The 72,089-nt window shown below is 32.6% G+C and overlaps 4 protein-coding genes and 1 long non-coding RNA gene across 7 annotated transcripts; 4 read left to right on the forward strand and 1 right to left on the reverse strand.

Moving 5' to 3' along the window:
- The first annotated feature begins 9,127 nt into the window (after window positions 1-9,127).
- On the forward strand, window positions 9,128-10,996 carry LOC133201601 (uncharacterized). Its single transcript, XM_061337397.1, has one exon. The coding sequence runs from the start codon at window positions 9,128-9,130 to the stop codon at window positions 10,994-10,996; it is 1,869 nt and encodes a 622-aa protein (XP_061193381.1).
- A 3,770-nt stretch (window positions 10,997-14,766) lies between these two features.
- LOC133201723 (uncharacterized) lies at window positions 14,767-31,387 on the reverse strand. Of its 2 annotated transcripts, XR_009723134.1 has the most exons (5): window positions 31,215-31,387; window positions 29,748-29,847; window positions 22,775-22,859; window positions 17,805-17,874; window positions 14,767-16,082 (listed from the first exon to the last, which is right to left on the reverse strand). It is a non-coding gene; the product is annotated as an uncharacterized LOC133201723 (long non-coding RNA). The 2 variants fall into 2 exon arrangements; XR_009723133.1 differs by lacking the exon at window positions 14,767-16,082 and having other exon boundaries at window positions 17,692-17,874; window positions 31,215-31,381.
- Window positions 31,388-41,327: 9,940 nt separating this feature from the next.
- Window positions 41,328-42,958, forward strand: LOC133201602 (uncharacterized). The gene has a single exon (XM_061337398.1). It carries the CDS (start codon window positions 41,564-41,566, stop codon window positions 42,956-42,958), a length of 1,395 nt encoding a protein of 464 aa, XP_061193382.1. The 5' UTR covers window positions 41,328-41,563.
- Window positions 42,959-43,248: 290 nt separating this feature from the next.
- Window positions 43,249-55,857, forward strand: LOC133201731 (uncharacterized). 2 transcript variants are annotated; one of them, XM_061337519.1, is made up of 9 exons: window positions 43,249-43,321; window positions 44,808-45,013; window positions 45,288-45,384; window positions 47,614-47,794; window positions 49,040-49,125; window positions 50,185-50,978; window positions 52,170-52,309; window positions 52,955-53,142; window positions 54,161-55,857. In XM_061337519.1, the coding sequence occupies exons 4-9, from the start codon at window positions 47,616-47,618 to the stop codon at window positions 54,955-54,957; spliced, it is 2,184 nt and encodes a 727-aa protein (XP_061193503.1). In that variant the 5' UTR covers window positions 43,249-43,321; window positions 44,808-45,013; window positions 45,288-45,384; window positions 47,614-47,615; the 3' UTR covers window positions 54,958-55,857. The 2 variants fall into 2 exon arrangements, with proteins under 2 accessions (XP_061193503.1, XP_061193504.1); XM_061337520.1 differs by lacking the exons at window positions 43,249-43,321; window positions 44,808-45,013; window positions 45,288-45,384 and having other exon boundaries at window positions 47,706-47,798; window positions 49,042-49,125.
- Window positions 55,858-63,110: 7,253 nt separating this feature from the next.
- LOC133201569 (probable U3 small nucleolar RNA-associated protein 11) lies at window positions 63,111-69,157 on the forward strand. The gene is made up of 8 exons (XM_061337368.1): window positions 63,111-63,192; window positions 63,488-63,549; window positions 63,721-63,823; window positions 65,168-65,284; window positions 66,425-66,518; window positions 66,902-67,032; window positions 67,375-67,485; window positions 69,065-69,157. Exons 1-8 carry the CDS (start codon window positions 63,133-63,135, stop codon window positions 69,149-69,151), a joined length of 765 nt encoding a protein of 254 aa, XP_061193352.1. The 5' UTR covers window positions 63,111-63,132; the 3' UTR covers window positions 69,152-69,157.
- The last annotated feature ends 2,932 nt before the right edge of the window (window positions 69,158-72,089 follow it).

Raw genomic sequence — 72,089 nt, forward strand, 5'->3', positions numbered from 1 at the left:
ATAATAATATAGAGGATTAATGTTTACATGATTAACGTAACATTCTCGTCCATACAAATGCGACCCGTAACCTAATACTAATATGTAGAAGATATCTCTAAAGAGTGAGAATTTAACTGGCAATCAAATGACCACATCACCGGCCCGTCTAGTTTACTGTATGTCATAATTATCGATTTTCTGAAGCCAACAATTACCTGGGGCAGTTATTGTTTTATCTAGTGAACGCCAATGAAAGCCCTGTATTTGCTAACAAAGTCCTCACAACTTACTAGTTCCTCTCCTAAATATAACTATATGTCATGCAATTAATAAATTGCATCAATAGATTTATGCACAGCAGCAAAAATATTTGTATTAGTTTGTAAAGGCAAAGGATGAATCGTTTAAACGTCCAAATCTGGCCCCCCGATAATTTACAAAAAATTGATTTAAAGATTTTTTTTTTTACATTTTTTTGCCTCAGTATTTCCATCAAACATTGTAGTTTATCAATTTCAATTTTTACTTCCTTGCACTGTAATTATTTATTTACGCGATTAATATAGCAGGGGTATGTTGTTTACATCGATTTCTCATAGACTTTAGGCCACACCCCCATTTTGCAAGCCCATTTTTATATGAGCGCATGGATGTTTTTTTTCTGTATCTATCATGATTAAGTTGTCGTAAATACGGTCAATGTAAAGAGTTATACAAGTCATTTACATTCATGAGAGAAATTGAAACAGTCTTGCGCTCATTTGTTATTTTCCAAAAAGGTGCAAAGTCATGGGTGCTTGTCTCCATAGTAAAGGCACCTTGTTTACAAATTTCAACCCGTCTTTGACCTCATGAATAACAAAGCACTGAACACGTGACTCAAATCTATTCACTTCCACGCTTTGAGCACATCTATGCGACATTGTGTCTAGTGTCTGCGAGCTATCGATGGTCAAATCATTTTTCAAATGGGTAATTAAAATTCTGGGAGAAAACTTTTTTATGATTAAGATGTGTTAAGATTTTCAGTCGATTTCGTTTCATTTTTTTCTGTATCTATCAATTTATATTGAAGTCCTGTAGCATATAGTTTGCACTTACTGCTTGTGTCTCATAAATACAGAATTTTAAAATTTAAATTACTGTGGGTATATATTATACATTTGCCCTTGTTCCTAAATATACATCAGTGCTCCTTTCATTGACTTGGAAGATATAAAAGATTTTTTTTTTCAGTTAAAACTGTCATTAATTTTATAGTCCATTATTTTAAAAACACCGATTCATCATATCTTCAGAAAAATATATTGTTTGTTACAAGTGCACAAATGCATACTTCTAATAGAAGAAACCGTAAGGGAAAGAAATTGAAGTACGGAACGCTAAAAAAAACCTGTTTTTTGGATGAAAAGTCACTGGATGAATACATTTCATTTGCACAAAAAGCACCCCTAATTTGAATAGAGGGAAGCTTCAAGTTTCTTCTGACGCAAAGGCTATAACTTTTTACATCGGCACAAATTTCCTTATTTTTTTTTTAAATCATGTAAAAAAGTCCATGTTCGCAGGTAGTTTTAAAGCATAATGTTTAAAAGCAAGAACATGCATTTGTATGTCAGATAGGATTTACAAAACAAGCTAGAACCTCAGATCATGTTTTCTTTTTTGAAAACACTTATTGAAAAATATTGCAAATCAAAACAAGTGAAACTATATGCTTACTTTGTTGACTTTCATAAGGTCTTTGATAGTATACACCATGCTGGTTTGAAACTTAAACTATTAAAAGCAGGCACAAAATTTTACTCAGTTGTTAAGGAAATGTATTCTAAAAGCTATTCGTCTATTAAACTGTGTAACAAATTAATTGGTCACTTTCACACATACAATGGAGTTAGACAAGGCGATAACTTGAGTCCAAACTTATTCAAGATTTACCTTAATGAACTACCTAATTATCTATCAAATTCTGAAAGTTTTGTAAAACTGGTGCTTCTCTCTCCCACTGCTGAAGGTCTACAAAACTCAATATACTAAATACATACTGCAAGGACTGGTGTCTCAAATTTAATACACAGAAAACAAAAATTATAGTCTTCAATTCATCTGGCAAGCACATCAAAATCCCCTTCCATCTGAATAACAACAATATCGAACGTGTTAAACAGTACAACTATTTGGGTCTGACAGTTAATGCATCTGGAATACTAACTAGCTCTAAAAATGATTGTTGTAATAAAGCAAAAAAAGCCTATTTCAAACTTCAAAAAGACTTTCTCACATTTAATCCATCAGTTAAAACTGCTTTAAATGAATTTGACCACACTATTAAACTCATTATCCTGTACGGTTCAGAGTTATGGGTTTTTTTTACCCATCAACTTTCAAATTTAAGAGAAATCCAAATATAACATTAGATAAAATATACCAAAGTTAAGAAGGCGAAAGTTTGCATCTTAAATTTCACAAACATTTATTAGTGGTTCTTGGTAAAAGCAGCAACTTTGCTGTAAGATCTGAGCTAGGAAGATTTAATGTACACTTTGATATCATTAAAAATATGTTGTTATATTGGCATAGATTAGAGAATCTAAATGGGGAATTTCCCTTACTTAGTGAGGCTTATAAATGTTCCAAAACACTACACCAAAATGGAGTTACTTCATGGTATTCTTGTATTAACTTCTTACTTAACCATATTGATATTAAACTTAGTGATGTTTTAGGTATGTCACTCCCACGGTTTAAAATAAACTTGAAAAGAATATATTACTTAACTTCTATAAAATTACATGGGAAAAAGACAGGAATTTGCATAAAGATGGTAAATTATCTACCTTCACCTGCCGAAAGACTAAATTTTGTTTTGAACCCTATCTAGATATTTTATCAAACAATCAACATAGATCAGTCATAACTAGGTTACGAATATCAGCTCGCAGGCTTAAAATTGAAATTGGACGATATCAAAAAATACCTAAAGATGAACGAATTTGTTCCCTTTGTGATCACAAGGAGATTCAGGATGAAATTCATTTTCTCCTTGTATGTCCTCATTTTAGTGTACAAAGACTTGAACTCATAAATATTTGTAATAATAAATGTAAAAATTTTCAGTCCCTATCATATGATAATCAATTTCTTTGGCTCATGACTAATGAAGACCCTGAGATCCTAAGATCACTTGCTAGATTCCTTGATAATCTACCTTAACTGAAAAATTTAAATATATTTGGGGATGTATATACATGTAGGAATGGCAATATATCATCTCTTCTGTTCTTTGATATGCATATACAGCCTGTATGTATCTTTCCAGTTACTTAACTATATATTATTATTATTTTACAATACGTTTACTCGTATATATCTCTTGTAGATGAATTTATCAATTAAGCACTGCTCATTATATTTAAGATCATGTTTGTTCTATCATTTGGATCTTCCTCCTTCTTTGTTTCATGTTTGTAAACCTTTTTTGCTCCTCCGGGGACCCAAATGGGACTAATAAATCTTGTAATCTTGTATGACCCTTTCACATGTCCGATCAACGTAGATATTAGTAAAAAAAAAAATCAGTCGAATGAAAAAGGGTGTTAAAAATACCTCGGAGTGATTTATTATTTATCTTACTACAGGGAGAGAGTTTGATAAAATCAAAAAGTACAGGAGTGGATTTCGACAATTAATGAATTCCTAAATAAGGAAGATCATATTAACTTGTCTGGCATGAATAAACAGGATTTTTTGAAACAACGCAATTTGGACTGTTCAAAGTACACTGACACTGATGTTTCTTTATCCACCATGATACTGACGTTAAACTGACGTTTATGCGACGTTTAAATTTTCACTTTCTTTACTATCTATTTTTATATGTGTTTTATATCATAATTCAACCGCCTGCGTGTATTTGTTGTAGCACTCGGATTTTGCAATATTATATATATGTATGAAAAATTTCTTATTATGTTATAAGCTTAAATGGATTAATTATTATTATTTAAAAAAAAAAAAAAAAAAAAAAAAGGTTTCTTTAAAGTATGAAAAATAGTGTATCCTTCGTTATATATTCTGCTTCCAACTTCCATGGTGTATTTAATGTATAAATAATTAAACAAATTTCTAGTAAATCAATTCAAATACGAATCGTTAGTTAAGCAGAAAAAAATCTAAGTTAAGCCAGGCAAATTAAAAATGTATGCTTAAATATTGTCGGTCTCTAGCATGAAAAAAGGCTTTTTAGGTGTCAGTTAATCATAAAACTTACTACACCTCGAACACACGCTAATGTATTCATACTAATGACACTTGATAGAGGTATCACACCGGTAATTGTTTTCACTATGTAATTCTATATAGAATAAAAAATCATTAAAAATCAGGTATTCGAATTCATGAAAAAATATTTAGCAGGAAGTGTTAAACGTTACCAGTCACATCAGCTGACACCAAAAAATAGGGTACCTACACGGCATTTTCTGATTTTTTCCATCCGCAAACAGGAATACCCTCAAAACCACGTGTATTCAATGTGTTTATAAACATCCTGTGTGCACCCCAGGAAGTGGCCTCCTATGCCCCGAAAGAAATAGTTCCTGTCAAAAACCTTTAATATTTTACAAAGTACATAAAATATCCTAAGCACAGATACCAAAAATGTAAAAATAGAATAAGGGAAATTAAAAAAAAATTCTCACAATAAAAAAATATTTCTTTATTATGTATGGAACTACAATTGACTAAGTTCATTTTGATTGGTCAATTACCGGTGTGATACCTTGAAGGACCTTTGAAGTTGTCAGATTTTTTTCATTTTTGCACCTGAGATTTCTTAAATAACTGTCACTAACATCCTGAAGTCTGGGGATCTAATTCCCATTATTGCTGGAGATATGATGCATTTATCTCCCTTACTCCAGAGCTGTCAAGAATACACACTGAGCACTCTGACAGAAGTTTTTTTGTGCATATTTTGAAGCAGAATTTCATCCTTAATAGACTAAGCCTGGCAACCAATTTTGTATCCGTGGAGAGTATATGCATTGTTCTTCACAACAAACAAAAAATAATTCACAAGTCGGAGACCATTATGCAATTATTACATAACAAAATTGCATTTTACCCTCCTAAGAATGACAAAATTTACAGAAATTGTTAAATATTAGGCTGATAATAAAATCTGCATCTGGTCAATTTATGTTCCAAATAAAGCCTAGGTACTTGTCTACAACCTGCTATGCAGAAGTTTATCTAAAAGCTGTGTTGTAACACAGGGCAGTCCAAATGATATCAGCATCTGGGGAGGTTCTAGACAGCTCTGACACTCCATTAAACTTGCTTTGATGATAAGAAAATGGAGAAAACAATTCAGATCTAATTTATTGTTGTGATTTATGTAACTGGCTTTCTCTGCAGACACAAATTAGCCATGAAATTCCAATTGAACATGCATAATTATCCTCTTTTCATTGAATTACTCAGGAATTTCAAAGGTGTTTGATGAATTTGCATGATTAATTCAAGATTACAGCTTTTTGTTTCACCAAATTTACACAAAAATTCAACAATTAAATTTAAAAATATAAATCTTAAACATTTTTATGGGTCTTAACACTTTTAAATGTGAATAAATGCAACAAAGAAACTAATATCAGGCCATCCTCCATGATTCTTGGAGGTGGGTGGGTGTACAAAAAATGCTGATAAAATTTATAGGAAGTGACAAAAGAAGAGCATGGCACTTTATTAGCTGAATTATGGTTATTCTGATATTTTGATTGTGTAAATATGTCAAATTTCTTCATCACTTTAATTTGTAATTTATTAATATTTCAGTACATTAATGTGTTTAACAAATCATGCTAAAATAAACATCCTGACTGAGACTTAATTTAAAAGAGAGGGTCAACACCTACATAAAAGTGGTAAAATGACAAAAAACATTCTCCGGCAAACTGAAAAATCTTGAATTTTCTTGAATCTAAGTTCATTTTGATTGGTCAATTACCGGTGTGATACCTAGACGCTCCGCCTTCTCATTCAAATAATACAATGACCTACATAGCTGTAATGGCCAAACCGGGATTTTACAGTGAAGTATACGATTTTATTCAATCGATATAATGTATATATTGAAAGTCTCTTTCCCAAAAAAATCTTTTATGAGTATCTATACAGACTATGCTTGAAGACTTTAGCTATAACATAACAATTTTCTGATTTGAAAAGGTAAAATTCTGCATTAAAAAGGGGGCGATAAAGCAGTGTTATGAAGATTCATTCTTTACATCACCCCATAACAATTTTGTGTTAATAGTGACCAATGTAATTCGTCAAGTAAAGATAGGCGGTTAAAAAGATTGTTCCTAGCGTTCGGGTAATTTCTACAGGCAAAAAAGAAATGATAAACATCTTCATACTTTCCACATGAACATAAAGGATTGTTAATAATATTTCGTTTGTGTAGATAATATTTAAGTATACAGTTGTGTCTATGTTTAGTGTGGATTATATTTGTATAACGTTTGCCAAATGAAAAATAGATTGGGGAATTTTTTACTTCTGTAGTTAAGTTTTTACCAAATGCATTGAGTGAGATGGCTTCTCTCGTTTCTATCTTTAATAAATTCCACTGTTTCACAGCGTCGGGTATAAAAGACCTTTTATATAATTCTAATTTGCATCGTGGAGCAGTGAATTGTTCTTTATTACGGGTATTATATTTTGATATTTTTTCACGCTTGTGTGGAACAATATCATTCAAGTATTCAGGTATACAACCATTATGAATTTTGTAGTAGACATTTTTGCGACATAGCGCCTAAATTTCAACGTTTCCCAGTCAGTTTCAGAGTAAAGTATTTCTCTTGACACAAAATTGGAAGTCCTGTAATAATCATAGTTGCAGATAGTTGAACTCTTTCAAGCTTTTCGGCATCATGGTTAGAGCAGCCATCCCAAACAATAGAAGCGTATTCTAGCGAAGGTATGATAAATGTGACATATAATTTTGAAAGGTGTGATCTACCTATTTTAAACTTAAGTTTAACAAAAACATGTCGCCATACCTTCCTATCTATTTTCACCTTTTCATATAATCGGAAAGTGTACAGACGCCATATTAAAGTTCATGGTACCCGGTTGAGGGTAAGCAACGGAATTTTTCAAAACAAATCTATGACAATTTACTGACATGTATTCTGTATCTCTTCGATTTAACATTTTTAAATCAACTTTCAAGTAATTTAGCCATAGTATACATACATACATACAAAGACAATCTTACTAAAATAAGATCAGAATTTTTTTCTTGTTTAAATATGATCTTTTGAATAAAAAAAAAAAAACAGCATTCACTTCGGCTTAGAGAAAAACATTGTAAGATTCTTAATATAAAACATTTTGCACTCTCATGCACATTTGTTTCCCAATTTTTAGTATAGGGGAGGAGTAACAATTTAAGGTATGTCACTCCTGACATAAATTATATCAATGATATTTTAGATATAACTACTCATATATAATGACTCAAAAGCGCAAAGAAAACTGGGGGTTAGTGTGAGTCTTACTGAGCAACCGTACAATTAACTTGACCTTTTTGCATTTAAATTGTAACATAAAGGCTAATCTCTATAACCTTAATCATATATTGTAACATGTTATCATGGCAATAAATATATTTTTATTTCATGTTAGATTGATTGAATATTTACTTTTGAAAAAATCCTGCAAATTAATGCGCGAAAATTACTGTGTGACCTTCTTGCACTAAAAAATATCAGATTTGGGGTATTAAAAATCTAAATAGGCAATAAATATTTTCTTGTATCAAGCTTTGGCTTGGGAAGTATCATGTAGTGTAAAATTATGAAAGAAAACTTTGAGGCCAGTGATGTAAATTTTGAGATAATGGTACAAAATATGCAATTTTCAGGCAAAAAACAATATAAATTTTATCTTGACTTCTTCAATATATCTTCATTTCTTGAAAAAGTCTGTTAATTGAATGTGTAAATTTTGTTCTAAAAATATTAATTGTTATATACAAGTAGATATGGATTCAGTGAATTCTGAGTTAACATTCGTAAACTGTAATATAATTGTTGTTAATAAAACATGGAATCATTTAATATGTTTAATGAAATGGGTTTTTTTTTCTCTAAGTGATTGAAAGTTCGATCCACGAAGTACATTCTGTACATTGATTATAGTTATTGCCTTGATACATTTTAGCGACTCTCTTGGTAGCTTAAAGCTTTTGCTTGTTAATCTGTGTATTAAGAGTTCTTGAAGTATTTCTTTGATTATTCTGTAAGTGTATTTCAAAATTTCTGAAATCCGACTTCATGTTTACTTTATTATTTCAAAAAATGAAAAATTAAATATTTCAGATAATGTTATCTTTCAATCTTTTAATTTTTATGAATTGTTTCGATTAAAATATATTTCAGCTTTTTGTATGTTAGTCAGTGTGCCAACAGTAATATGATATGCTTCGATAGCGAAATATATTTGACATACGTTCGCAGTTTTTCTCTCAGCCAAAGTGATTTTTATTCTGATGCATATTTAATTAAAACCTACAGTCTTATGTGAAATCAAATATGAAGATAAGGAACAGTATTCAAGTTCAAAGTCCATTTAGACAATACAAAAATCGGGAGCAGAGCAAACACGGACCTCCAAAAACATTAGAGGTGGGATCACGTGCCATGGAGGAGTGAGCATCCCCTGCCAACTAATCACATCCTCGCCGTGTGCTCCTTGTCATGATCAGAAAAAAAAACAGAAAAAATCCGTAGACAATGCAGTGTGTAGATAATGGCTTAACAATTAGTATGAAAAACGTCAGTCAGCATTTGACTTAATGATAGGTTGTATTAGTAGAAACAATCAAAATTCAATTCTCTTTTAATGATTCTCGTGTCATAACTTGATCTGCATAATACTTTTTTACAGTTCCTTGAGTACACAGAAGTTTTCATCGTCATCTTTGTTTGACATGTAATTCATCGAAATGGACTCAAAATCAAAATTTCCACTACATGGTCACCTGAAATGTTCTCTCTGTTCCGAGTTTTACACCGATCCAAAGACATTGCCTTGTTTACATACTTTTTGTAAGACCTGCATTTTAAGTTACATGGAACAGCATAGTGCTAACAAACCATCCAAATGTCCAGTATGCTTTGAAACCTTTATAAAGAATCTAGATGATGTCAAAACCAATACCTACCTACAAAACATGATCCATCTGCTTAAAACACAGATGGAATGCACAGATCTGATGTGTTCCTTTTGTAAGATTTTGGGAGACATTAGACCGGCAGTCTCTCAATGTCTCACGTGTCTGGATTTGCTTTGTGAAGAGTGTGCAACATCAAGACACACATATACCACCATCACTAAAGACCATAAAGTAGTGTCTTTGAGGGAAATACGGACAGGACAACGCAATGATGAAATAAGATCCTCGCAGTGTTTAGAAAACTGCCACTTGCACCCAAACGAGGGGCTGCGATACTTTTATATCACATGCAAAACAGCAGCATGTTGTGATTGCGCAATCTGGGAACACAAGGGTCATAACACTCGACTCATTTCAGACGTAAGAAAAGAAAAGGAAAGTGTAATAAAACAATTACACAATGAAATGACATTGAAATTATACACCTTGGAAAAAAACAAAGACTTGATAAAATCCAAACGAAGTAAACTTAGCACATTGAAAACTCAAATACAAAACGATATCACGAAAAAGTGTTCAGAGGCTGTGAGCAAAATAGATAGAGGAAGAAATAAAATACGTATGCAGCTAGAGAATATAATGACACCGAGAACTCAGTCTCTTAAAAATGGATTTGAAAAGATATCAAAAGAATGTAAAAATATTGAAGAATCATTACAGTTTTCTGAATTGATGCAAAAGGGAAGGGACTGCGAAGTTGTTTATTTATTAGATGACATTCACGAAAGGTTGCAAAACCTTGCAAAAGCTGATAGTTCAGATAAATGTCTTTTGGAAGACATACCAAATTTAACGATTCAAATAACAGAGTCACAAGTAGAACTACTAGAAAACAAATCCCAGTCACCATTAACGTCTTCAAATAGCGAAACTTGTGGAAAGTTTATTCCTAAGGAATCCGATGAAAATACAAACCTGTCTGATTTCGTATCTCATTCTTCAAAAGCAGTGCAGACAGCAGAAGAAGACTTTGAAATCACAAACAAAAATACAGAAGTAAGAGTGGGACGCAGAAAATACAAATTCAATTTGCTTAGAATTTTGTATTTAACAGAAACGGATGACATGTATAAAACGTTGAAACCAATATATAGCGGGATTGCATGGGTAGATGACAATCAGTTTGTTGCTGTAGATAAAGTTAATGCAAAAATAAAAATGGTTTCCCTTTCATCTGGCACAATATTGAAATCTGTCCTAGGATACCAACCACTAGCTGTTTCTGTTTGGGAAGATGGCATATCTTGTCTGTCGATGAACAACCAAATGACATCTTTTAGTCGAGATTTCGTTGAGCAAAAAACACTCTCCGGCATATCCGCTGTATTTGCATCCCTTCCAAGTTTGAATCAATTGATGTGGACATCAAATGCAGTGATTTATTTCCAGAAGAATAATTTTGTGACAGAAATACCAATGAAAGATCTTCCTCCAAATGGATATTTCTTACGTCATGCTTGTTGTATTCCGAACGAATTATATGCTGTTTCAGACATGATTAATCGATGTGTTTATTTGTTAGGTATGCATGGCGAATTAATCGAAACCTTATATTGTTATCCTGGATCAATATCTTTTGATAAATACTATAATATATTTATCTCTGATTTTGAAAATTCATCTATTGCCGTTTTCGACATTGAAGGGAATTATAAAGAAAGATTGCATGTGGAAGAAAGACCTATCAGCATATCTATTTTGAATGATAAATTACTAATTGCAACTGAGAACAACGTTTTATTATATGATGTACTTTTTACATGAATTAAGTTATTATGTATTAGCTTTTATGTTTAAAAAAAAAGGTGGTGTTTGTGCCCGGTGTTCTTATTATGACTATCCTTAATCTCGTTTTCGACACGGGGACTTCATGTCATATTTTCTGTAAGTATATTAATATATTAATTCAACATTATCCTACAACGGGAGGGAGAGGGGAACGTTGTGTTACGATTAGAACTTCTTTAGCCCTGAATGTAGGATTGGATGAAACTTAGAAACACAGAAATACATGCTGATTGATTCTATGTAAGTAATGATATTAAAAAGGATAAGTTACTTAATGTCATTAAAGGATGCAGATATTGTTCGCGTCACAAAAAGCATATTTATTCACTTTTTGATAATATTAAATTAGCCATTTCTGCACCTTTTATTTGTACTTCTTATGATTGCCGTCTTGTTTTGCATGAAGTTTTTTTTTTCTTCATTTCATGAACAACTCTTATATCTGTGATGTCTCCTTGAACATCTTTGAAGTTGATTGAAAAATATCAATTTATTTTATACTTTTATACATTTTTAAAACATGCGCAACAGTAATACGATGGCAATGTACACAATGTACACAATGGAATGAATTTTGAAATGACATATACTAGTACAATGTACTTATTTATATTTATGTAAACTGAATACAAATTTTAAACCACTCCATTGCATTCCTTTAGAATGGAAATCCACAACATTAAAGAACGTCAATGACAAGGTCAATCATATGTCAAAAGATTTATTTTGAATACCGCAAGGCTCTAAATAGGTACTAAATTTAGTCGTCATGTCGCCTAAAATTTCCAAATGGCGTCTACATATTCTCCATAAGTTGCCAAATCGGCGACCATTTTAAAGTGACTCAAATTTAGGAACTGTAAGCATTTTTACCAATATTGTCCAATGGCGCGGTTTTTTTCCAAACAAGAGGCCAAAACACAATTTTGCGTACATACATGTAATTATGTCTAGGTTTTTTTTTTTTTTTTAATTTTTTGTACAGGTCTGCTTTTATGTGACACTCGGTTATTTGAGTCAGTGCACGCGTGACCCAGTTGAAAAGAATTGAGAATAGATCACTTATTTTTATATTATATTTAACTTCCACATGTGGTTTTGGTTGATCTATTCAAAGGTTTTAGGGTAGAACCAGTTTCATTAATAAAATTGGCAGTAGTCAGGAAATTGCTTTGGTGTGTTTCTGTTGAAAACCATAAAAAAAGTGTTTCCGGACCTTTATGACCTTTTAGTTTTCTAAGCGTAAAAAACCTGTAGTATCCGTAGACATTTGTAACACATAATGCGATGCATGCAACTCATTTAGCTGATTTGTCGGTTATAAGTCACGTTGATACCTAATATAGCATGTTGATTTAGTCTAAAGCCAGCAAGCAAGGCGGAAATATTAACTGCCAAAAACAAACGTCATAAGGAATTACTGACGAAAAATGTTTGGAAGAATTCTAGAAAGAGATCAAGATACATATCCACTGATGTTATACAGTTGTGAAAACTGAAACGTAGTATAACATGTCTCCGCGTGCTAGTAGCTTCTTGGCTAAACTTCGTGAACAATTTACCTGATCCATTAACAGTCTCGTTGTAGTCTCACTAAATCTCTCAAAAGCTACGTATACTGCGAACTCCTCGGGTATCATAATATAAAGAACACCGAAAAATAAAAGATTCCGAACATATCATTAGAGGGATAGATGCCCCAGGTAATGTTGGGTTTTAGAAAATCGATAATTGTAAAACGAAGTAAGTTGAACAGGTGCTGCGGTCATATGTTTGACAATTAAAGTATCATTCAATATAGTCATAGTGTCTACATAGTGTCAGGTCACAATTTATGTTTAATGATAAAATCATGTAAAGAAATCTTGAGATAAAGAATAAAAATATTCCAGTTCATTTAAGTTTAAAAGAATATTATATTAGATCCAAGTCTAAGGGAAAGAGATGAATGATCGAAATCTGATAAAAAATGGAGTTTTGCTTTCGAAATAATGCGTAATATTTAAATTCTTTTGCATTTAATTTACTTTTATTTTTTCCTGATTATTTTTTACGAAAGTTAACTTTGCAAATGCATTGCACGAAAAAAAAAAGAAAAACTTATCAACAATAAACATTTTCCAGATTTACGGTAGTATAATAAGAAGATTCTACTTACTAGTAGGTCACTACACTCAGAGAATTTAAGTTGGAGCATAAAAATTTGCCAGGTTCCAAAACATTTGCATAGGCGCCTACGTTTGTTTATTAAGAGCCAGCTGCCATGGTGCCAAAATTGTAGAGGTCACATTGAGGTCTGTACCACAGTAAGAGAGTCATTGATCAATAGAAGTACAAATATAAAGAAAACATTAGATATTTCCAAAAGAAGTTTTAAGCTAAAAAAAAAATTGTACAATTTCCTATGAAATACACTTTTTTAACATTACAGAGAAGGAATTTTTTAAAATTTTGACTTAAGTTCTCATGTATCAGTATTTCATCACCTCAAAATTGTGTTGGTATATATATATATATATATATATATATATATATATATATATATATAAGGTGGACTTTGGCATAAAGTAGACCGCACTTATTTTGAGGCATTAAGTAGACATTTTTCATTTCTTTTATTTGAGACATTCTGATTCACACTTTCACCCAAATATATTCTAATAGGCTTCAATAATGAAAATTTTACCCCCTCAGCCCTAAATGTTGCTTCCTGAAAAATATACGACATTTCTGGTCTCCTTAATATTTTGTAAATACATTGGAGGTTTAAGGTAGACATGTATATATTTTATGAGGATCCCGAAGGGTTAAAGTAGACCAAGTATATATAATGCATAAAGGAGACCAGAATATATATATATACGTGATTATGTAGACCATTTTCTTTTTTTTAATTATTTAAATAAAAAACTACACATGCATAAATGTACTTCTCATACCAGTATTTATTGGTCAATTTGCATTTATCTTAAGTAAAATATTAGGCACTTTAAAACCCAGTATGATGATTCCTTATTTTAACTAGAAGGAACTAATAGGGTGATGTCTATTCGTAGACAAATTTTCATGTCCTGAATCTTATGGAAATATAGTAAATGACCGATAGTAATTGTTATGTTAAGAAAATATTTCATCGACCACCAAAGTAACACATTGATTTAAATCGTCGTAGTCACATGATGACTTATGGTATAGAATCATCATCTAAGCCACAATCACCTGTACATGCTAGATATGACCTCTTGAAACTATAACCTTGTACTTTTCTAAAAAAAAAAAAATGTATTTTAGAATTTTATATATCCAATTTATGTCATACACTCTGAGCATAATGAACCCTAGGATAATATAATCTTTGGAAGTTATTTTATAGCGGTCAAAAATTGAACTTGATGCAGGGTTGTTATACATCCCCAAGTCACAATTATCCCTTCGCCTTGATTTACATCTAGTATAACAATAATGTGATTGCCCGCTTGGCGCAGTGGTCAAAGCATTTGCTCTAGAGTAGTGGAGTAAGGACTTGTTCCTTAAGTCATAGGTACAAATCCCACTGAAGGACATGGAAACCGGTTCTTCCAATGAAACCAAATTCCCTTGTTGCAGTATATGCTGGGACAAGGAAAGACCTCTCACTGCTCAAAAGTACAGGTCTATATATGCAGCCCTCAACCAGCAAGTTGTGGTGTCTCAATACTAGTGAAAAATTCTTGAAGGATGTATAACAAACAAATAAACAAACAGAATTATGTGTTTATCTGAATATTTATTACATTTCTAAACCCTATGGCCTTGACCTGTATTAACCTGTGTAAGGATCATACTCTGAGGTTACAAACAATTATTGGTAAGTATTTAATACTTTGATATACAGTGACTATGACATTGTGCAAAAGACCATTACTACTGGGTCTAGAATATTTCTGGCCCCAAGCTACCTTTGTTTCAAAAGATGTCTACTCACAGAAGACACGTAGACTTCACAATTCCAGTAACTTCATTTGTTGTTGTATAAAAATGTCCATATTTCCCCATGCAAAAAAAAGTTTGTAAAACAACCCCTTTTCTTCTCATGTCTAAGATCTCTATCCTAAATACACATTTGTCACAGTCACTGTCTACTGAATTCATAAATCTAAAGGTAGTTCATACAGTCTTATTTTAATTCATATTCTTGTGTCTTTAACATCATTACACATATAATTTTTCCATGTTTGAATAGACAATAAAAATTGGAAACAATAAATACAATGAATTAGATTTGTTATAACTGTAACAAATAATGCAAATATGTGCAAGTCATGTAAAATTTCATTTTATTTGTAAATGTGTATTACATTGGTGACATTTGTATACTGTTCAATATATGCATAAGGACTTCTATTATTATCAATCTTCACAACATTAGTTTTGTATAAAGTAATAAATAACTAGTATTTTGTACACAAAAATAACATCAATAAAAATAACAATCTTTTACATATCTATAAATATACATAAGAGGAATAAAACACTATTTTGAAATAATCATTACATTTTCATTTCTTGTCAATTAAAAAAAATGAATAGCATTATTAAACTATTACAACATGTTTTAAACCACAAATTTGTGTTCTAAAAATGCATTAGATACAAAGTGAGATGCATTGATTAACTGTTCATTGTAAGTTGAAATGAAGTTATTACTTATAAAAATACTTTGTATTAAAAAACAAATCTTTACATAGTTTATTTGATGAGAATATTCCCTCCAACAATAAAATGGCAAGCTGTAATACAGACTCTGAAATACCTATACCACCTATTTCAAATAGTACAGTTTGCATTTCATCCATGAGATTATTGACCTTGAAAAATTATAAATGTTTTCTTCTCTTTGAAACGAACATGTGTGCTATGAAAGGGATATATTAAATAATGTTATTACAAGACATACAAGTAATTTTTATCTTGATAAAAAATAGTGACCTTCTCATGTCAATTAAGAGAACCATTTCACACAATATGTGCTAGAATCTCATCTACAAGGTGTTGGCAGACAGGCTACCATACTAATACATCCCTATAAATGAGTTGCAAATATAAAAGAAGTACCTGAAAGTCATTCAGAAAAATTTTTAAAAAGCTGGCTTAAAGATGCTACATTTGTCAGCTGAAATGCATCTTTCACAATACATTCCTAGCATATAATTTTGTGCATATTATATGGTATAATGTTTTTGTTGTTGTTTACAGAGCAAAAATAAAAAGTATATCCATGTACAAATGTAAAAGAGGGCAAAACTAGAAATATATCCATAGGACATGAATGCCCTGCTGAGGGTATATTAATATTTATTTGCTTGTTTATTGTTTAAACATCCCTCTCGAGAATTTTTCACTCATATGGAGACGCCACCACTTGCCGGTGGAGAGCTGCAAATTTTGACCTATACTCGGCACTAAGGGCCATTAAGCAGTGAGGGATCTTTTTATGCCAGCACCTACTGTGACATGGGACCTCGGTTTATACGGTCTCCACGTTCCACAGTGGGATTCGAACCAGCGACATAAGGATCAACTCCTTACTCCGCAACTCTAGAGCTTTAACCACTGCACCATGTGGGCATATTAGTAATGCAACATAAAAATATTTTTAGTGTATGAAATTTGATGAGAATATCTTAAAATAGTTTCTTTAACATTGAAATCGAAAAAGTTGGATATAGATGATAAATTCCCACCAAATTCTGTTAAGTGCATAAGCTCACATAAAATTATATTTAATGGTTTCTTTAAAACTAAGCAAAATGCAAATTTAAGAAAAGTGAGGTCCAGGTCACAGGAAAGTTCAAGGTCATACATTTTTGATGCAGTTGAATAGTTCTCACTAATACGCATAAGCAAAATAAGTTTGATAAAAATATTTTGAATGGAAACCATTTATTTAACACTGAGCTAATCACCATTTCAAGAAAAATGAAGTCAAGGTCAAAAATGTTGATACAGTCAAATACCTTACATCAGTCTGTATCAGAATATGAAGTTTGACACTAATTTAGAAAAAGTGAGGTGAAGGTCAAAGGAAAAATCAAAATCAAAAAATGTTGATTCAGTTGAATAGCTCTCATCAGTATGTATCAGCAAATAAAGTTTGATTACGCTATCCTGAATGGTTTCTTTAAAACTGAGCTAAACACTTATTTAAGATAAGTACAGTCAAGGTCAAAGGAAAGGTCAAGGTAAAAAAATGTTGATTCAGTATGTATCAGCATATGAAGTTTGATTACACTATCTTGAATGGTTTCTTTAAAACTGAGCTAAACACTAATTTAAGAAAAGTGAGGTCAAAGTTAAAGGAAAGGTCAAGGTACGTTGATGAAATTGAATACCTCTTATCAATACGTATCAGCATATGAAGATTGATAAAAATATCTTGAATAGTTTCTTTGAAACTTAGTTTTGAACTGAGCTAAAAGCAAAGCGGAATGGAAGGACAGACAGAAGGTTGAAAGGACGGAAGACGGACATGACAAACTCTATATGCCCCAGCCATATTCATGGCAGGGCAGAAAAATTTCTAGTGTACTGAAATTCAAAACTGCAGTAATTGATAATTTTTTTTAAAATATAAATTCTATATCAAAAAACATATACAAACTTTTTTGATAATTTATTCTATTCAAAGCAATAAGAAATGCATCTGTCTGCACTGCTTAAAATTGACAAGAAGGTTATGACATAACTAAAATAATGACCATGTCCACATTAAATTTAAAATATAATGAGTGACAATTCACTTCACCTTTTCTTTGGCTTTCATTCCATTGACTTTTCTTTCTTTAAAAAAATTGTGCTTGTGTACTACTCCATCTCTAAAAAATAACATACAAATGAAAGTTTATGGCACTCAATGAACTCTCTCATCCCTTCCTTTACTGTTCAAGAAAAAAAATGCATACATGTACCACAAGCATACTTTAAACATGTAACTAGACTTTATATTTTCATACATAATGTCACCAACTTTATAAAGAATTGTGAATGCATTTTAAAGGTGAGCACATGTGAATTGAATTAAAAGTACCAGTATTTTGCAATACGTAGTATTGCGAGTATCTTGCAATTATCTTACTTACAACCGCTTTTTAATTAGCATGGGAGTCGAGGAAGCTCTAAATCTCACAAGATTTCTGGGGCATAACATTACAGTGGTGACAATGGAATGATTCGAATAATCATTATGCCGAAACTACAATGTATTGCCAAGAGTTGAACTCCAAATAGTAGATTTGTCAAGTAAGGAAAGTTTAGAGTATTTTATCAACTTTCAAAAGTAACGATTTTCATTTAGAATTTAATAAGAAAAGTCCGCTTAGTAAAAAGTATCGTAAAAAATGCAACATACAGGATTAGCTCCTCTCAAAAATTTATTAGGCTGGTTCAGCGCATGTTTAGCAAGATATTTCTCTAGGATTTCTTTCTTATCAGTCCTTATAAATTCCACAATGATCGATCATGCATTGCATTCAATAGTACACTGCCCCCATCCAACAGACGTTTCCTACCTCCGTGAAAGAGTTCCGCTAATTTAAGTAATTGCGATATCAAGTATTGTTGTTTATCCTTAAACGTATGTCAATAAAAAAAAATTATTTCGAACAGATCAATGCTTAAGTTTCGAGATTATCACCCTTGGTATGCTTTTTTGTTTTTTGTATGGACGAGAGATTTGTTTATTGACAGCTGCTTTTTCATTAAAAGTGGAACTCAAAAACTAACTTATCTTGTCATTGGTCATTTGCAAAATTATTTGTAAAAAACACTGATTGTACACACAAGTACTCTGAAGTTGATATTAAAAAGATTCTTGAGTTTCTGATTGACAATATCTATGTGGTTTTTAGAGACAAGGTCTTCCAAAAATCTCTTGGAATTTCCATAGGTACCAATTGTGCTCCGTTATTATCAAACCTATTTTTGTATTCATACAAAGCAGAATTTATTTAAAATCTTATACATGAGAAGAAGAAAATACATGCTGTCACCTTTAATTTAGATATATTGACGAAGTACCATATTGTCAGGTGTAAAGGCCGTAGTCTTGTAATAGACACACCCCCAAATTTGGGGGGAAAATCCTGAGAAAAATGCAGTTCCTATGGATAAAACGCTACCCCAAAAATGCGGATGTATCTCTTATTTTCACAGCACAACTATTCCAAAGAAAAAGTTTAAAAAGTTAAAATATTCATATTATTTCAAAAACGAAAGTAGGATACAACTTCTAATTTTCTTGGAAAATTCAGTTTACATATAAGCTTTATTTATAAGTATTTAAGTATAGTCTGTATTTTAATTGTTATTTGATTGGTATAAATTAAAAATTAAGTTCTGTATTTTTTTTCCCTATAACCCTAAGCATTTTACAATATTGTGCTGAAAATGCATTCCAAGCAGGTGTCTGTGTTTACGTAAACAAATCATCCCAAGCGTAATTAATGTCACACTTATGTATACAAGTGATACCAGGTAACTAAAAAGGTGTGTAAAATATTTATCATTAAATAAACTTTACTGATTACAAGTGTATTGTTTAAAATGGCAGTTGTTTCAAAACCAAATGGCTGGAAATTGTTATATAAACAAATATGACCTACATTAGGGTCGAGAGGAGTTAAATTTGGCAGTGATGATATCCAAGTTAGAAAAAGATAATTTATTATAAATATACATATATATATATATTTAATTTTGAATAATATTTTAATGGAAATATCTTTTTATATTTCTGTTTGTTGATTTATTTATCAGCGATCTGTCATACGTGACTATCATTCAAGAATTGGGGAATAATATGTAATAAACTTACAATGTGGTAACAGTGAAAATCACTCATAAGAGTTAAGAAAAAATGTCCAGAAAAAGGGGTTGAATTTAGTTCCTATGTAATGCACGCACCCACACTTTTGAACAATTTTTCTGAAAAAAAAAAGTGCGTCCGATACACGTGACTTCACGATATTAATTATTTCCATTCATATTTCAACACAATTATCCCAATGAGCTTGATAATTTAAAGATACCACAGAGTCCAGGGATCGACATTAACCATTGTCCGATTGCCCGGGGCAAGTTAATTCCCAGTTAAGGCAAGTGAAAATGCCAATGTACTTGTCCGATTGGGCAAGTGAATATTTCAGACAAAAACTTTTTTTTTTCATATCTTGCATTAGTTTTAAACAAAACAATAACACTTTCTGCCAAGAACATATCAAAAATAGTTTCTTAAACAAGAATAGTTTGTTTTTTCACTCAGAGAACACCAGTTATTCTCGGCAAACAATGTATTCTGATCAGGATATGTATGTTTCATAACATAACAACTGTTTTCCTTTAGTGTGGCCTCAGTTTTCCAGAGAAAAAAATCAAAATAATATATATATATACATATTTAAAATATGAATTTTATTTTAAAGAAAATATATATTGCTGCATGGCAGTGCAAGTTTTCAGGATAAATGAAAGGACAGTGGTATACATGTACAGAATTTACAATTGTAGGATAACTGACACATCAACATTTGTCTTGGCAGTTAACTTGCCAATAGAAAGTACTTTATTGCACATAAACTAAATTACCCATATTTTCTTCTTTCTAAGGTTTGGGCAACCAAGTTTTGCATTTGGACAAGTCAAAATTTGTTGTCCCAAAGGACAAGTGAATATGAAAGTTAAAGTCTATCCCTGGAGTCTGACACATCTGTTTCATATTTTGATAATTTTCTATAAAAAGAGGTTAATGGTAACCTAACAACAAACCTTTATGACTAACTTTTCAATCATTAACTTCCCTTACTTATGCAGCAATATACCCTCATCACCTGCATACAGGGTTCATATCTCTCTGTTGATTCGATACGCAAGAGCATGCTCTACCTATGAACAATTTCTAAAACAAAGTAAGTTATTGACAAACAAGTTGATGAAACAAGAATATCATCAGTCTTGTTTAAAGTCATCATTACAATAGTTATATGGTCGATACAATGACCTTGTTGCTTGTCAGAAAATACAATCTATCATTAAGTCAAGTGCTGATTGACGTTTTAAATCTAATTTCCAGGCCATTATTTACACACTGAATTGCATACAGATTTTTCTAATTTTTCCCGGATCATGACAGGAAGCACACCGCGCGTGTGACTGGTCAGCAGGGGATGGTCACTCCTCCATGGCACCTGATCCCACCTCTGATGTTTTAGAGGTCCGTATTGTTCTGCTCCTGAATTGTATTGTTTGAACGAACTTTTGAGCTTTAATACTGTTTGTTATCTCCATATATTTCATAAACCTGCTAGTAGGACATGTTCAATATACTGGTCTATAACTGTTTATTTGGATGCACTAATCAGCTCAAAATTTAAAATAATAAATACCAAAAATATCTGGGAAAAAAACACACTGGAAAAATCTTATAATAATACGAAGAAAGAAAAATGGATCTCTAATATATAGGCATCTGATCACTGCACGTCAGGATTCTAAATGAAACACTGACTCTTTCCCCTCGTAATAATTTTAAAGATTCCACTATTTTTTTTTAGAATAAATTTGTACAATCTAGGAAGTGTCTTCTCTCAAAGGGATTGATGATTCATTTGTTTTCAATCATCCTAATTAAAACTAGATTTTATAAAACGAAATATGGAGACAACGAATAGTATTTAAGCTCAAAAGTCCATTCAAATTATGATTTGAGCAGTGCAACCTCTACCTCAAAAACATCCGAGGTGGGATCAGGTGCCTTAGAGGAGTGAGTATCCACTGCCGACTGTCACTCTCACTGCCAGACTCCAGATGATTCTTCATTAAAACCTTGGCTGTAACTGTAGGTAACTTGATATGTGTCTCCACCTATCATTAGTGATACAACTGCCTGTTTACTGCTTAGAGAAAAGTATCACTTAGAAAAGGATAATAAACAAGAATCTGATATACCATGAAAATCCTTAATAGTAGTAAGGAAACACTTAAAACATTACTTTCCAAGAAACATGCATTTAATATTACATGTACATAATCAATTTATAAAATTTTAATTAGGGATGGAAATAAATAATATCCAAACATGAAACAGATGTGTCAGACTCTGTGGTATCTTTTATTTCAAGCTCACTGGGGTATAATATATATAGTTGACATATGAATGGAAATAACTATTGTTAATTGATAATATGTCATCGATATATCTCACTGTCGAGTTCAAGACCACAGCAAGTGTTTTCTTCTTCTCATGTGTAAGATTTTGAATAAATTCTGCTTCATATGAATATAAAAAGAGGTCTGCTAGCCTAACAACAGGTTGCAATTGGTACCCATGGGAATTCTGACAGATTATTGGAAGACCTGGTCTCCAAAACCTACATATATATTGTCAATCAGAGACTCAAGCATCCAAAAACCTGTAGTACTAAAGTATAGCTCAATATGATCACCAAAATCATCATTGCTTGACATAATATGCATGTATCATCTTTCTTTAATATTAATTACATTTTAAAAGGCCCTAATTAAGCCATCATTTTGACATTTATTTAATCATGATTGTGTATACTTTATCAACAATCTCTGCCACTTTCATGCGGATATGGCTTCTTTTTGTGTTTCTCTTGTTGAAGAGCTACAATCTCCAAACTTGTGTATTGAGTATAATAACTTTCATCCTTCTCATACTGCCCTAGGTGAAAACAGATAATACTACAGGTCACTTACTCAGAAGGATTACTTGATTTTGTTGATCATGTTGATTGATGGTAGTCTGCACAGTAGCGCTAGCAGTTTCTTTTTTACCATTTCACTGTGAAAAAAAAAATGTGGAACTTATTAAATATTGAAAATATTTACCACTACATTAGCATTGGTGATATGGTCATTGCTCTTTTTTGTAACAAATCAATTAAACACTGCACCTTTATATAGTATGAATTATATTGCATGTACTTTCGATCAATCTATTTAAAAAACATCAGATTAATTACCAATAGGTTCTTGAATTTTTAGTTTCTGTTGCATTGGGCTGAAATTACGAGAAAAACTTTAGTTTGAACAAGCATTTATATGTACAGTATTGTACTTGCATACTTAAATACCTACTATAATTAAGATTAAACAAGCATTTTGAGAGTATTGCATTAGCAATACTAGTCCCCTACCTGCAAGTGTAATCTGGTTCCCACTAAAAATTGAATTGCCACAATTCCATTAAAAATCATTGATTAAGAAGCATAACAAAATGCAAACTTGAACTGTAACTCATCAAGATACACTTACATACCAAAACTCAGCTCAATATCTGCAAGCAATTAGAAAAAAGTGCGGAAAACAAATGGGACAGACTGAAAGAGGGACAGACAGACAGATGGACAGACTCAGAGGAAACCTATAATTCCCTCTGGTTTCACCGGTAGGGGACTTATAAAAAAAGTGGGAAAAAGCCACCCTGTTAAGCCCTACTTTCGTCTCCCATGGTGAGCAGTGGAAAAAGGTCTTATGCTTGGATATGTTGTACATGTACTTTGTATCAATCTGTACATGCATAATCCATTGGCTAATGAAAGAGGCAATGTATTCGCAATGTAAACTTTTAAATGTAGTGGTAATGTGTACATTTTTTGCAGCGGTAATGAGTATGTAGCGGTAAATAATTACCATTTTGAAAATGTAGTGGTAATGATATTCACCTGGATAAAGAAATGGTCTATCTATTCCAATCACATTTTTGACAAGATAGGGCACTTCTTATTTGCTGTACATATAATTGTTTTCATTTTCACACTGCTTTTTGGGAAGATTGGGAAAATAAAGACCTTTTAGGAAATTTTGGAATAACCATTATACGTACTTTAAAATCATATATATTGGGTTTCCGGTCTTCATTATCAACTAAATTTGTTTTATAAAACAGAGGAATATGAATAGCATGTTAAGTTATTACCGGTATATATCCAGCTATATTTTCTTTAATTTTTGGGAGAAATTACTATTGGGAAAATTAACACATTTATTGGGAAAAAAGGCACCTTTTTTTGAATTGGGAGTGGGGCCCTTGAACAGCCCCAATTATAGACAATTGAGAGCCCTGTTTCATATTTGAGAGGTCGATTTATAACCTTCGTTCTTCATTTTTTTAAGCTTTGGGTGTGTGTTGATTACAACACATATGTCAAGTGACTTATCTTTAAGTTATTGTCAAAGAAATTTCAAGTCTGTTAAAATCTTAATGTTTAAATAACTTGTGCCCTGTACGAAATAAGATTTTGTAGCAAATAATCTTTACAACCGAGCTGCAATTTTCCCCAAGTTATCAGGCTGAAAAAGGTGGTGCATATTTAAACCAATGCATATTTTATTCGGCAAGATATGGTAACTGCTTGATTGTCACATTTCAGTTTGAAACATGTTACAAGTTTTATTTCAAAAAATGAAAATATTATTGAAAAAGTAAATACAAATACAACAAGTATTTACTAGGGATGGCAATTTCTAACCAGTTAACTGATTACTCGGTTGGAACGATGGCAATCGATTAGAAAATCTGCAATCGATTAGTCGTAAAAAAAATTATAATATATGTAAAACTGAAGGCAATGTACTAAAATTCATTTTCAAAATAGAAATTCCTACCTAAACATTTAATTTAGCGTTTTCATTTATTTATTTAGGCTGAGTGGGAGGTCATTATGGCTCTCCAGATTAAAATTGCGGGGTAATTGGTCAGTCTGAGATATGTATACTGTTAAAACATCATGTCGTTACCCCGACTGTCCTCTAATTCTTTAATGATAATAATCACCATTGAGTACCATGAATTGGTGTGTGTGTATCTTTTGCAGTTATCTATCACATTAGATTATAATACAAACATTGTAAATTAAGGGGATGAAGGACACATGGTCACATGACTCTTTTTATCTATGTCATAATCTCCGTTTATATAAGTCCAAAACGTGTAAAGCATCAGTTCTTGTATAATTTTTTGACATTTTTTTTTAACTTAAATTGCCATCTTATATAAAAAAGTAAAAAGTTTTAACATTCATGTAAACATTAACAAATTATGAAAAAGATTGATCCACTCCTCTGTTTCCCTAAACTGCACGTCCAACAAGTCGGTGACGTCATACACGATCTATTAGTACAGCAAGATCATACTCGGTGAATACAGGGGCGGTATTATTATGTAAAATCAGGTCATAATCAGTATGTGATGAAATATTTTGAGAAACGGGGAACATAAAAATTATGATTGCATGGCTGATGACAGAAATCTTATGTAGGCATATCTTATTTCGCTTATTTAGCTTACGTGTGACGTCATAGTTGGTTTTTCCCGTACTCAAGAAATGTAAATATGACACGTTTTTGTCATGCTTATGTCCTCTGTAATGATGTCCTGTGCAATATTGAGGTCAGCTTCACCATTCAAAATTTTTACAGTTAACCAATAATTTGAAGGACTTGCATTTCAACATAAATTTAAAAATATTGAATGATAGAATTTTTTGTAAATTACGTTTTTGTTGTTGCTTAAGTTGTCTCAAAAAGTACGTAATTTTCCCTATCCAGATGCGGTGTGACAGGATAAAATTGCTTTTTCGAATTTTAAACCTATTCATACTCTGAAATATTTTAAGAGATACATGTCCACTTGCATATTTTTTATATATGCTTAAAAAATCCCATTATGGACACAGTATTGGGCCCGGAAACATGAAGAATTAAAACTCCACTTAGATACTGCAGGGCATACTATTTGTCAATCAATATTTCTAAAATAAGGTCAGAAACCTACTGATATAACTGCTTTAAGATATGTGGGACATACTAAATTAGAAATATACAAAATATGAAAAAAATTGAATGACAAGTATTTTTTCAGCTCAAGGTCCTTCTTCCCCTTAAGTGATACAATTTAGACTTAGTTTTGATTACGGTGATAATGAAGAATGAACTTGTGTGACATCCGCTCATGAAAATTATCCACGATATCTCAGGCATGGTTCATGGTTTTCTGAATTTTTTCTTGTCTATTGAAAAAAAATATGCGCGTAGTTTTATGATCAAGAAAGACAAATTGAATGATTTTGACCTCCAACAACTTTTTTTAAAGACTTCTTGTGCATAGGAATAGAGGTACTTGAAAAAAGTCAAGAAAATGACATTGTGTAGTTTGATACGATTAACCGGTTAATTGGTCGGAACATTTTGCGGTTTACCGTTAACCGATTTGCAATTCTGTATTCGATTGCCATCCCTACTACAGTGGCGGCAACGTTATTGTTGACAAAAGAATCGTGTAAAATCGTTCGTATAACATGCATGATCGTTCGTGTAACGTGCGAGATCATGCGTGTATCAGACTCAATCGTTTGCGGTTTTAATCGTGCGTGATCGTGCGTTAAGAAACGTGTAAATTTTGTTTTGTAAGTTTTTATTGGAATGTTTTTGTTATACAAGCATTTCACTTGTCTGTTTTTTTTTTTTTTTTTCAATCCAAATTAAAAAGAAATGAAGCGCGATTTACATAACTGAAAACAGAATGAACTAATTATCGCTTGGAAATAAACAATATAGTAAGTCGTACAATATTGTGTTCTCCTCAAATAGCATGATTTTTTTTCTGATAAACCGTACTTAGATGTTTGATTTTTTTCTCTGATGTTAATTATATTTATTGCTAATTATGGTCAAGATATTTTTAAAATCAATAGATCAAAAATAAACATTTTTACAAATAAATAATTCTCAATGCTTACATAAGTATTTAGTCGGTGAATGTACATTTACACGACATGATTCTCGGGGTTTCGTTTATCAGTGTTATCTCTGGAGGTTACTTTTGATTATTTTTTTTAATTTCTGCAAATAAATGATTTGTAAAATAATTCTTGATTTTAGAGATTCACAAATTGAAATGTGGATATAACTTATAATTTAATTCATTTTATGCCATTTTTTTCAAACTTGTCCCTTTCTGCATATTATGAAATCCAATTCAATCAAAACTCAAGGTCCACCTACATGTACATGCATCTTCTGATAGAACGAAAAAAAAAAATCAGTTTTCTAAAGTCAGAGAATTACATAAATAATTTTTTGTAATCTAAAATAATTCATAAATCTTACATGTATTTAGTTCCAGAAATATCCATTTCTATTTTTTTTTTCATTTTTCAAAGTTGATGAAATAAAATCAATCATTATTTGAAATCTAAAATAAGTATTAAGCCTTATTTCTTTTTGAAAATATCCATTCCTAAAGAATTTGAACTATTTTGCGTGAAGAATAGTGCGTTTCCGTTAGCAATCATGTAAGATCGTGTAACGTGTAGAATTGTGTGTGTGAAGGATCGTTCGTGTAACAGATTTTATCGTGTGTGAATCGTGCGGAATCGTTCGTCTAATATGATCTTTCGTGTAAGTTGTCAACAATAACGTTGCAGCTACTGTATCTACTAAGTGGTTAGTATGTAAATTGTAACTGGTTACAAAACTGGTTATGAAAATTTTAACTGGTTATGATCTTTCTTAATAGTTAATAAACCAGTTAATCATTGCCATCCTTATTCTAAAGATACTTTGTGACAAGTTTGGTTTAAACTTGTCCAGTAGTTCTTGAGAAGAAGTTGAAAAATGTGAAAAGTTTATGCATGACCCAAGCCCTTGCTTATGCAAAAACATCCAAAAACAGATAGAAATATGTTACCATGGTTACCTAGGTAATTCAGTTAACTTATATCAAACCACACATTGTCATATAAATAAGACTAAGACTAAGTGCTTTTCAAGGGTCCAGATCAGCATTCAGTCAGTATCAAAGTATCATGGTCTTTAGAGTTTTGTATATGCCTTTTGTCTTCAATGGTAACCTGTACTTATACATGTACTTAAATATGGCCATTGAGGAGACCACTTATAATTAGGCATAAAGTAGACCAGTGAGAAAAATTGAGTAAATTGAATTAACCCTTGATATCAAGTATATACAGTATATAAATATACCATTCTAATGATCTTATTCACTATATGCATCAATACCCTGTATTATATTATACTGCATATCAAATTAAAACTTATTTATTGTGTCACAACTGAAGTGTTGCTGGACGGAAAGACATAAAGATGGACAATATGTGAATCCTATAGAGCTTTATCATTTCATGCAGGCCCTAATTAACATTCAATCAGCGATAAAGTACCTTGCACTTAGATTTTTATATTTACCTTTGTCTGCTATAGCAACCTGTACTTATACATATGTTATACTTAAATATGGCCATTGAGGAGACCACTTATAATTGGGCATAAAGTAGACCACTGAGAAAAATTGTTGATATCAAGTATATACAGTATATAAATACACCATTCTAATGATCTCATTTACTGTATGCATCAATACCCTGTATAGTATTACACTGCATAAACTAAAACTTGTTTATTTTGTCACAACTGAAGTGTTAATTGCTGGCTGAAAGACATAAAGATGGACAATGTGAATCCTATATAGCTTTAACATTTCATACAGACCCTAATTAACATTCAATCAGTGATAATGTACCTTGCACTTTAGATTTTTTATATTTACCTTTTGTCTGCTATAGCAACCTAGTTCTTATACTTAAATATGGCAATTATGGAAACTGCTGATAATTGGGCATAAAGTAAACCACACAGAAAAAATTAATATACTTAATGGGAAAATTTTACTGTACTCACTGTTAATAGCAAGTACATTTATACGCATGTATTATAGATATATACAGTGGTGCCTTGTTTATCCGGACGCCTCTTTGGCTTAAGTTTGTTAAAAATAATATTGATTAATTTTGAACTGTTTCTTATTTGGGCTAGTAATTTTTTCCTAATCAGTAGCCCCTGGGCTAGTGGGATTTCCAGGAAAATTTCAACCCCTGAAGATAAGTATGAAAAAGTCATTTCTTGAAAAATTACCATCCGGATAAACGAGTCATTTTTCAATGAATTATTACGTTTTGTAGTAGAAATCGACCGTTCGGATGTGGAACACGAATTTCTGGATTAATGAGACAGAATGACATGGAAAAAATCTATTCCCGAAAAATAGCATCTGGAAGGTGAAGTGTTCAGATAAACATGGCGCCACTGTATATACCATAAATGACTATGACCTATGGTACATATAGTCAGAGAAAAGCAATCAATTAAAGCTGAACACATCTCATAAATAGGCATACACCATATTCGATTATATATCATCTACTATATCAGCACCAGGGTATACTCTTCGCATTTGTTACACCTGACTGCTTTATTGTCACAGGTATCGGAGTGGAATGGTGACACATGCTCATGCTGGTTATCTTGCATTGCCTTTGTTTATTTATTTTATTGCAGTTACGTGTACTTGTGTATGTTTGTATACTGCACTGACCTGTGCGACTGTTGTAAGTTTCATTGGCATCTTTCTCTCCTGCCGTGAAAGAAGTACACAGTAATTTTTTGTTGCTACCCAGAGCTATGTAGCATACGTCAGTCTGTCTATACAGACAGGTGACAACAGATTACACTGAACAGTGACTAAGTGAGTGGCTTATATAGGGACCCTACAATATAGCGTGAATAAAGGAATATGGCGGAAAAATTCCTTTTACGCAGTGTGTTCAGATTTAAAATCACTAACTTTAAAGCAAACTAATGGATTACATACCTTTTCCCATAATTCACTTCAAATTCCTACTCATCATGTACGGCTACTTCAGAATCTCACATGTATACATTCTTTGACTTTTCTATAGGAACATTATTTCCTACAATGTACAATCACATTTTAAAACATTCAAATATTACTTCCAATTGGACATAGTTGGTAGTTCACAAGCTAGAAAGCTCACTCAGTAGTTGGATTGATTGTTTAATTGTATGTCGTTTTACATCCTGTTTAAGAATTTTTCACTAAAATAGAGACGTCACCATATAATGGTCAATAATCTTTTCAACAGTTTTTTTCTAAAGAGATTTCAGGCTGTCTTTACTGCAATTGTCAGTCTACATTACCACCCATTGTGGTATACTGATCCCGATTTGTTTTCATAGGATTTAAGTTTTAGTTTGTGTGATAACTGGATATCAAAAAGTTTCAAAGTAGAGTGTCATGAGCTCATCAATGCTAATTATCAAAACACTACTTCTAGAAAATCAAAACATTTAAGTTAAATTAACCATTCAAAATATTTTTTGAAAAGTAAAACAAAGGTCAAAGTCAAGTGAACTATAATGCTGGTATTTTTCATTATAATTTATGATAAATTGTGCAAATGCTATTAATAACATAGACTTACCTCTTTTAAATTATCAAAAATATGCTAAATATTGGCACTTTAAACTTTTTTATAAGTAGGTCAAAGGTAAGTTCAAGGGTCACAAGATTGGCAACCATGGTATTTAAAAATAGTCAGAGTGCCAAGCAAAATATTAACCAAATATCAAAAACAATTAAACCTCTTACAATTCTTGAGATATAAGGTGTGACAGATGGACAGACAGACAGATGCCAGGTAAATTGATCCCTAGGTGTTGCACTGCTGTGCAGTCGACTCACAAAAAATGTTCTTCAGACTTATTTATCATTGGAATGACTAGTAAACACCAAACTGAACTTAACCTGCTTAAGTGAGCCAGTAGTGCCCAGTACAGAGCAACAAGTGCTGTGAACAGCGAGTGAAGTGTGACCGATTGATTGAGTGTTGTTTTATGTCCGATTCGAGAATTATTTCACTCATAAAGAGTGAAGGGTTAAATAATTACAATAAAATGTAAGGAGGCAAGTCTGCCTCACCATAACCTGGTTCTTTGTGGCCCTATTTTTAACCTTCATACCCATCTCCACTGGGAATTCATTTCCTCCTCCCCCAACAATCACGTCATGACTCCATAAGCAGCCAGAGGCTGTAATGGGCAACTAGTTCATTAACAGCTAGGGCTATCAGGAATTCAAAGTCACTGAAGTTCTTTTGGTTTTTATGATACTATCAAACTATCAGTCTATCACTGAGTATCTGCATGCTTTAAAAGTTAGTATTTACCCCTGATTTGCTTTAATTAAAGCTTTTGTGTCTATTTTCTGCTAACAATTTATTTACAGTTTATAACTAATAAAGCAGCAAATATACCTTACCCCATGTTGCAGATTCTCTTCATCCAAGTAATTGATGTACATTGTACTTAATCTCTTCATCTGTTCATCTGGATCCTTTCACTGCATTCATACAGTACCAGTAACTGTTATATATGGATATATATTTCCTTGTCAAAGCTGTCACTTTTTTGGCACAATTGCTAAGTTTGCATCTTTATCAGCATTATTTATTAATGAAATGACAAATTCCATCAGACACACCTGCAAAAATGAAAACAAAATCTATTAATTGACATATAATCATGTCCATATTCTCTTGACTTCATTATTATATAATTGAACTGTTTTATACTGCACTGCAAATATAAAGGGCTGGGATAATACACTTTCGTCTACTATTCTATATCTAATATACTATATTAGGTATCACAATATTTATGCTACAATACAGATCACAATATCTTTAATCGGTTATAATTTTTTCATTTTATATTAAAATGAGACAAAGTTTGACACCATGCATATCCAAAGTCTCTAAAAATTTACAATTTTAGTCATGTATATGTGTTATGCAAGGGTGTATCTGTCAGTATTTCCAAAATTTATCAAGCATGACATTTAAATTGATACAAATATTTTGATTTCAGCTTTTCTTTTTCATGAAGTTCGACTTAAGTATTCTTTGATAATTTTTAAATCAAAATAAAAATCAAAAACTTTTAATTTCTTCATTTTATTTGCTTGGAAAATAATTATTTTTTTCTTTTGTATTTGTACGAGTATTTAGTTGAAACTAGTTCTACATGTATATTAGCTAATCAGTGAAAATCTGTATGTTTGATTTACATGCCTGTGTGTGCATTATATTACAAATCATGGGATCTGTGCTTGTAGGTGCACTAAATGTTTTAATTAAAAGTTATTCATAATTTGAGAATTATTGTCTCTTTTTTTTATTGTCAGTATATTTAAACCAATATTTTTTGGTTTTACAAAATAATATGAATTTATATTTTCTTTTTTAAAAGAGATGATGCAAATTATAATTTCAATTTTAATTTTTTTTATATATTGTTGCTGTGATCTCAATAACCTAGGTTAGAATGTTCTAATCATTAAAATGATATTGTCCTACGGACCTGGTTTAAAGATAGAATTCGTTCCGTGTATTGGCAATTTATCAAAATAAGCAAGTTCGATAACTCGAACTGACTGCATTTTCTTTGAACAATCCAGAGAGTTCTGAATTCAACATGGCGTGTAAAGGACAAGATAGGCTAAGACCCCTTTTTGGCCCCTGGTTTAGGGTGTTGTTTAGAATGATACAACAGTTTATCAATAGAAACCTGTTGTCACCCCTGCCAGAAAATGAGTATTGGTTCTAAGTTATGTGATACATACAGGTCACAGGAAGATCAGAAAATATGTCAATTTCCGAATTTTCTCATTTTATGCAAATTTTCATTGATTTTACAGCACATTTTGTTTCAGAAAACATAGAGCACAAGCTTGCCTATCTACCAAATTTATATATTTCATATACTAGTATCAGACGCATCTTATGTATAAAAATCTCAGATAGGCAAGCTTGTGCTCTATGTTTCCCGAAGTGAAAAGTATCTCAAATTTGAGGATATTCCAAGAGAATTGAGAAAATTCAGGAAATTGTCCTACTTCTGCACCCTCTTCTGGTCTCTGTGTAAGCTTTGAATCAAAATTAGTGCTGGTTTTAAAACAAGCATCATTTTTAGTTCTTAACTACAAACTATCACTATTTTAACTATGTTCTGATTTTTACATCAAATAAGGGGCCAGATTCAGCCGTTACCATACCTTGTCCTTTGAAGCGAGGAAAAAAGGTTGAGAAAATGAGTTGAATTTTCTTATTTCTATGGATTATTTTTTAGGTTAAAAGGCATATAAAATCTCAAAAAGGTTTGTTATGATTAATTTGATAGTTATTTTCAGTGCAATTTTTTTTGTATTCTTCAAAATCATTTCTGAGCGGATCCTTTCCAATATGCTACATTGCTAGTATATGGGACATATTCTAACTGTGGTGATCGAGGGCTTGTTCCGAGACAAAGTTAGATTGTTCTAACTAGAAATAATCCAACACATATATCTTGTAAGTCGAACACATGTATTTCGCAAATTCAATAAATAATTCCAAAAAAAAGAAGAAATCTTGTAAAAAGGTATTCCATAGAGAAAATTACCCAGAAAACGTTGTAGCATAACAAACACTGACATATACTCGAACAAAACTTAAGTTAAGTATGAAAAATAATCAGATAATGGGTCAAAATCACACCAGTGACCACCTACCCTAATCAACTGTTATCCACAAAAAAAAATTATATACTTATATGTCAATCTACTTCCAAAATTACATGTTTTCCAAGATCTTACAAAATTATTTTTACAGTATGTCTCTTCAAATATTTGTTTTCCTGCTTAATAGTACTGATCATGCTGATCAGATGATAATGGGTGGGTGATATTAAGATAGTATGTCCTCATAAACTTTTAGTCCCAGACCTATGAACCAGTGATTCATTTTGAAAATGGTTATCATGGGTCCAAAGGACCCCCCTTAATGACAACAATGAGTCCCATGACAAAATCGGAGCATCCAAATCCAAGGGTCATATATTAGATATTACAGAGGAAATTCTGGTGAAATTAAAAAAGTTATTTCACGAAAGAGCAAATGCTTTATTGTTGCTGTGAGTAGTTTTATAATTTTACTATCAATTGTCCAAGTAAGAGTACATGTTTTGTGTCATAAATATAATATATTGTCAACTGTGCACTTTGGTTCTATTTTTAGATCGTACATACGATCTCACACATTGTAATGTATCAGTCATAAAATGCACAGAAGCAGAATGAAATAATTAAAGAATTTTTAAGAAGAAATGAAAAAACAGTCAGAAATAAAAATGATTAAATTTTAAACTTCTTAGCTTGTAAGGAAAAAACAAAAAAAAACAAAAAATGATACAGGTTACATGTATAGCTTTTACAAAGGTATAGTATTCGCTTCAGAAATGTTCCACAATATAGACATAATCAGTGATAATCGAACTATGTTATCTAACTTTCAAATATTTTCTGATAATTGCTGGTTAATTGGCTGCAATTGTGAAATCTGACCTGTTGTTGGCAACCTTATATATACCTGTTAAAATTGTTCATGCATATTGCTTAGCACATGGATATGATGCAATCGGTCAAGTTTAAAATCGGATTATACCAAATAATACACGTTCTTCTATAAATTTATTGCGTCCATTGGGATGCACATTTATTAAAATAATGCGTCCTGAGCAAAATTTGTGCATAATTTACGCAGGATGCACACCAAAATGAATCATTGATGAACACCATATTTTTTTAGTGCAACATACAAAGAACTATGTAGCAACCTATGATCTTCAGCACATGTAATTTTCATAATGCTAGCTCACATCATAAGGAATACATGTATGACTAGCTGCTTGCATGGCGCAGTGGTTTAAGTGTTTGCTTTAGAGTCACAGATAAAGGAGTTGATCCTAACATCACAGGTTCGAATCCCACTGCAGGATGTGGAGACAGGTGTTCAAATGAAACTGAGGTCCCATGTTGTAGTAGGTGCTGGCATGAACAAAATTACTCATTGCTCAAGGGTCCTGAGTACAGAGGTTCTCACGTGTTGGCTTTTCAATATGAGTGAAAAGTTATCGAAAGAAACATTATAGAAACAAATAAATATGACTATAAATAATTATCTTTTCTTACCATTATGAATGTTGTACATGTCCCTTTCGATAATGAAAAAAATCTTTTTCTGTCAACTTCTCATTTTCTCACGCGATTTTTTCTTGCTAATCTTCTCTCCAACATACCGGAGAAGGTATTCTCGTATGTTATGTGGTACCGAACACACTATAATAAAAATAAATGCATAAATGCAAACAAGTCAACAAAATCTAATTTATTCAGAGACTTGGTTTAAAATGTCTCAGACTGTCATAAATCTCACCCTAGGCAGTTAAAAATTTCCTCAGAAATCTTGTCAGAATTTTAAAAATATAATTTCAAAAAAAAATTCATGGGAAAATATACGGCATATATATAGCCAATGTACAAAATGCAGGAATTAAACTTTCCTGGAAAGTTTAGAAATTGAAACTGTAAAAATATTATCATACCATCAAACCATGTCCATGCTGATGCTGATCAAAAGACTCAACAATGTATTAACTAACCCGATCAAAATTAAACTGAACCCGACCGAAAGTTTCTAATCTACATATGTAGATATACAAGTAATATATGTAGACTCTGCATAACAATTTTATTAAAATAAAAAAAATATTGCTTGTTATATGGTTTTGTAACTAAATTGAGAGTATAAGCAAGTTAATTTCTCCATGGCAACTGCATAAGATAAACAGTATTTTTTTTCATTATATGTTAAAAAAAAAAATGCTTAAATTGATCAGGATCTGTTTCATATGAATCTGGACTTGTTCAAGCTTGACAATGACAACAAGCAATTTTTCTTAGGGTCTCTTTTATTATTTAATTTCAACTTCTTTCTGAAACTATGATTATCTTCTAATATTTCTTTTCAAAATGAAACACTTAATAGGTTTATAAATAAATGAAACATTAAAAAAAAAAATTTAAATCAATAAATACAGGCCCGTAAGAAGCAATTTCAGTTTGGGGGAGGGGGGACAGCCATGCATTTTCTTTGGGGGGCACTACATGTAACAACCAAAATTCCTTGACAAGCTTAAAAAAAAAACAAAAGGTCATCAGGCGTTTTTATTGAGGGGGCACAAGCATATAGTAGCTATGTTTTCTTTAGTATTCTATATTTCGGCACAATTATTGGGGGCACCCCCCCCCCGTTCCTACGGCCATGAAATAAAGTTTTACATGATTGTTAAGTAAGAAAGACAATGCAATAAATTCTGCGAAGTAATTCAAATAGTTGAGGTAATTCTTACTTATGTGTAGACTGATTTACTAGTACTTTCATAATTATAAATATATTCTCCCATAAAACTAGAATAAATTCATGATAAAGGAAATAATTTACCCTGAACATGTTGAACATGCAATACATTTTTGAGTCATTTAAGTTGTTAAAGACAAAATTCTCATTTGCCCAATTAAATTTGAGATACATGTACTAATTAAGTGACCTGTAAAGGTACTTGTAGATCTCTAATAAAATCTGAGAAATTAAATCAGCAGTGCTGTAGATCGAAATTCTTTAACGGTGGTGATGTTAACTGAGTCTACTATTATAGAAAAAATATTGCAAGAATTATACAGTATATCTTTTGTTACTCAATCATGGAAAGTGTAATACATATAACTATTAACTGATATGCTTATCTCTGATATAACCTGTTAATTAATCCTCCATTCATGCCAAAAGGTACAGTGTAATAGATTGTTTAGAATATCATTGGCGTATAATAATATTATTACTTTCTACTACATGTAATGTGTCGGCTAGTGTGATGTCACAGATTTAACTTGAGGCACAAATAATGGGTAAGCAAGGAGGCTGATGCAGACCTAATATAATACTTGAATTTTGGCTTAATTTTTATTTCCAGTTATAGGAATATTTTTGTCATTAAACAGAAAGTTAGACTGTAAGTATGGGTACAAAAATGCGCATTGTCAAAAATGCTTCTTTTTTTGGCATTTGCAACAAAATGAAATTAATAGATAACATTTATCATCAACTTTTCTCCCCCCTTTTCAACCAAATTTCTATCCTTAAAAAAAAAATGATGTGTAGCCTACAGCCTTTTTGCCTATATGGAATATACACAAAATATTTCCACACATCCTGCACCCAAACCCCACTCCTAACCCGATCAAAAATATTAATCTGGTCCCTTTGAATTTTTCAGCAGTTTGTAGCCCTTAATTCCTCTTTATTTTTGAAGATATTTCAAAATTGTTGCTATATTGGGCTTGTCCAAATCAACTTTATGTTTTATGTACAAGAAATCTAAGGGGGATGCTGTCAGATACATAAATTTGTATGTACATATATGCATGTATGTATCCGCTGCCATAGACATCAGAGATGTGGTATCGTGGTTGGAGGGGGGGGGGGGGCTCCTCCCCTCCCCCAATTAATCTTTTACTATTAAAATTGTTCAGGAAAGGCTGGTTGGATTAGGCTGTGAAAAAAGTTTGAACCTAGAAACACCTTACTCCCATTTCCAACCCAACCCTACCCCACATATAATAGGAAATTAGAGTTAGTATTTCAGGTAAATTATCGAATATTTAATTTATCTCCGCAAGAACGATACCACCAGCCTAATATTATGCTATTCAGTATATATTTATGAATAAGCAGAGATTACAATTATTTTGTTCAAGTACATGTAATCAATTGTTAGGAACAAGTAAGTTGTAAGAACTTGTTTCCGATCCATTTGCTTATGTCAATAATATATGTTCAAAACAAACAAACGATCTGTTGAAACCACGCTGTTGGTAAACTACAATTCGAATTTCCTCCATGCTAATAAGTATACGTAAGTCTTTATCAATGAATAAATACCAGACGTTAACCGCAAGATATTGGGTGCATAATATATAGTCAATATATCATGAATAAGTATTTTTAAAAAATCATAATTTGTTATTACTTACCAAAATTTTGTCTGACTCCTATTTCTCAGAAGGTCGTAAAGGATACCGAGGATTTCCGAAAATTTTCGGAAGGCATTGCGCACGAAAACCTTGAAGTTGATGAACACGAAACTCTAAAGCTCATTTTCTCGTAAAAAGTTTTATTCTATTTAGCAAATTGTACATACCCAAAATTAGTGGGAGAACAATATCTAAAACTAAATACTAGGAGAAATAAGACATATATAGCAGATCTTATTTAATTTTGCAAGTTTTAGCTGGTCTACATAATGACGATATATAATAATACCAATATATACGTTGCTTGAAATTTAAATTTAAAAATTTCTATAATCATAAAATTTTGGCATATTTTTTGTATTTAAGGGACAAAAATATACTAAACTAAAATTAACTATTGTCAATTTAATATTAAAAAGTCATTAATTTTCTGTTCAGAGAGGGTCAAAATGTTAAGGCGACCGGTTTTGGTCCACTTATTCTACGAGGCTACTTAATGCCAATATATAAATATGAGCGGTCTCCTAAATGGCACAACCATATATATATATATATATATATATATATATATATATATATATATATATATATATATATATATATATATATATATATATATATATATATATATCATCTTTTTGATAAAGTTCCAATTTGCAGAAAAAAGTACATGCATCACTTGCAACGCACTGTAGGGAACTAAAATGTCTATGACACTCCAACAAAACGCACCCCTATGTATAAGGTACTCATTCTGCGTTAAGTTCCCCTTACGTACAAATAATCTATATTTAATCGGAAATTTTTGAGATACACTAGACAAAATTGCTAACGCACCACTTGTTATTCTTATTTGTGAATCGATCATTTGCCTGATCGGTACTGCTTCATAAAATGTCATCTTTTCCAAAACAGTTGGATTAACAAATGTCTTGGTGTCATGACAAGACTCTTAAAGGACCATCTTGCCCGAAAACCAATATCCCGACGTGCACTGCGCACCGTTTTTGCCAAGATATGAAGTTGGTGATTACCAAAGGTGGTCCGTGAGGTTGTGATGGGAGCAGTCTCCCACTTTTCGATCAAATAATATATTCTGACTGATTACCATATCGCTTAGTAGTCATCCAATGCCTTGTTGTCCTTACCAAATCCACCCAACTTCCGGTTGCCCCAGATTTTTTTGGAATAATCTTGAAATTATTGTGTGGTGCTTACTTAATACCGTCACTATCTATACTAATTAGCATTTTTTATGATTGTTAATCAATTTGCAACACTTTTTCATTAGAAGAATGAATAATCTTTTAATTATTTTATATTTTTCACAAATTTCTCCAAAAGAACTCATTGCAGACACCATACTGACTGTCTTAGCACGCTCTTCTAAGGTCAAACGCCGCATACGGTGTAACTTTTTTCCAAGTTTTTCATTAGTACAAACACAAAGAACACAACCACAAAGAAAAAAAATAGAAATTTATTCCACAAAAAAAGTATGGACATGATTTTTTTTAAAAATATTTCTATGAAATGGTTACGCTTCAGTAAACATTGTCGTTATTTATTAATTAAGACATTCAATGCCTCAATTTTTATTTAAGTCACATGATTATATATCAAAAACATCATAAACAAGCTTTGAAAAGAAAGATATAAATTTATTTTGGTTGTGCGTTAGCAAATTTGTCTAGCGTATATAACATCTTCATTTAGGAAGGTAAAAAACATGCATAAAAAATATTGCAGCAATTGCATCCGAAGCCGGATCTGCAATGACTATAATCGATTTTTCTCATCGTAGAATACAGCTTTTTCTAAAATAAATACTGAGAGAGTAATGTTAAATATGTATGACTTTTGGTAGCCCAATTAATACGCTATACCCAACTTCCCTCAGTACATTCATTTTATTGCTGCATGAAATATAAAACTATATTTTCAAACAAACAAGAAGTGACTACGTGATATGTTTGTTAAATTTTTTTAAAAAACAATTAAAACTCTTGTTGCGACATTATACACTTGTCTAGCTATTGTGAAACCGTCACATTCAGACTATTTAACTGCTACTGGTCTTTACTACTACAAACTCTAATTACGCCAGCAGTTGTCGGGACACAAAGTCTCAATGTTTAAAAACCTCAATCGTAAGACCCGTGATTTTTATTTGCTATAATGATCGTTTGGCAAAAACTGTCACGTTTTCAACATTTCTTAAAAGATCAGGTTTGACCCGACCAAAAAAAAACTACATTTATTGACATTTTTAACGAAGTCAAAAATTTCATTCTTTAACTTTTTTGTGGTAAATTTAAAAGAGCTTTTTCATGGAAGCATTTTCAACATATTTTCATTGGCATAACGGTATCCCTTTTTTTTTTTTACAAGAGAGACTGTCATGCTATATTCCACATAAAGGCTATTAACACATACATGGGCTATTTTAAAAAATTCCATTTTTCAAGTGTTGCAAAATATGTCACCAAGCCAAGCACTCTAGTCTCTAATAATTTGTATAACAAGTATTTAAAGTGCAGACAATCGATAACCATTGATGCATTGCATTGACGTTAACCCAGATACATGTACACTGGTAAACAACTCGGCAGCCATAATATTATTGTCTTCTCAACATCTGCTTTTCTTAAAGTATGGTAAGTAAACGATATCTGAACGTAAACTTTTAGTTTATTTTTAAGATCATCAATAGGTACAAAACATGTGTCCATGCCTCATCTCAAAATGCATCATGACTGATGCTTTGGGTCACCTTGAGAAACAAACTATACGATTTGTGTTCCTGAATCTCTGACAGAATTTACAAATATTTGAGTAACTTTACTTTGTCATGATCAGTTCTTGTAAAATGGCAACAACTTCAAAAAATAGTAAAATAGCAAATAATTTAACGTCATAGCGTAAATGCAACCCTTGATTTCGTGCAGGAAATTCCTCCTGAAAAATTACAGGTTTTTCCTGTACACTAGAGCTGCGTTTTTAATTAAAATAATGAACTTGTTGCAAAAAATTGTTTACCATACTATAAAGGGTATTTCATCTCATTTACCCAGAAAACTTACCTACTGGGTTGACAATTTTAGCATTTTGGGTTATACAGGAATTGTTTATAAATTAGCAAATGTAACTTCAGGGGTCTGTTACTGGAATCAATAATTTATAGGTAATATTCAAGGAATATCAATTCATTTTTTAAGTAATGCATTTCAGTAAAATTGCTTAAACTGAGTAAATCTCAAATAGACTTGTGTTTAATCTCTGTACGTATTTGTAGGAAAATATATGAAATGGAAGGGCAATCTATAATCAGACACCCAGAGCATCTTAAATGTTCCCTGTGTTCCAAATTATACACAGAACCAAAAACATTACCATGCCTGCATTCATTCTGTAAAACTTGTATTCTAAATTGTTTCGAAACATGTTCTGAAAAGAAATTATTTCATTGCTCCCTGTGCGAGGAGGACTTTGTGATACAACCTGATGATTTAAAAACCAGTGAGTATCTGCAGAACATAACTGATCTTTTCAAAACGTTTACGGACTCAGCAAACCATGAATGTTCATTTTGCAAGGTCAAATTTAAAGAAATCAAGCCAGCCAACTCTAGATGTCTAACGTGTTTAGAATTCTTTTGTAAAGAATGTGCAAAATCGAGACATACTTTCAACTCTTTAACTATGCATCACCGTGTAGTGTCTTTGTCGGAAATAAGATCAGGAAAGTATTATGAAGAAATAAGATCATCACAGTGTAAAACAAATTGCGACCTGCATCAAAAGAGAGCACTGAGCTACTTCTGTATTTCATGTGAAGCATTTGCTTGTTGTGATTGCAAATTGCTACAACACATGAACCATGAAGTCAAACTTACGTCCCTTTTAAGAAGAGAAAACCAACTAATTATACAAAAATTATTTGACGATTTGAAAACTAAACTGTCCACTTTGGAGGAAAATAAACGATCAATTGAATCCAGGAAAGAAGATGTCACATCAATGGAAACAAAATTACGTAAAGATATAATGCAGAAATGTTCGGAGGCAGTAAGTAAAATAGATAAAACACGGCATAAAATGCTGCAAGAATTAGAAGGCTTTGCAAAACCAAAGATGCAATCCCTTCAAAAAGAACATGACAGATTATCTAAAGTGGCTAAGAATATTGAAGCGTCTCTACAGTTTTCTGAAATTATGCAAAACGGAATGAATAATGAAGTTTTTCCTTTATTCGGAAAAATTCAAGAACGCTTCCAAAGCCTCACAAAAGAAAGTATTTTAAATGATTGTGAGTGTTTACTCGAAGAATGTTTGCCGCAGATTGAGATTCATGTAACGGAACCAGAGTTAGAACTGACGTACAACAATACAATCACGGATAGCGATTTGTATCGTGAACCAGGGGATTCCAGTGACAATTCAGGTAGTTCTTCATCTGATCAAACATCGGAAGATGACGAAGAAACGGAAAATAGCAGGAAAAAATGTAGAATAACACTAATAAGGGAGATTTACCCGAAAGAAAAGTGTAATTTTGTGAGACCCGTTTACAGTGGCATTGCTTGGATTGGCAATGACAAGTTCGTAACAGTGGATAAAGCTAATGAAAAAATGCTTATGGTCTCACTGACATCTGGTAAAATATTGAAATCAATTGAAGTTTCCGAAGCATTAGCTGTTTCTGTTTGGAAGGATGGTATTTCTTGTTTGTCGACGGACAATGAAATGTCGGACTTCAGCAGAGATTTAATTTTACGGGAAACTCGCCATGGGATATCATCTTTGTGTGCATCTCTTCCATCTTCAAATCAGATAATGTGGACAGCAAAAGCAAAAATATATACTGAAAAGGAAAATCTTGTGACAAGTGTATCTGTGAAAAATGTGCCTAAAGATTCACATCCTTGTTTTCTGCGACATGCTTGTTGTCTACCAAATGGATTGTTCGCAGTCTCTGACACAGCAAACCGGCGAGTTTACTTAAGGTGTTTCGCTTCTGACGAATTTGAATACACCGCGCAACTCGAACTGCCGGAAATTGGTCTGAATGTCGTTTTAATAAAGAATTCAGTATGACAGAAAAATAATAGTTTATTTTAAGTAATTATAATAATTATCCGTAGAAAGTAACATAATATTGATTTTTGTGCCAGAAGAAAACATATAATAACTATTTTATATTTCGCGGAAAATTAAGACATGTGAGACGGATTACGATAATGTAAGTAAAAAGCAGACGTGAAGTAACGTTCGGCGCGTAAACTTTGGTTAAGATGGTGAAACCAAAGTACAGACGCCATGGGTTCGTTTCGAAAACGAAGAAGAAGAGATATGAAAAAGTATCTGCAGGGCAATTGACCCGATGGATTAGGGGAGCTATTCTTAGAGACCACAATTACTCCGCCAGTGCAACTCCTGTTAACATTGATCATGATCAAGGTTTGTATACATACGTGTATCATATCTAAAAAAAAAACCAGTTTGCACATCTGCATCTATGTTAGATCTATCTTAGAAATATTAAAGGAAGGCACATGATGTCCATTACAGTGCGCCGTTCTAGTCCTTAAGTCATAGGCCTATATGTTAATTTTTTTTATAGTTTAACCTACATGTAATAAATATATAGAAGATATATATTTTTTTAATTTACTTTTGCTGTTCATTGCTGTGGTTCAAAGATTATAAAATGTTAAAGCTTGATGAAATAATATACTCATTTGATCCCTTCACATTGTGATGGAAAGTTACATTACAAAACAGATTGACACAAATTATGCAAAAATGTATGAAAGGTGAAATCTCACAATATTTATCACAATACTGAGATGCAGTTCCAGTGTATCATGATACATAGCGGATGATTAATGTTTTGTAGCTGAATATGGAATTTATTTCACTAGTGGGATAGGATTTTTTTTTATATTTTCACAAGTGTCTTTGAAAACACAAATGAAAATCTATTTTTAAAAAAAAATCCTGTCTCATGATTGAAATAAATTCCATATACAACTACAAAACATTGAATTTTCTGTTGTTACATTTTCTTTGATTTTCCCTTTACCTTTATTCATTAATTGTTTGTATTTTCGTAACACAGTGTGAATAGGCTGTGTCATCATGTATGTGTGGTTGAGATGTCATAGCAAATAAGAGATTGAAAACAAATAAAATGGATTTCAACAACATATTTGGAGAAACTTTGGAAATCTCTATCAGCAAAGGTGGATACAGGGCCAGCCCCCCCCCCCCTTTTGAATTTTTTGTATGTAGAAATTTTATGTCCATTATCCTAAAATCAAGGAAAAAACATCTCTTATTTGTAAGAATTCATCAGCTTCCAGGCCCCCACCAGGGCTTTGCCCTAGACCCACTGGGGGTCAATGCAGTCCCCCATACCCCCTGCCTTCTACTGTTATGCAATTCCTGGATCCGCCACTGATCAGGATGGTTTATTTATCTTATAACAGGTCCAGGACTAAAAATAATTACTTTTTTTTTCACTGGCCACTCAGGCTATCGCTTAAATTTTTACTGGTCAATTTTTTAACTCAGCAGTCTAGTACTTTCACTGTCACATTGGGCCAGTAAATTTTAAAAAGACTGGCCCAAAACCATAATAATAGAAATAAATTGTTTATATTGTGTTACTTCTTAGTAAAATGGAACAAAACAGCAGAACTTGGATGCACAACCCTGTCAAGTTAACTATCCCAACACCATGAATGCATGAATTTTGTTATGCATATATGCACATGCTAAATAGCATATACTTACCTCTTAAATGTCAAAAATATGCTGTATATCGGCACTATGAACTGTTGTAAGTGTATCAAAAGTAGTCAACTTGTCAGCATGTGTAGATAGTAAAGAACGTTATGTGTATCCTGGTGATAATTTTTATTTATTCATTCTTTATTAATAGAATTGCCAAATTTAAATATACTGGAAAGAGAGGAGGTGGTGGATGGGGGAGAAGTGACTACATCTGAGGATTGGAAGGAGGGAAGGAGAGTGGTAGAACTTGGAGTGTTAGCTGAGGGCTTGCGGGGATGTTGTAAATGTGGCTTACCATTGCAACTTTCACACACAATTTCTGTACTGACACATGGTTTAGCTTCTTTGTTAAAGGTATAAACTCATAAATTTATGTCCAGTTAGTTAGAAAACAACTTTGAAAGCTTGAAAGGTTTTTTTTCATGGATTTTTCTCAATGTAAAATAGGCATTATTCCATGTCCTTATTAAAAGTTTTGAAAGGTTTTACAATATTTTTTTTTATCATATTTGAAATGATGCATATTGAAATTCTTTTTTTCCCCAGCATTTGATATTCATTAACGGTGAATGAATTTATTACAGTGACCTGTAACTGGGGATTCATTGGTTTTACATTCACATTTCAGGTCTGTTGCAGCAATACAAAGTGTAATCATATTAACCATGTAAAAACGGGGAAAAAACATGGAAAAGTGTGGGATGTAAATACAAAACTATCAGCAGGTGAGAAGTTTCACTTACACATCCCCTACATCAGATACACATATATTAATTTTTGTCAGGTCACAAGAGCCTAATTAAATTTTAGCTCATTTTTGTACGTATAGGTTTTTCCCCATTGTTCAAAGATTTCATAAGTGCCACTTGTTTTGCATGAACTTGAAAGAATTTATATATATATATATATATATAATGTTTAGTTCAGAATAAAAACTTGTTGAGAAGCCATTTTTAACTTATTGAAGCCAGAGGCTCATTTGAGCTTTCTGATCTAAGTTTTTCCATTTATCTGTCTGTCTGTTAACTTTACAAAATTATACCCCTGCTCCAAAGGAGAGGGGGGTAAACTGTTTTACCCTTGTGTTTTTAGCACACTCTTTGTTATCCCCTCGCGCAGCTAGTTGCGGAGAGGATATAGCATCGCTACTGTGCATATATGTGTGTGTTTGTGTGTGTGTTAGTGTGTCCGTTACAGCTTGTTGGCAAGATTTAAGGAGAACCTTTGAACTATCAAATCTCAGCTTCCACATACTTATGTGGGATTGTGAAAGGACAAATCCTATTCATTTTCAAGTTAATCAGTGAAATATTTCTTTAAATATTGCGTACCTTCAAGCCCTGAAATTTTATGTACGACTTGACAATACTCACTTCCTGTTAATCAAACTGGTAAATTCGGATAGCTTCGATAGACTCGCTTCAGTAAGTTCTACTATGTATTTGCATATTTATATTGTCATATTATTGTGCGTATCTTGAGACAATCTGTCTGAATTAAAAGTGTCATCTCTGACACTGAGTAATTGAAATAATTTGATGAACGTTGCAGTTTCATTATTAAATTTCCACATGTGTCTGTTTACAATATAGAATTTATCCTTATTTCTTCTGAAAGCTATAAAGACATTTCGCAAGTTTCATTGACCTCTCAACACTGACATATTGTTATTTTTCATTACGAAAAAATATTGCGTCCACAGGTATTCTCAGATTTTATGCATATTGCATAGGTAAATTACTGAAACTTAGAGCATACGTGATATGTTTCTGCTAGGAATAAGGGAAACTGCCCAATTACGTATGCATGTTATGCCCCCACCTCTCCCCACCAATATGATATGCACTTTTAATTTTTGTTAAAAATGGATCCCCCATCCCCCCCCCCCCCCAAGATAATATCAACTTTGACTTTTGTTAAAAAATTAATTAGTGTTGCAATACATTTTATGTACTTTACCTTATTGTAAACTTTATATAGTAATAGTGGGTGCCCTTGATAACTAGGTGATTGTATCTTTCTTAACATCCCTCTTGAGAATTATTCTCTCGTATGGAGACATTACCATTACTGGTGAAGTTCCTCTGCGAGGGGATGCTCCTCTTAGCGGTGCTCTTGTTTTCTCATGCCATATGGTGGGATTCATTTTTATACGAATCAGATGTCTACTTCCTGTTTATTCATGCGTCTGTCCATACCAAATTTCTGTCGCAACTGAACTTGTGTATATACAGTAAAACTCAGTTATAGCAAAGTCCAAGGGACCTGTGAAATTACTTCGCTATATCCGTAATTCGTTATATCTGTATTACGAATTTGTTAAAGTATATATATTGAATTTGCAATTCATTATAAAAATTCATTATAAAAGATGTAATTTTTATTATTTTTAATCTCTACGGGACACAAAATCAGTTTGCTATATCTGTAAATTCGTCATATCAGAGTTTGTTATAGCTGTAATATTTTCTTAGGATTTGTTAAGAATTTTGCTGGGGATTCCAAAAAACTTCACTATATCCGTAAATTCTCTATATCTGTGTTTCTACATGAGAACATATATTTACATCAGAGCAGGGGTATTACTAGTGAGCATTGGCTCACAGACTTCTTGTTTAGATTTGTTCTCTGAACCACTGGACTTAACAGATTTTACATAATGCAATAGTACATGGAAAAAATCTTTAAAAATTAAAAATCATCTTCTCTGTAGAAGAGCAAAGCCATATAACCGTATTAATCATATTGATATTGAATCATCCCAATGTTATGTAGATCAATTTAAGTTTGGTAGCCATTACCCCTTGGGGGTTTGAGTACAGTATGGATCTTTTTTTTTTTTTATTTCCTGGGAATACAGAGAAAAATGAGACTCAGGTGAGTGTTGTGGTTCAAGAGCCTCTTGTTTTAATTAGATTGATATTTTTTTTTCATTTTTGAATTTGTATTTACAGCAATGGTACATGTTGGCATTGGTGTAACTCAAGTTAACAGTCTCCTTTCTGAGCTGAATATACCACCTGTTAGTCATGCCATGCTAGACAATAGACAGAAAGAGATTGGCAGAGCTGTCCAAGATGTTGCTGCAGAGTCTATGTCTAATGCTTTGCAGAAGGAACTGGGAATGATGAATGAGTGTGTATACAATATAAATTCAGTTTAAAATCTCACTTTTTAGCTCAACTGAGCCAAAGGCTCAATTGAGCTTTTCTGATCAAAGGGTGTCCAGCAACCATGTGTAGTGGTCATCTGTTAACTTCTCACATTTTCGACTTCTCCACACAAACCAATTTCAACCGTACTTGCCACAAAGCATCTTTGGGTAAAGGGATTCAAGTTTGTGCAAATGAAAGGTCAGGATTCAAGTTTGTTCAAATGAAGAGTCATGTTTTCTTTAAAAGGGAGATAATTAATAATTAGAGAAAATTTAATGTTATGTTTTAAAAGTCTTCTTTAAGAACCACTTGGCCAGGAAAGAGGAAATTTATGTGAAAGCTAGCTTCATTACATAGTGTAAAAATCATGACCCCCCAGGACTAGGGTTTTTACAAAAGGTGATCAAATTTTATTCAAGAATATATAGGAAAAATGGTTTTTTTTTTTTTTAAATTAGGTTGAGACTACAATAGCGGATTAGAGTTTTATAAAGGAGTACATAAGATAGAGTTGCAAGATCACACTAAATCCTATAAATTACTAACACATATCTAAGATGTGAAGAGTAGATTTTTAAAAAAAAATTATTAGCACTGGGGTTAGAGTTGAGCCAAAATCAGAGCAGTCAAATTTTACATAATGCATGTGTAAAGGAAAAAAAACCAGCAGGACCATGTTGATCATATTTATATTGAAGCATCCCAATGTTGTGTTGATTAAACTTTGAATAAATCATATAACTCCTTTAGTCTACATTTTGGTCCACCGCATGGAGTCAAAATATTTATAAAAAATTTAATTTTGGTTGTAACGCATTATTTGATTGGATAAAAAATTTTAGTTTTTATGGTATAACCTGTGTTGCCTACGTCACAATGACTTAATGTACGTCAAAAACGTATCAATCCGCTTGGTGTTACTTTTAAAATATGTGCAATTCGAAGGCATTTCTGAAGGAGAAATTGTCTTATTGATTTAAAAAATTAAATTATAAGGAGTGAATTTAATAGCTACATATACTGGTATAACTTGGGTTGGAACAGTTTATGACTTTTTATATACTGCTTCGCAGTTACTAGATATACTTATAAATGTTAGTTTTAGTCATCTACTGCATAATTAGTGCTGATAAATATGCAGATTGTTATGCATATTAGGGAGGTGTTCTAAAGGAGACAGGTTCACAGGCTAATAACTGATGTCTGTTATTTAACTATCTTTCAGAGAGATGAATGAAAAGGGACTAGTTGTTGCTGTAGATGCTGGATGGCAAAAACGGGGAAGTGGAAAGACATATGATAGTTTGTCAGGTAAAAATAGACAAATTTTAGGAAAATGAAACAAATATTAATGCATAGAGTGATTTATTTTGGCCTGCGTCCCCCATGAATTATGCATTAATTTTGCTCAGGACATGATTCCAATAAATATGTATGCAAACAGATGCAGTAAAGAATGGGTGGAGTTAACGCCCTTTGGATCTTTTTGCAATTCCTCTACCAAGCTGTAAATGAAGTGAATCCAAAATATATTGCAAGCAATAGAAAGAGTTACGTATACATGGTTATATTAGGTAGAACATTTGTACAAAAGCAAGGCCTTTTGCCATGAATCAAAATTGAAGCAACGATACATTAGTGTCGTCTTCCGGAATTTGGCATGTACCCGGAGTGGTTTTTAGGTCACGTAATCAAATTTATAGGAGGTGGGGCTATCGATCGGCTTCATTGTTGACATCTCTCTCTCCCTCTCTAGAAATTCGAGTATGTGTATGGCATATTGCAGCGATGTCAATATGACCCTGATTATCTATTGATTATCTATTGATATTCAAGAAATCTTCAGGCACCATGCCTTCGATATTTATTTAGTTTACCTCAAAAAGAGTGTTTTAAATCCACACCTGTACCATGAATACACGGTTAAGATATCGGGGATTTATATGATAGAAAGAAAGAAACATTTTATGAAAAAGATACATGTATCCCAAAGTTCAACTGTACATTGAAATTTTAAAATATTCTTCCAAAGAACAGCCATTAGTAGTCATGTATAGATACAAGCATGCTCAGGTAAAGCATATTCAATTTTGTTTGAACTATGGCCCCAAGGGGGTAAGATGGAGCCACAAAAAGGGATATAATTTTTACATGGGAATTTATAGGAAAAAACTCATTAAGGAAGAGCCTTAATGAGTCAAATCAATATGCAAGCACTCTCATTAGCAATATTAGGTGAATTTTATTCAGAGGAATAAAGAAAGGAAAAACTTTTGTATAGATTATCTTCTAAAGTGTGATAACCCATTGGCATTGTTTTGAAATTGGGTGTTAAATTTTTCTTTTACTTCAAAATATGTACTTTTTTAGGTCATTGTTCCATGGTTGGCCCTCTCTCTGGCAAAGTATTGTCATATTCTGTGAGGTCAAAGAATTGCAGAGTATGCAGTGTAGCTGAAACAACCAACAAGAATCCAGCAGCCCATGAGTGCTCAAAGAACTGGGAGGGAAGTTCAAAGGCCATGGAGGCAGATATGGTTATTGAGATGGTAGAAGATTTACAGAAAAGTGAAGGAATAACCATTGACGGAATCATAGGAGATGAAGATACCACCACAATAGCAAGATTAAAAACTAATGTCAATGCTAATATCAAGAAGTTGTCTGATAAAAATCATCTGAAGAAACTGTTTACAAACTCTTTGTTTACCTTGAAGAAAGAACATTCATCTCTAACTTTGTCTGTTATAAAGTATATTCAAAAGTGCTTCAGTTACTCCATAGCACAGGGAAAAGGAAATGCTCTTCAAATCCAAGAAGACCTCTCATCAATACCATACCACATCTTTGGAGATCACGAACACTGCTCCGCACGGTGGTGCAAGTTCATCGACAACCCTAACCTGCGCTACAAGTCTCTTCCACATGGAAAACCGCTCAAAGATAGGTTCCTTCAGGATGATCTCAAAGAAGTTTTCAGTTCATATGCAAGTCATTCTGATCGTCTTTCATGTTTAGGAAGCACGCAATCAAATGAGAGTTTTAACAGAATGGTGTCTGCAAAAGCCCCAAAGACCCATCATTACAGCTCCTCTTCAAGCCTCAGATATAGAGTTGCTGCGTGTGTAGCTCAGAAAAATGAAGGTCACAGATATCTTATAAAGGTATGTTAATTTTTAGCTCAAGTGAGCTTTTCTGATCACCCGTTGTCCGTCATCCGTCTCTCCATCCATCTGTAAACTTTTCACGTTTTCAACTTCTTCTCAAGAACCACTGGGCCAATTTTAACCAAACTTGGTACAAAGCATCCTTGGGTGAAGAAGAGCTTAAATTGTTAAAATGAAGGGCCAAGTTCTCTTCAAAGGGGAGATAATCAAGAAAATACAAAAATTGGGTGGGGTCATTAAAAAATCTTCTTCTCAAGAACCACTGGGCCAGAAAAGCTGAAACTTATGTGGAAGCATCCTGGGGTAGTGTAAATTCTAAATTGTTCAAATCATGACCCCCGGGGTAGGGCAGGTCCACAATAGGGAATCCAAGTTTTACATTGAAATATATAGTAAAAATCTTTAAAAATCTTCTTCTCAAGAACCACTATGCCAGAAAGGCTGAAACTTATTTGGAAGCATTCTGGGGTAGTGTTGTTTCTAGATTGTTCAAATCATGACCCCCGGGGGTAGGGCTGGGCCACAATAGGGAATCCAAGTTTTACATTGAAATATATAGTAAAAATCTTTAAATATCTTCTTCTCAAGAACCACTGGGCCAGAAAGGCTGAAACTTATTTGGAAGCATTCTGGGGTAGTGTAGATTCTAAATTGTTGAAATCATGACACCTGGGGGGTAGGGCGGGGCCACAATAGGGAATCCAAGATTTACATTGAAATATGTAGTAAAAATCTTTAAAAATCTTCTCAAGAACCACTGGGCCAGAAAAGCTGAAACTTATGTGGAAGCATTCTGGGGTAGTGTAGATTCTAAATTGTTCAAATCATGACCCCTTGGGGTAGGGTGGGGCCACAATAAGTACTACAAAGGGGGGGGGGGGGAATCAAGTGAAAAACAGCAAGGCCAATGGTAAAAAAAGGAGCGAGTTTAGTCCCAAGTTAGAGCTTGGGGCGGGGCCAAAGTAGCCATAGTAAAGGTGACCATCAAGGCCCATGATCCATTTGTTTTATAATGTATGTTGTTTGCATTACATATATTCCTAACAATATTTCTACTGTGTGTACTTTTGTTATGTGAGAATATTAATCTCTTAGATTTTAAAATTCTGCAAATTTTAATCAAAAGCAGATTAATGAATGTATTGCATATTTAGTTGTACATAATGGATTCTTATATCCTTATTAAAGGTGAACAAGAAATTAGGCCTCTCTCCTGGCTACTATACTCGAAGACAGTGCATTCTGAGGGATCTCCAAAGAAAACGACAGAAGGCCATTTCAATGACACAGAAATTTAAAAGGAGAAGGAGAGAATTGAAAGCCAAGAGGTACTAGTATACTTTTATTGTCATTTGTCAGAGTGCAACAAAACTCTTGTCTAACTGAAAAGTGAAAACCAACCAAGGACAAGTGGATGTCCCTGCTGATAAGTATATATTTAAAGTGAGAATTGAAAAAAACTCTTGAATCTTACTAAGATCTATTGTTTTCTGAATCACCAAAGATTTATGCTTGTTATAAATAGTGAGTCTCTTCTGGTTGCAAATTGTCATAAAAAGTTTGATATAAGTATAAAATTAATGAAGAGGACATTTTCTGGAATGAATCAACCAGTGGTTTGATAAATATTTTTTTCCAATTCATTTGGAGGTATATTTTTTGCTATATTGTTGAATATCTATTTTATATTGGAAAAGTGAGTCATATGGGACAAGCAAAATCTCCATTGAGATGAATGGTTATGCTTCATATTTATTTGCTTTGCCAAGTGGTCACTGAAATTTCTTTCACCCTGTAATGTACAAAATTGTGGTTTAGAATAGCTTGAAACGTTCTATCAGAACTGTGCAACCAGTCTTTACTAAGTAATTTTTTTTTATTGGCTGTACATCAGGTGAGTGTTTATTTTGCTAGGCCTCTTGTAAGACCTCAATTTGGAATTATTTGTTTTACAATATACAACTTCTTTACAGAATTCAAAGTCTTTCTACAAAAGAGACAAGGGAAGGCGTCAGTTATTTGACAGGATGTGATCTCCACCATGCCTCGGACATTGATGAAATTCCAGCTCCAAAAACAATTCCAAAGTATGATCATCTTCCTTCAAGTCAGTTGTTAAATGCTGAAGAGATCTATTTCGACTTGGAAACTACTGGACTCGGTAAGAACCTAAATGAGTTTTGAATGTCTAGTCAATGCTGATGGTTATGGCACTCTTCCAGTATTTCTTCTATATGGATGTCGAAGGAATAAACCCAGCATTTTGTAAACAGCAAGAAAATTTCTAATCTGTTTGTCACAAAAACCACCAAGAAGTGTTTATCACAAGATATGGGAATCACGATCAAGTAAACAATTCTATAAAAGAAGGATCTATCATGTTTTGCGGTTGAATATGAATGAATATGATATTCTATCTCCGAGCCTTAGCAGCAAAACTCCATGACAACACTTTCAGTCATAAACAATTGTGATATCACACCCATGTAATCTCAAAATTTATTTCCTGATTGATATCCACCAGATGTATGGGAAGCATATGCAAAAGGAATGTATGAAAACATGATTAATTTCGAAGATTTGAGACACTCATATGACCTTTTGTAATTGGTCCCTGTCCACTGTCTGCCATGTGTAAACTAATAAACATTTTTAACTTCCTGAAAACTATATGGCTCCCCCCCCCCCCCCCCCCAATGTTTGGTATAAAGTATCTTCAGAGTAAAGAGGAATTTAAATGTTATGACTCTTGCACCTCAGAGGCCTGTGGGTGGGACAAAAACCAATGAAACTAAATGCACATAATTTATACAGAGGTAATATATGTTTTTCAAAAATTATATATTTTCTGTTGCTAATATTGAATAAAAGCAAATGCATATTTTGAAATGGCATAAAAGAAGTTTTTAAACCTCTATGATTCTGGTATTGGTAGTTGAGCATGTTTTATATCGTTCTTTCAAAACTTTACTTTTCCTAATCTGACAACACTGAATTAAAAGAAAATGCATACTCTGAAAGAGTTCAAGCATTTTCGACAGGAGTTAAGGCTTGGGGAAGAGGGGCACTAGTATTTCATTGTTTCAAAATTTTTGAAATAGTGCATATATCAATGGATTTGTTTGGATATTTTATGTTTTGAATTTCAAAAACTTGAATATACTTGTTTTTATTTTCAGCAAGGGATTCTCATATTGTGCAGTTATCTGCAGTTAGAAATGATGAGGTATTCAACAAGTACATCATTCCAAAAAAACCAATGACATCAAAAGCTACAGAAATAACTGGAATACAAGTAGTCAACAATAAAATGTACCACAATCATGAGGAAGTTGAGACAGTCAGCATTAAAGATGCTCTGATCCAGTTTATGGACTTCATGAAGATGTCGGGTCCAGATGTTGTTCTAGTTGGGCATAACTCTAAAGTGTTTGACCTTCCTGTGCTCTTCAACATTTTGAGTAAACTAAACATTTTGGAGACATTTTCATCTGCAGTCACTGGCTTCATTGATACAATTCCTCTTTTCAAAATGTCACATCCAAACCTTTCGTCATACTCGCAGTTACACCTCTTTGCAGAAATTCTACAAGACAAATACAGTGCGCATGACTCATTACAGGATGTCATAGCCTTGAAGAGATTGGTCGATCATACAGGACCCTCCCATGAAGTCAAAGTTGCTGCATCCTTCACCTTGAACTCTGCCGTTGCCGTGTTTCATCACAAGAACACAACAAAGCATCTAATGAGTACACTAAGGCCTTTATTGGACCAAAAGGTAATTTCGAATGGAATGGGAAATAAGATTGCCGGCAGTGGACTCTCCTTATCCCACTTACAACTTGCATATCAGAGAAATGGTAGGGAGGGAGTGCAGGATGTGCTGTCAGAGATAGCTGATAATAGTGTGCGTGTGACAAAATCTAAAAAAATCATTGATTCTGTTGCAGATTATTTCAGGTCTGAGCAGTAATGCAGTTATTTGTTTGTGAATGTATGATGTTCTTTGTATGTTATTGTTTGTTTGTTTGTTTTACGTCCCTTTGAGAATTTTTCACTCAAATTGGAACCCCACGAGTTGTTGATGTACTAGTAATACCCCCGCTCTGAGCACTGATGTGAATATACCCTCTGATGTGAATATACACAAGTTCAGCTATGGACAGACACAGGAATAAACAGGAAGTTGACACTGGATTCGTACAAAAATGAATCCCACCAAATGGCATGCCTAAACAAAGAGTGTGCTAAGATTTCAAACATCTCCGATGAGTAGTTGCTGAGAAAACTGTGACGAAAATTTGTTATGCATGGTATTGACAGACGCACAGATAAACAGGAAGTTGAAATTGGATTCGTACAAAATAAATCTTACTATATGGCATGCCTAAACAAAGTGAGTGTTAAAACTTCAAGTATCTGCTATAAGTGGTTGCTGAGAAAACTGCGACAAAAATTTGTTATGGACAGACAGACACACAAGGATAAAACAGTATATACTCCCTCTCCTTCGGAGCGGGGGTATAATTATGCAATGTACTGTTGCATATGAAACATGTTTCAATGTCTAGTGTTATTGGTAGTTTGTAGTTGAACAAAACATTTTCTTTCCATTCAAAATAAATCCAATTTAGAAACTGAATTGACAATGATTTATTGACCATACATGAGAATCTAAATTCTGTTCATTGATATTTATTGAAGAAAGCTATGTGCATAAATTGAAATATGCACAAATGAATATGAAAGGACATACTGCAAATGTATATTGTGCATGCACTATACTTGGTGGTGATTAATTTTTCAACAAGTCAAGCTAGGTTTGATTTTGGCACATTTCTGATTGTGTACCAATAAATATACACGTCATAAAGTTTGTGATGTTCTTGATATAGTGGAAGCAGCTTTCTGTCAAAGACGATAAAAAACCTTAATGTTTACAGTATACAGCAGTGCCATTAAATTTTTGTATGTTACATGTACCGGTAACAATTTGAAATACCGATAACTATCACAATGTCTGTAAACTTTTCACATTTTTGATTTCTTCTCAAGAACCACTGGACCAATTTCAACCAAACTTGCCACAAAGCATCCTTGGGGTAAGGGGATTTAAGTTTGTTCACAGGAGTGCCACGCCCTCTTTCAAGGGAAGATAATTAAGAATTTGGTAGCATCTTTAAAAAAATTTCTCAAGAACCACTGGGCAAGAGAAGATGAAACTTGTGTGAAAGCATCATTACATACTGTAGATTTAAGTTTTGTTAATCTGGGAAGTTTATATACTGTGAGACCAGCTTTGTAATATGAAAGATTAAAACCCAAAGAAGTAGAGTTTTCAGAATTTTTCCAAGAATGAAATTTAATAATCTGTATCCGGTCTTCTTGCAAATAAATATTCTGTCTTGAGAGGGCACGAAAATAATCTGACTCGATACCCCCCCCCCCCCCCCCTCTTTCCCCCTCAATATCAAATATAGTCGTTCACTAATATATTTTAATGTCCTTTTTTTAAGAGAAAGAATGAGTTTTAATACAATCATACATTCATGCAAATGGAAAATTCATCAAAAATAACAGGCTAAATAATGTAGGAAGCAAATATAATCAATCCGAATTTCCTCTGTTCAAAATTTGAGGAAAATTCGGTCAGAGGAAATTCAAATGAAAATATCTTTTAAAGTAACTCATGTAGATATACAATATTTTACATTGTTTGAAAGCACTACAACTAAGAAATAATTAACTAGAAAAAAATTAACTTTTTAATTATTTCTAATTCATTTTCCAAGCTTATTTTACAAGCCCCCAAAAGGAAAAATAAGCGAATTTTTGCACAGGGGTGTGTGCATTTTTTTAAAGAATTAATTTTATCTTCGGTTGATTACCATCATTATTTCATCAATATTTATTTTCCTTATGACTACTTTTAAAAGATAACAAAAAGTCAAAATGATTTGAAAATATTTTTTAGGTTAAAGGGAATATTAAATACGTTGGACGCATTTTTGGTCTTTTTCTTTACTAAAATGAGAGATTTACCTCCCTTTGGCATAAACGCCTATAGCTTGTAAACCAAATCATATACATATGCATTTTTTTGGCTTAAAATAATTAATTATGTTTATTCTTACAATTAAAAAAGAAAAATTAAATTTTTAATTATTTTTGTTGTCAGAAGCCAAACACCTTAATTAAAGAAAACGGAATTATATTTAAAACCCGATATTGTAATCCAGGATCGATAGCTTTCGATAAATATGACAATGTATTTATATCTGACTTTGACAGGTACCGTCTAGTTGTTTTTGACATGAATGGCGTTCATAAAGCAGATTTAGATATAGACGAGAAACCAAGAAGCATATCTATATTGGAGAACCAGCTACTTGTTGCCGCTGGTCACAAAATTTTGTTGTATCACTTCGATATGAGTTACATCCCTTAACCTGTTTTGAAAAAGATGCACTTTTTCTGATTTCAGAACCGACCCTTATTTGGTATTATCCATGTTCTTTTGTTAACTTTATTTTCTTTTTTCCGTACAATTATTTGTAATAAAAGAAGGATTGTACTGATCAACAAAAGAACAGAAATTCTTAAATGTTCATTTAATTATCAATACAAATGAATAAGAATTATATGTGAAATAAATCCATTTTATTTTCTCTCCAATTCTGGGAAAGTCCTTGAAGAACACGCCTCGTCTGATTGATGTTCTGTTTCGTTGACAAATATAACACATGTTCATTTATTGTTTACTTATGAAATAAGTGTGTATACTTTTTTGCTTCTTTTTTTTTAAATAAAAAATACCAATAAAACGATTTCTCTGTTTTTACGCTGAAGGACAGTTGCAACACTGCAGAAAAATTATTACCTGCAAAGGAATGCTCTGCTTGACAGTTCTCTAGCTCCGGTAAGAGCTTATGCCTGTGTGATATATATTTATTTCGATGCTTGATTTTATCTATGTTACGCACGAAAACAACTTGTAGTCAATATTCTTTAAATCAGAGACAGATCCAAAAAGATATTCATATGAAACCTTGATCATTTATTGCTCTCTACCCCCCCCCCCCCCCCGTGATTTTAATAAACTTAAATTTACACTAGCTAGGACAAGAAGCTTTCATATATGTTTAATTTTTCATTTTTCTGGTCCAGTGGTTCTTGAGAAGATTTTAAAAAGATGTTACAAAATTAGTATCTTTCTTAGAAAGAGGCGTGGCTCTTCATTTGAACAAACTTGAATTAATCCGCTTCAACCAAGGATGCTTGTAGATCCGTTTTTAAAAAAGAAATCGATTAAATTAGATAAGTATACCTCTATTAAGAATACTCAAATTTGATTGGTTTGTTAGAAGGCTTTTAAACTCAATAATGACTCCCAAAAGTACCGATTAAAGCAATAATGACCTAGGAATCATTGCACGTGGGTATAATGACCCGGTCATTATAATGACCGCTAAAAATGACCTGTTAATCTAAATTCCATTCAAATTAAAAAGAAGATGGGTGAACAAGGCGTGCAGAATGCCTATAGCTTCCGATATTAATAAAATCATATTCAATTTATGAATTAAGTCTTTAAAATAAAGTTCTCATTATTGAAATTTATTAAATTATGATCAACAAAACTTTTCTGAGAAAAAAAAAGATCTCGGAAAAAATTATTCTTTTATGAAAAAAATAAAATGGTATTCGTGGGATTCGAACCCCTAACAATAAAATACGTAGTATCATATTGAATTGAGACTAACACGCTAACCACTACGCCACGCAGCTCCTGACAAATAGTGGCATTTAAATCATGTTTGTGATATGACTCTTGACTTAAGGATGACGTTTACTCAGATGACAAAAAATTCCACTGATAAGAACGAAAAACCACCTATTGCACATTGTACACTTATGATTCTTGTGTTAAATTTCAATTTCAAATAACTAGGTCAATGACCTACTTTTCATGCTAGTGGCCCCTGAGTATTTCTCGGAAAATACCTCAATTTTTCACACTATGACCAGTTTTTTCTTTACTCACAAAATATTACAAGCAACAAAACTCTTTAAATAATGAAATATAATAGCAATGGAACAGCATTACTTCATATAAATAAATGATTAGAGTTTGGGCCATAAACTTATTAATTATTACAGTCTGAATTTCCTCTGTCAGATTTCTATTTTTTCACCATTTTTAATCTTATATTACAAAAATCTGAATGATAAGAACTCTAAATTATTTATAGCCTCAGTTTACTTTTGTTGCCCTTATTTTAATGGTATTAAAATTAAATGACGTCAATGATCAAATTATTGAGATATGTTGTCTGGAATGGTTTTTGTTCATATTTTTGATTTTCTTTATTTCATGGCATTCAATTATTTGAAATAATTCAAGAGCTTTAACACACATAATATTTGCAAAATGATGTTTAAAAATACATGTAACCTTTACTTTGTAATTGATATTGCAAGAAATATAATTTTGTGACAAAAATGAAAAATTAAAAATTTAGTCCGAATTTCCTCTGCATTACCATATATTGACTTTTGTTCTTACATATTTTCTTCAAATAATAAAATTTTAAATTTTTAAATTGATATTGAGTTAAAACTTGGTTATTTTATCCATTTAGAACAATTTTTGATTTAACATATTGTACTTTATAAAATTTCCCCTCTGTCTTCTGAAACCTGAGTAAACGTCATCCTTAATGGACTTCAAGTATTTCTCGGAAAGATGCGAATGCTTTGTGAAACTTTGTCATAAAAGTGTACTTTTAAGGTATAGTGGGTCTTTGCTCCAAGTTTTTGTAAACCAAAAAATGTATATTTTTATGCAAACTTTTAGGATCAACTTTCAAAAAAATGGAGCGAAGACCCACTCATATCGAAAAATTTTGTTAAAGTGTGAGAAAATGATCCTTTTTGTCTTCTTAAGTGTGTATATGCTATTTCGTAGGCAAATAATTTCAGTCTTTGTGAGATTTTTGTAAATTGTAGAGATTTAGCATAAAATATACTTTAATGATAGATGAAATATCAAAGAAAATTTTTATATAATTGAGATTTTATTTTTCACTTCATGTTTGTCGCACTATAGGCACTTCGCCCGCCTTGTTCACCCATCTTCTTTATGCATACAGTAATGATTGTTCATCACAAAAATTGTCGTTATAAAAATATGTATAGTCTTTTTATGATACGGGATACGATTGGCCTTTAGATGCCATCTTGTCTTCATGAATACATGACACTGTGTTTAACTATAAACTCTGGCACAAAAAAAGATCCCTCACTGCTCAATGGCCGTAAGTGCCGAGTATAGGACAAAATTTGCAGCTCTCCACCGGCAAGTGGTGGCGTCTCCGTATGAGTGAAAAATTCTCGAGAGGGACGTTAAACAACATACAAACAATAAACACTTATTTTGAACAAGCTTGTATAATGTTCGGGAAAAAATAATGATATTTTAAATGACGCTTGCTTCTGAAATAGAATCTAATTAACACACTTTAACATTTTGAGAGATTGGGGGGTTGGGGTTGGAGGAAGTTACGTGTTTGTGTCTTGTCTAATATTGGCACATATAATCGGAGAGCTCGTGTACCCCTGTTTCGTCCTGGTGTATGGCCGATCTACATGATTATACTTTTTTCCACAGCCACTATACTGTCATCCAGCTGATTCCACTCTACTAAAGTTCTTGGGGGAAAAGTAAAGTTTTTAAACGTTTGTTTCGCAGCGATCAGTTATGAAACATAGTGAGTTGTTCAAATGGTGGGCTGGTAATAGGTCTACTAAGTTTCATTGCTCGGATCTGCATTTTGTGTTCTAGTTAACTAAGTAGCCGGATGCTGGTATTGCCAGTACAACCCCTGTATTACGTTAAAAAGGAATCTCAGCTCTATCTCTTCTGTTCCTATCTTCCTCTGTTCATGGACTATTAGGAGATCTAAGTCTACAAGCATCTTGGTGGCGGATCCAAACTTCTATAGACTTGTATTATAATAGCCGTGAGTATAAAAGTAGCAGATCGGTGTTGTACATCGTTGGAGTCTCTCTATATTGGTTTTAGTGTATTGTCCCTAAATAGCACGGCACTATACTCTAAGATCGACCATACTAACGACATGTAAGCGTTTATCCGACTTAAAGTGGAACAATTCCGAAGGAGTCTACGATGGTGCTTACCTTGGTGCATATAAATAATGTTCATGTGATTACTCCATTTCAGATCACTCGAAATAATAGGACTATAAGGTTATGGTTATGTGGCACATACTGAAGTACGTATATGGTAATTTAGAGAATAAACAAATGAAAGATATGGAATCGTGCTGAGTATAAGTAGCAGTTTATGGCATTAAATCGCAAGCCCCTCTTAGAAGTCCAAGTCTATAGTTTAGAATTTAAGGACATACGCAACATACCTTACCTACTGATACTTTTTCGAGATATTTTTAATTTAAGATTATAGTGCTATCAGATGTTCGTAGACAAAAAATCAGCATGCATTACCAGGGGTTTTGAAAAGATATCAATTGATGAAAATTCTTGTATAATTCAAAGAAAAATATACAAAAATTACTAAACATATATTCTAGATGTTTTGTTTATCCAAACTTGTTTTAGAAGAAGTGTACAATAGCATATATAGACATTAAAATTTAGCACACAGTTCCTTTAAGTATTGGAACTCTTCAACTCCAATGAAAAAGACAATAAAGTTCAAACTATGTTGCGTATGTCCTTAAGGGTGATCTGGTCCAGAGTAAGTATACAGGCCGGTATCACAAACATCCATCGGCAAAGAGTGTAGCTTGTGAAGTTATGGACTGTGGTATAAGTCATTTTAAATATGGCAAAACTGAAAGAACAAAAACGGTCAGAGTACGGTCCTTTGACTGTCAAAGCAATGTATCCAATGTGGGACAAATGTGTCTGCAAGTGATCGAAGTCTCTCCTTTCACGACTATATGGACATCAATCGTGTGCACAGAGAAGAACTGATTTAATATAGTAAGAGCCCCCGCATGCCGTACTTTATCAGCTTATGAAGTTTGTCATAAGGAACTTAATCAAAATTCTAGGGACATCTAAAATAAATAATTATGTCAGTTTTATAGGTTTTGGTCAAGTTCCGAGAAATTTGATCGATTGCAATGGCGAATTGTGTTTATTTTTCAAATGATTTATGAGAAACCCGACCGTGCGGAAGCCATGATTTAGTGTTTAGTTTCCCAAAGTGGGGTAACATATGTCGACACACTATATGATTTAAAACTTTGGATAGAACATCAGGTTTTACCTGTGATTACATATCTGGGTATGCAGACACAGAAATCAGATGATTAAAAATCTTCAACATCTATTGACGCCAAATTGACATATCTTGAAAATCAATGCAAACACAGAAATCATGCAGATGATGAGATTTTTAATCATCTGATTTCTGTGTTTGCATTCCCAGATATATATGTAATCACGTTTACATGACTTTTTTTAGAATAATTCATCATATGTTGATTTCATTTTGTATTAAATATATATAATTGTTCTTATATTATCTTCACTTTTTCACAGCAATTTGTCATATAATTTATACAAATACTGAATACGATTACGCTTATTAATACATACATTACTTTTATATATCTACATGTAAGGGTAATCTACAAATATCAGTGCACTCTGTTCAGTTCAGTGTAAATTTTGTCCCATTGCGATCATAAGGGTTCGGTTTCAGGATGATGTATTTTGTGGTTTTCTATGACTATCCATCTAATTATACTGATTATAATTGTTCGATATAATAAAAATCGAAAATTGCTGAAATTCGCAGTTTGAAATCGTATACTTCAATGTATGTACACAAAATACACCATGTAACCGAGCCCCTATGATTGCGATATTAACTTGCCTATCCATAGTATAATAACCTTAAAGGTAGATTAGGTAGCGATTGGATGCTCTTTTTTTAAGCGTCAAGTCTTGAAGCCTCGTGTATCCGCATCGATCTAAAAACAACTGGAATTATTCTACGTACGATTGAAAATCTTTATTGACTTCCTGTATCGAGTTCGAATTTTCTCGTGAACTACACGTGAAGTCATCAAAACTGTGAAAACACATTTCAAACATGGCATCATTACGGAAAGCAAGTAAATCAAGTGCTCGTACATACAAGGAGAGGAGTCAGGTAATAGAATTATTTTTTTACGATAATCCATTCCCTGTAATGAAAGTGATAGAACACTTTTTTTTTTGTTTTAATATTATGATGAACAGCTGATGAAGTCGCTGATATGATTGTATTGTAAAGGACTTTTGCGCTGAAGAATGGAATCAACAATCAAGGGGGGAAGGGATAATAAGATGGTTAATTTATTCAATATTACAATATAATCCTAGGGTTTTTACACAAAATTAGAAGTTGTATACTTTATTTAATATTTTTTATTTTTTACTTGTTTGAAACAATATTTTCAATGCAGCCTTCCAGCAGAGCCCATCTTGGATTTCTGGAGAAGAAGAAAGATTATAAAGAAAGAGCAGAGTAATTATTTTATCTTTATATAATTATCATTTATCAATTCATCATGTTCATGTGTAGTCACCACAATGCTGGGTTGTCAAATTTGGTTAATCAAAGGTTTTTTTATCAGCTTTTTTGAATGCTGTTTTTGCTCTTAATCATGCTTAAATTATTTATTTATTTTATTTTCAGGGACTTTCAAAGAAAACAGAATACTCTGAAAGTTCTGAAAAGAAAGGCATTAAATCGCAATCCAGATGAATTTTATTTCAACATGGTCAAAACACAAAAAGTGGTAAGTTGTGTAAGAACTAATCAAAGTCCAAGTAACATGAACCAATAGAAAAATAGATTTTTATTAAAATTTTAAAATTAGAATTTAAAATTGTGAATAAGAGGATCAATTATAGGACACAGCCGATTGCTTCTGAATATATTCATAATGGTTATATTCTTCAATCCCATGTGAGAAAACTTATAAGGGTGTCAGGTGGTTACGTTCCGATTCCGTGTTTGACCTGCATGGTTAAGACCCAAGTGGTTTCGACCTACTCTAATATATATCCCTACATGTGAATACCTGAGTACAGGGGTATACACTGTGCGGTAAACAAATGGATATTCGGTAGCTGTATATTGTAGGGCTTCAGAGATCTGCGTCAATAGGTAGTTGTCTCCGTATGTGTAGTCAACATGCAGTGAGGTTTCCTAACATTTTTTCCTACTATCACGGAGCATGGATGTTGATGAATTTGATTTAGTAATGAATTATATTTGAACAGTTTTCCATAAAAATTAATCAAATACTTCTTCAAATGTACCATGATCACATATGCACTGTCTAAACATTAATGTAGGTTTTTCTCAATTAAATTACATAACGTTACGATAATTACCACAAATATATGTGGTCAATATAAAAAAAAAAAAAGGGAGACGAAAAAATAAAATGTAAAACTGTTGAAAGTGTTAATTAATTTTGTTCCGAAGCAAAATTGCTTCGAAACGAAACCACTCAGGTCGAACATGGATTCGTGCCGAAACCACGCAGGTCGAACAAGTAATCGGAACGTAACCACCCACATTCCTTATAAGCATCCCTGAATATCTTCTAGAATTTATTTGAAGACACCAACATAATATTGTGATTGTTAAAACATTCCACTGTCACCGGTACTCCTTTTATTTATTTCTTTATATTAACATTTTCAAATGCTTTCCTTTATATAACACTATTGTAAGCAATGTGTATCTATATCCATATAAACACTGGTTCCTCACATCATAAACGTTCAACGTAATTTCTTAGTGACGTCATAAAGGGTTGATGTGCAATCAATGGATTAAACACGTGCAGTTGAGTTTGAAAAATAAAACACTTCACACGTTAAAGATTATAATCAGGCAAATATGAAATATAAATAAGTCACAAATGTAAATAGAAGTAATAAGGTATCATTTTTAAACATCTATCAGGATATAAATAGGGGTTGGTACGAAAAAGCCCTTTGGGCTTTATGGAATTTGATCTCGTGACCAACCCGTATTTATATCCCGATAGATGTTTAAAAATGATACCTTATATCTTAATTAAACAATAAGTGTGCAAAATAATCATTTCATTATATTTTTTTACAAGGATGGTATTCATCAAGAGAAAGAGGAGACAGAACCAATCCACACAGAAGCTGAACTCAAGCTTATGTTTTCACAGGACCAGAGATATGTTACCATGAAGAGAACGTCAGAACTGAATGTAAATCTGCCTTAAATTTCTACAGCTTTACATTTACAGAGATTTAAAGTGATCTATGAAAACTGGTCTTGGAGGATTGTTACAAGTGTGCAGTTTGTAACAGTAAAGTTGCATTCATCATTTTGCAGAAATATTCTTTGAACCTTTTCATATTTGCACAGTATGTTAATTATTTTAGGAAGGATGATCTTAATGAATTTAAGGTTCATTAATAATCTGTTTACTTGTGTAACATTGCTTGAACACTTATGATTTTCCACTGGAAATCTATAACTTTTAAATAACTAAAAGATAGACACAATTTCAGCATACCTGGGCAAAATTTAACAGAAATGGCCTTTTTTACTTGAAAAATATAGTCAAATATATCCTAGAGAGAGTTATCTCTCGTATCAAAGGATCAATTAACCTTAAGGTCAGATGACACGTTCCTCAATAATATATAATTTTTTCCAAGAATTTTCCATGAAGTATTGCTATTTTAACAAGTTTCCTCGCAAAAAATTAGGTACCTTACCAGGCATTTGTGCAAGATACCAGAGGATGCCACTTAGTATATGATCCTATTGGAAATCACTAGCATTGCAAATATCACAAATTTTGTTGGTGTCTTTATCTACTTAGACATTTTGAAAACAGTTTTGAAATCACAAGATAATGGTAAGTATATTTAATTTGTTGTATTTTATGAAGAGATTCAAAACTGATATTCGAGCAATGTGTCATCAGACCTTAAAAGTAGGGATGAAAATGAAGTTCTGTAGAATTTTTCAAATTTGTATTTTATAATTTCATTTTTTTGGGGGGGGGGGGGGGGTCTGTTGTTGTTGTTTTGAAGTCTTCCTGGATTTTTTTTTAAATATATGTCAGATATGATTGATTTTAAACCCAATAATTTTTTTAAAAAAGAGAGTTTTCTGTAGTAATGTGAAAATGATTTGAGAAGTTCCAAATCTGATTTTTATGTTTCAAAATGCTCAGAGAGAGGTTTGTTCTTTTTGAGGAAATTACTCTAGAGATGACATTACCATCCTAATCTTAAATTTTGCTGAGGATGTTAAACCAGTATTTGCATTTGATATAAATTGGGACCATGCAAGAAAATATAAATTTACATTTTCTATTATTTTCTGTTGCCAGAAAATTGAACGATTGCAGTCCAATCTCCATTTGATGGACAATGACACAGCACCTAAAAATAAACACACAGTTTTTGTAGATACAGACAAAGAAGGTATTATTTATGTATTTTTTAACATAACTGTTTGAATATTAATTAGGGTTACCATTCTCTGAACTTACTGTAAATAAAAAGTTGTTAATGTAAAATTGTGGGATAATAAATCAGCAAGATGCAATATCCTATATAATTACTTTAAAAACATAAATGCCCATTTAAGCTAGGACAATTTAACCATGAAAAAAAATAACAGACTATTGTACATGTACTTACAATCGAAAAGCCTTGTTCAAATGAATAAGCAATTTACAGATAAAATGATGCATATACAAATAAAAAATTTTTTTATAAATTTTTTTATTTCAAAATATGTCAGAAAAAAAATTAAGAGATGTAAAAGGACTTGGACTTTGTCACTTCTATTTCCATTTGAACAGTGAAAGAATTTGATGCAGCCAAATACTTTGGGACTCACCCTTCCCTGGTCAATAGGAGATATAACAGACCAACACTGGACAGTCTAAAGAAGATGGAGATACGGGGAAACTTAAATGAGGAGGATCTGAAGGTCAGTGATGGGGGGGGGGCTTATATTCAATCAGGCCATTAGCAATGCAGAGTCAGAGAATGTTCACAACAAAATTCTGTTACATGGTATATATTTTAACAAGTAAGAAGACTGAAAATGTGAAGGAAAATTATGAATGCAGAAAATTTAATTGGAGCTTAATTACGTTCAGGTACATCCAGATCTCTTATTTCATAAAGAAGAGAAATTTTGTACCAAAAAGTAACCACAGAGTGTAAAGATGTGAGATGTGTTAATTTATCTACAAGTATTATTTATTTACCTGTGTTGTTTATTTACATGTATTGTTTATTCATGTGTTTACATGTATTGTTGTTTTAGGCAGTATCAAAGCAAAAACAGCAGAGATATCAAGAGCTGGTCAAACGAATAGAGAGAGAAAAAGAACTCCATGTAATACAACAGAAGATGGAAATGAAGAAACATTTAATGGTGAACCTACTAAATAATTACTGTTTTAATTTCTTTTTTGCAGTTAAAAACTACATCACTTACTTCAAACATCAGTTTACCAGTATTGATAAGGAATTGTTTTCAAATCATCAATTGCAACACGAAACTATTTTTTTTTTTTGTCACCAATCCAGCCCAACTGATACATGTAGGATATAATTTCATTCAATCAACTGAAGAAAAAATATTTTTACCAATCCAAAGTTCTCTAGAAATTATGAAGCATATTTTGCGTTATTCAACGAATGTGGAGCACAGAAAAAAATGTATGTCTGGTGTCGATATATGCATCTAGCTGTCTGTCCAGTGTCCATACATCCTTCTGTTAACATTTAAAATTTTCATCTTATTCTCAAAAAAACCATTGGGCCATTCTTATTTGCCAAAGTTTGCACAAAGCATACTTGGGTTAATGAGATTCTAAATTCTTCAAATGAATGGCCAAGCCCCTCCAAGGGTGGGATAATTAAGAAAAGGCAAAAATAGGATGAGTTATTAAAAAATCTCCTTCTCAAGAACCTATGGGACAGAAAAGATAAAATTGATATGAAAGCTTCATGAAGTAGTGTAGATTCTAAATTACTCAAATCAAAGCCCCTTGGGGTAGGACAGGGCCACAATAGGGGATCAAAATTTTACATTGAAATGTATTCTCATGAACCACTGGTCCAGAAAAGATGAAACTTATTTGAAAGCTTCCTTATGTAATATATAGAATCTTTTTTTTTTTTGTTTAATCTTAGCCTCCCTGGGGTAGGGTAGGGCCACAATAGGGGATCAAGTTTTACATTGAAATAATTAAGGAAAAGTTTTTAAAATCAGAAAAGTTGAGAGCTGTCCAATAATTATATTGTTGATTCTAAATTGTTCAAATTTTGGCCCCAGGGATATGGTAGAGCCGCAACAGGGGAAGTTTTATGTTGGATTTATAAGAAATCATTCTTGAAAATTTTCTCAGCTGGATTAAATACATGTATTACATAATGCATGTATACATGAAAAGAATTTTCCTTTTTTAAAAAATCTACAAGGCAATATTTGCCATTTTAATACAGAAGAATTCCCATGGTATTGTGTTGAATGAGAGATCCCTTAGATTTAGGGTTGGACCATAATATGGGGTCATTATTTTTTATATATAAAAAAATCTCTTAAAAATTTGGTGAAGAGCAAGGCTAAAATTACTCAAGTGAGCATTGTGGCCTATTGGCCTCATTTTATTTTCTTGACCATGATTTTTATTCTCTTCTCATTCATCAGTATTTTTACTCTATATACCTTGATTAGTTGAACAATATCGTAAGACATGCGAAATCTGTACCCTTTCATCTGCTTCCCCTCACATCTGCAGGTGAGTGCAAAATGTGTGATTAAGATTAAACAAGGGAGTTTTCCAAAATGAAGTTTTCAAAAATTTACCAGTCCAGTCGGTCTGACTTGAGTAAATGTCTGTCAGTCCACAAGGATTTTATTCAGTCACAGATTGACAGGCATGTGTTAATTTCAAGCCATTGCAATCTTAGGAAAGTTTATATAATTGTAGATTTGTTTATTTCAGGATAAGAAAGAAAAGCGTACAAAATTGCAAGAGGAGACAAAAACATCAGCTCCTGTCTACAGGTGGCGCCACAAAAGAAAACGATGATTGGCTTTGGATGTATTGAGATGTTGTTGATGAATGGCTATTGCTGTAAATGTTGAACAACTGTGCCAGTAGTGTTGACAGCTCTGTGGATATTTGAGATAACTGAATTACTATAAACTAAGGAAACAACTGTTGTTAACAGCACATAGAATCAAGAATAAAAGAATCAGTTTTCTGTAACCTGTATATATCAAGCATGTGTACCAGGTTTCAGTAGCTGACATCTGTTTTAGTACCTCGTGATTTAGTGAATAAGAAATGTAACAATAAAATATTATGTACATGTATAAACCACATGTTGAAGGTTAATGTTAGAAGGTTAATGTTAGATGCACTACAATGAAAGAAAAAAATATCATAATTCTGCACGAAACACCACTACTACAATATATTCTACATGTAAAGGAAAGTTGGACACATTTTGTACAAAATTGTTTTCATCTTTGTTTGCAAATTTAAAAAAATCAATACATTTAAAATATAGAGTACCAAGTACCAGATTAAGACTATCTGCACATAACTTAATGATTGAACAGGGAAGATATTACTAACAAAATTGTAAGAACTAATAGAATATGTAATTTTTGTGAATTAGGGAACAAAGAAGATCAATTTCATTTTGTTTCAAAATGTCCACATGTAATACTTTACAATATTACATAAAAAGTTACTATTCCCAAATAACATTTGTCTTCAAATTTGTACAATTTAATACTTTGTACACAGAATGTTATAGAATTACAAAAAATATGAATCTTACAATTTCATCATTATGTGTGTGTATGGATTGTTTGTCACGATAAATACTGTATATTTTTTTCTTTTTTTTTCCAGTATGTTATTTAAATGACAACAGACAAATTATTAAAAGAATTGGGTGGTTATGGTCATTTGAAGACTATAAACCTCTTGGAGAAAGAGCTCTGTTTGTAAAAATGTAGGAAAATGCATTAAATATTATAATAGGAAAACGACTGTGTTTTTTTCTCTACTAAATAGTTTATTGCTATAAAAGTCACATTTTTAGGTGGAACTGTTTAATTTAAAATTGTTGCACATCTAGCCCTTTTTGAAAAAATACAATATACCAACAATATAATATAATATTATACAATTATGGACTCTTTCGATGGTGAATATGGTTTGTTATTCACCTGAAAAATATCAATATTGAGCGAGGCGAAGCCGAGGTCAATATTGATATTTTTCTGGTGAATAACAAACTATATTCACCACTAAAAGAGTCCATAATTGTTTTATTATATAGTCAGGATTTGAATGAATAAGACATTGAAGGCTGCATGACGACTCCATACGTAGAAAAATAAAAAAAAAATAAAAATATCCAGATAATAACTTATAACTTCCGTGTTTTCCTTTTTGCTGTGTGTAAGACATCGAAATCTTTGGAAAATAATCCTACTAGAAATTTGCCTAAAAGTTTTCTGCTCAGATATACAGCATATACAGCTGGCTCCTGCCGTTACAACCATTGTTTTCAACGTTGTTTTAGGTATTGATTGTGACGTCACAATGCCGCTGCACGCGCACTGACCCTCCGGTGAATACGGCTTCAAATCCAGTGAATATGTAGTATTATGAACTGTTTGCGTTTGTATAGATTATATAGGGACTATTTATAGACTATACAATAAAATACAATATAATAGACTTTGGGCCACATTTAAATTGACTCATTGATTGAATGTTGTTTTACGTCCCGTTCTCGAGTTTTCAATCATATAGAGACGACACCATATACCGGTGACGGGCTTAAAATTTAGACCTTTACTCGGCACTTGGGGCCATTGAGCAGTGAGGGTTCTTTATCGTGCCAACGCCTACCGTGAGACGGGGCCTCGGTTTTTAAGGTCTCGTCCGAAAGGCCGAGCGCTTGGCGAAGGAACAGATGCTACCCATTTTTTATCGACTTAGGTCAGTCGCGACCGTGATTCGTACACACGACCTTCCGATCATGGAGCGAGAACTCTAGATACCGACTGAGCTACCGTGACGGTGGGCCACATTTAAATGTTCATCCTCTTCTGGGGCGTAAAACAACAGACTTGTCAATCAATCTAAAATCCACCAAGCTGTGAAAATAAGCAAGAATTCAGCTAAGAAAATTGTCAAAAACCTGAATAAAATAATGGGCGCGCTTGATTTACTTACACCGTGTACACCTTTCTTAATCTGTTAATCAAGTGCATGAGTGTAGACTTTTGGTGTACACTCGGTGTACACTATCTTACACCAAATTTAGAGCATGTGTTGAAAGGTGTACACTGAATCCAATATGGCGGAGAATGGTACGATTGAAAATTTAAGAAATGGTTTTATTAGCTCACCTGAGCCGAAGGCTCAAGTGAGCTTTTCTGATCACATTTTGTCTGTAGTCCGTCTGTCTGTCTGTCCGTCCGTCCGTCTGTAAACTTTTCACATTTTCGACTTCTTCTCAAGAACCACTGGGCCAATTTCAACCAAACTTGCCACAAAGTATCCTTGGGTGAAGGGGATTCAAGTTTGTTCAAATGAAGGGCCACGCCCTCTTTCATGGGGAGATAATGAAGAATTAGTGAAAAATTAGTAGCATCTTTTAAAAATCTTCTTCTCAAGAACCACAAAGCCAGGGAAGATGAAACTCATGTGGAAGCATCCTCAGGTAGTGTAGATTCAATTTTGTTCAAATCATGACCCCTGGGGGTAGGGCGGGGCCACAGTGGAGGATCAAAGTTTTACATAGAAATATATAGGAAAAACCTTTAAAAATCTTCTTCTCAAGAACAGCAAAGCCATGATGAGTCATATTTATATGGAAGCATCCTCAGGTAGTGTAGATTCAAGTTTGTTCAAATCATGACCCCCGGGGGTAGGGCGGGGCCACAATGGAGGATCAAAGTTTTACATAGAAATATATAGGAAAAATCTTTAAAAATCT

This window comes from Saccostrea echinata, unplaced genomic scaffold (assembly GCF_033153115.1).
Source record: "Saccostrea echinata isolate AGI-Se365-2 ecotype Australia unplaced genomic scaffold, CSIRO_AGI_Sech_v1 ptg000045l, whole genome shotgun sequence".
NCBI lineage: Eukaryota > Metazoa > Mollusca > Bivalvia > Ostreida > Ostreidae > Saccostrea > Saccostrea echinata.

Excerpts from the sequence above, each read along its gene's own strand:
- LOC133201601 (XM_061337397.1), top strand. The coding sequence starts at position 9,128 with ATGGAACAGCATAGTGCTAACAAACCATCCAAATGTCCAGTATGCTTT.
- LOC133201602 (XM_061337398.1), top strand. The coding sequence starts at position 41,564 with ATGCATCACCGTGTAGTGTCTTTGTCGGAAATAAGATCAGGAAAGTAT.
- LOC133201731 (XM_061337519.1), top strand. The coding sequence starts at position 47,616 with ATGGTACATGTTGGCATTGGTGTAACTCAAGTTAACAGTCTCCTTTCT. Across the intron at positions 49,126-50,184 it reads GACATATGATAGTTTGTCAG|GTCATTGTTCCATGGTTGGC; the intron begins GTAAAAATAGAC and ends GTACTTTTTTAG. Across the intron at positions 50,979-52,169 it reads GTCACAGATATCTTATAAAG|GTGAACAAGAAATTAGGCCT; the intron begins GTATGTTAATTT and ends TCCTTATTAAAG.
- LOC133201569 (XM_061337368.1), top strand. The coding sequence starts at position 63,133 with ATGGCATCATTACGGAAAGCAAGTAAATCAAGTGCTCGTACATACAAG. Across the intron at positions 63,550-63,720 it reads GATTATAAAGAAAGAGCAGA|GGACTTTCAAAGAAAACAGA; the intron begins GTAATTATTTTA and ends TTTTATTTTCAG. Across the intron at positions 63,824-65,167 it reads TGGTCAAAACACAAAAAGTG|GATGGTATTCATCAAGAGAA; the intron begins GTAAGTTGTGTA and ends TTTTTTTACAAG.